Genomic DNA, 72,089 nt, shown 5'->3' on the forward strand with positions numbered 1-72,089 from the left:
GAGGCCAATGGAGGAGACGCTTTTCAAATACAGTTGGAGAAGATCCATGTGAAGCAAAGAGATGGATGGGAAGCATCCTGCTTTTATTTCCATTCAAGGGAAACTTCTGTGGGAAAGATGGCTGGTTGACAGCCTCTAGTTACTCTAAGATTGGCCAATGTGTTCATGCCAGATTATGCTTCACTGAGACTTTGATGTGTTAGAATCAAGATATTCCTTCCTATTGCTAGATTCCCATAATTCCTGTAATGATAGACTTTGCTCAGGAAGTTTTATGTGGTCAGCTAGCTGACTCACACACATAAACTCTCTCTATCAAACACATACATACATACATACATATACATAATTGCTACTGGGATCATGAATACTGGTTTCTTTCACCCTGTTTTGCTAGTGTGTATATTATTTTTTCTACTAATATGTTATTCAATGACTAAAAATATTACTGGAAATCATTGAGGATAACACATATTGTGATCTTAATGGGAGTAAGTGATTTGAACCACTCACATTTACTAACTACTCTTAAAATGCACAGCTTTTGGTCTTACCTGAACAGTATCATCAGGAAAATGATTCCAGTTTTGGTACAAACATATACTTCCATCACTCTTTCAACAGGAAAATCATAAATGCATTCCATAATAGGTTTTTGCATGAATTACCACTGCTACAAATCACTAGACAATGTATGTGGGCAAAACTCCATTATTTCCTTGTTTTCTTTTTCTAGTTAGATTATACTAACTGTATATTTACATTTCATAATGGCTTTTAGAATTAACTACATCTTTTTATTTCTTATTTAATATTACAAAATATTTTGAAATATTCAAACATAAGAAAGGTTTACTAAAGGAAATACACTGTAATTAACATTCCCCATGGTACTAACACCATGATTACAGGAAAAGTAAAGTTATGCTATTGAGTGTAGAAGGGAAAATAGAAGTAAGCATAATTTATAGGCAAACTTCATTAGGAAATCTTTAGGTGAATTCTGAAAATCTAACTATAAATAACATGTTTTCATCTTAATCCATAGTTATTACAAGTATATATGATGAACTAAGTTTCAGTGGCCAGCAGATTGGGGTGGTTCTTGACTCTTTCCTGTTCCTACCCTTCATTTTAAATCAATCAGAAAGTCTTGCCAACTATATGTCTTAAATCTTTTTTGAAGCTCTCTCCTCCACCCAATTTCCACTGGCATTGGGCTAATACTGGTGCTCATTATCTTTTCATTTACATACTCAAATTCTGGCCTCCCTTTGTGACTGTCCTCTACATTGTAGCCAATGTGATTATTCTGAAATATCAGATAATATGTCATTCCTCTGCAATTTACATCTGTCATTGGCTTCCCTCAGTCTAGTTTTAAATAAAATACTTTTTGGCAACATATCTTATTCCTGCTTGCTTCTCAGACTCATCCCTTGTCACTACTCTACAAAAACTCTCTGTTCTGACTCTACTGAACTTCCTCTCTTTGTTCAAAGGCTCCATGAGTTTTCACAGCTCTGAAAATTGCATCTTCAGTTGCTACTGGCTAAAACATATTCCCCCTGTTCAATAACAAAAAATACAATTCACTCCTCTTTTAGCACTTACATCTTTTCTAAAGTTCGTAATTAACATGGATACATTGTCATTAGAAAGAAAAGTAGGTGGGGGATGGGTTAAATGGGTGGTGGATGTTAAGGAGGGCACTTGTCCTGATGAGCCCTGGGTGTTATGTAAGTGATGAATCACTAAACTCTACTTCTGAAACCAATATTACACTATATGTTAACTAACTAGAATTTAAGTAAGAACTTAAAACAATATTCAATAAATACTAAAATGCCTCAACATTTAAAAAAAAATCCTCAATGCAAAAACATTTAATTTGCTCAACATAAAAAATATTAATGTATCTATATTAAATATTTCATTTCCCATATCAGAATAATTAAACAATAATACCACATGACATTTCCCTTAAGCCAATTTCACTGATTTTTCTCCCTGGCAAGCAAGTGAACAAAATAACAAATGACTTACCTTGATTTAAGCACTTCCTCTTCTACCTTTTGCTGGATGCTGAATAAATTTCTAATAGGCAGCTTCAGGTACTATACCTGCAAAATGCTCTAATGTGTCTGGGAAATTCTTAAATTTAAAGACTCTATCTGCTCATTCCCATAGCCTAAAACTCTTGAACAATGCTTGCTGCATGGGAAGGGCTCATGTAATATTTGTTTAGAGAATGAAAAATGTCAAGTAATTAGGAATTAAACATAATTTTGACTTTTCAATGTTATTTTGAAAATTTCATCAAAATGTCAAAACATAGCTATTCAGATATGCAAATATCCTTGGCCATGTTCTTGCTTAAATTTTTTTTAACTGTATAAAACTGTATCTTCTTTATTTTGCATACTTTAATCTTGGAACAAAATAAACAGGAAAAAAAAAACAACACAATACACATCCAAACCCCTTGTCAAATAATCAGAAGGGATAGGGCTTGAGGGCCTTCTTTCCTGCCTAAAAGACAGGAGGAAGAAAAAAAAAAAAAAAACCCACTAGACATCAGCAGAGGGAACCAGGTGAACAGGGCCACTCCGGGCTGCTGGGGAGTCACGGGGACACTATACAGAGGGCTCAAGGTCTGCACGTAGAACTAATCTGCTTCTTCCATGTGAGAGGCATCCTCATCACCCTCAAGGGGGGGGGGGATCTCATCAGGAACAGCAGCACTGGGTTCCTCTGCTGTCACTTCATCTTCATCAATGCCCAGGCCTAGCTTGATCATGCGGTAGATGCGGTTGGAGTGAGTCTGGGGATCCTCGAGTGAGAAGCCAGAAGAGAGCAGAGCTGTTTCAAACAGCAGCACCACCAGGTCCTTGACAGCCTTGTCGTTCTTGTCCGCCTCTGCCTTCTGCCGCAGCGTCTCCACAATGGGGTGGTCAGGGTTGATCTCCAGGTGCTTCTTGGCCATCATATAGCCCATTGTGGAGTTGTCCCGAAGGGCCTGGGCTTTCATGATCCGCTCCATGTTGGCCGTACAGCCATAGGTCCTAGTCACAATGCAGCAGGGTGAAGACACTAGCCTGTTAGAGATGGTCACCTTCTCAACCTTCTTATCCAAGATTTATTTCATGAGTTTGCAGAGGTTCTCGAACTTGGCCTTGCTCTCCTCCATTTTCTTCTTCTCCTCTTCATCCTCAGGCAGCTCCAGGCCCTCCTTGGTAACTGAGACTAGACTCTTCCCATCAAACTCCTTGAGTTGCTGCACGCAGTACTCGTCAATAGGCTCTGTCATATACACTACCTCGAAGCCCCGCTTTCGCACTCGCTCCACAAAAGCAGAGTTGGCAACCTGCTCTTTGCTCTCACCGGTGATGTAATAGATGGACTTCTGGGTCTCCTTCATGCGGGACACATACTCTGAAAGAGAGGTCATCTCATCCCCAGACTGGGAGGTATGGTAACGCAGCAGCTCAGAAAGGCGGCGCCGGTTAGTAGAGTCCTCATGGATTCCAAGCTTTAGGTTTTTAGAGAAAGCCTCATAGAATTTCTTATAGTTCTCCTTGTCTTCTGTCAGTTCAGAGAAGAGCTCAAGGCACTTCTTCACAATATTTTTGCGAATGACCTTCAAGATTTTGCTCTGCTGGAGCATTTCTCGGGAGATGTTCAGGGGCAGATCCTCAGTCAACCACACCATGGATGAAGTTGAGATACTCTGGTATCAGTTCATCACAGCTGTCCATGATGAACACACGGCGAACGTAGAGTTTGATGTTGTTCTTTTTCTTCTTGTTCTCAAAGAGGTCAAAAGGAGCCCGACGGGGGATGAAAAGCAATGCCCTGAATTCCAGCTGACCTTCTACAGAGAAGTGCTTGACTGCCAAGTGGTCTTCCCAGTCATTAGTAAGGCTCTTGTAAAACTCTCCATATTCCTCCTGAGTAATGTCATCAGGGTTTCTGGTCCAAATGGGCTTGGTCTTGTTTAGTTCTTGATCAATGTATTTCTCTTTAATCTTCTTTGTTTTCTTTTTCTTGTCTTTCCCACTATCATCCTCTTCATCTGAGCCCATATCTTCAATCTTGGGCTTCTCCTCATCATCTTTATCTTCTTCCTCCTTCTCCCCTTTCTCCTCCTCTGCCTCATCATCACTGATTTCTTTCTCTCGTTCCTTCTCCAAATAAAGGGTGATGGGGTAACCTATGAACTGCAAATGCTTCTTCACCACTTCTTTGACCCGTCTCTCCTCTAAATATTCTGTCTGGTCTTCTTTAAGATGGAGAATCACTTTGGTACCCCGGCCAATGGGCTCACCATGGTCTGCTCGCACAGTGAAGGAGCCCCCAGCAGAAGACTCCCAGGCATACTGCTCATCATCATTGTGCTTTGTGATAACCACCACCTTCTCTGCCACCAGGTAGGCAGAATAAAAGCCAACGCCAAATTGTCCAATCATGGAGATGTCTGCACCAGCCTGAAGAGCCTCCATGAATGCTTTAGTTCCGGACTTGGCAATTGTTCCCAAATTATTTATCAGATCGGCTTTGGTCATGCCAATGCCTGTGTCCACTAGAGTCAGGGTGCGTTCCTGGGGGTTGGGGATGATGTCAATTTTCAGCTCTTTACCGCTGTCCAACTTGGAAGGGTCTGTCAAGCTCTCATAGCGGATCTTATCCAAGGCATCAGACGCATTACTGATCAACTCCCGAAGGAAAATTTCCTTGTTAGAATAGAAAGTATTGATGATGAGGGACATAAGCTGGGCAATTTCTGCCTGGAAGGCAAAAGTCTCCACCTCCTCCTCTCCATGGTGCACTTCCTCAGGCATCTTAAAAGAGAAGAGCTGCAAGCACTACAGACCACAGTGGGTAGGGACTACGTCCGGCAACGACTCCGCAACAAGACCGCGCGGGAGTGACTCAAGAGTTCTTGCTTAAATTGTATAAATATTAAGATACAGTTCATTCCAACAGCGTTTTTATTTGCCTATGAATTAGGTACTTTGTTAGTTTCTTGAGGAGCTCAGATGAATAAAGCACTAACTCTTTTTTCAATATGTTTTCAGAGTATGAGTAGGTGATGAAATGATGACTGGTACTATTAACTATATTCTGTATTATTACTATTTAATCACCTACTAAGATATTTAGAGGTGAAATTTAATAATCATGCTGTAGTCTTAATTTATGTGTGTGTGCAAAACAATTTGATACGTTCAAAATATGCACTGTGTTATGGCAATATAGGTAAATTTATGCATAAAAATCATAGGGCATAGTGGTTATTTAGTTAATAATTTTGGATTGATTGAACATATCACTACTATAAATATTCATAAAGTATAAGCCTTTCATTTCAATTGCACACTACATTTTTTAAAAAATGAGAACAGCACTTCAACACAACAAAAAAGAGTGAATAGATGGGATTATGTAGACTTGACCAAATTTCCTTTTTTTTTTTTTTTTTTTTTGAAGTAGCCTCAGTATCCAACGTGGGGCTTGAACTCATGACCCTGAAATGGAGTCACTTGGTCTACTAAATGAGCCAGCCAGGTGTTCCCCCCAACACATACTTCCCCATTTTAGGTACTTAAAAATATGTAACTATAAATTCCCTATATGCCCTATTAAACATTACAATTCAAATCTGAGACTTACAACAATATAAAATGTTAGTAAAATCAGTTTGTCAAAGTGATATTAATTTATGTAAGATTTCTTAAGAAATTGGGACACCTGGGTGGTTCAGTCCGTTAAGTGTCTGCCTTTGGCTCAGGTCATCATCCCAGGGTCCTGGGATCAAGTTCCCTTAGGGCTTCCTGCTCAGCGGGGAGTCTGCTTCTACCTCTCCTTCTGTCCCTCCACCCCGTCATTCATGCACTCTTTCTCTCCCTCCCTCTCTCAAATAAATAAAATCTTTTAAAAAAATTCTTAAGAAATTGACTAATGCAAAAACTATAAAGTAATGTAGGTCCATGGCATTTATTTTTCATACTTCAGATGGGGAAACCCACCCAATGGGGATCTACAGTGCCACACAGTGCCTACTCTGATTGCATCTCATGACCCTTGTTTTCCCTTTCTCCATTAAAACACTTAGTTCCTAATAGTAATTTTTCAGAGTTCTGATGGCTGACCTCTGCATTATAATTTGATGAAAATAATTTTTGAAAGGCTAGTATTTCAGGATATTTTTGTAAATTCCCTAAACAGTTTCTCTTATATTACCATGATTATTAGTTTCATAATGTTGCCATAAATTAACACAAATTTAGGGGTTTAAAGCAGTACAGGCATGATTTCACAGTTCTGTAGATCTGATGTTTAGTTGATCTGGGTCTCAGAAAGCCAACATCAAGTGTTCCCAGGGCTGTGTTCATTTCTGCAGGCTCAAGCAGAAAATTCACTGTCAAGCTTATGCACATTTTTTCTAGGATTCATTTCCTTGTAGTTGCAAGCTAAGATCCCTGTTTCCTTTTTGGCTGTTGGCTAGAAATTAGGGATCCTTCTTAGCCTCCAGAGATCTCCTTGACAGTTGGTCCCATTCCTTTATATTCAAATCAGGAAGAGTGGGTCAGGTTACTTTCATTCCTCAAATATCACCAGCCTCATGTCTTTGACCAACTATTCTGTCTTCTTCTTTGACTTTTAAGGACCCGTGTGATTATATCGGGCCCAATCATATAATCCAGAATTATCTCCCTAATATCAATCAAGGGGTTAGTAATTTTAATTCCATGTGCAAAGTCTCTTTCCAGCATTAGTTATAATAGCGCCTCACCAAATAATCGAGAATAGAAAAGGTTGGGGAGACATTTTTACAATCCTGTCATTGATGACTTTTTTTTTCTCTTTATGGAAAACATATTGAATAAATTAGTTATAAATAATGAGTATTTTTGGAACGTATTATTCTATGATGGTGCACTATCTTAAAGAAAGACTGCAAACGAAGGAAAACATTAAAGAAATTCTTCATTACAAGTCTCTCTCATACTTGACCTTTCTCTTAGGCATTTTTTTTTTTGGCTGTATTGTTATAAATTGCTATTAAAAATATAGCTCCTGACCAATGCCATCAAAGGTCCAATTGTGGGCGCCTGGGTGGCTCAGTGGGTTAAGCCGCTGCCTTCGGCTCAGGTCATGATCCCAGGTCCTGGGTTCGAGCCCCACATCGGGCTTTCTGCTCGGCGGGGAGCCTGCTTCCTCCTCTCTCTCTGCCTGCCTCTCTGCTTACTTGTGATTTCTCTCTGTCAAATAAATAAATAAAATCTTTAAAAAAAAAAAAAAGTCCAATTGCATTCTGTCTTCCTGCTCTGCCATGTTTATTTAGCATGTGGGTTCTATTCTCCTATTCATAGAATGGCTGAGAGCTTTGGACAACCTGCCTTTATTCCAATCATAAAGAAGGGAAAAGACTAGGAAAAAAAAAAAAGATAAAGTGCCTAAGTCCAAAAGCATAAGTGCATGCCTGTGGAATCTGGTCATTCCTTAAAATATTCCCAACAACTCCACTCAGTCACTTATTTTCATTTCATTATTGGAACCATACTACATTGCTTTCCCTAGATAAAAAATTACTCAGAAAATAGTGGGGTTGAATAGACTGGGATGGTAAATGTCACTGGGTCTGACATATTATCATCAGACAGAAGAACACATAGTTTACATCTGAGTATTTTTTGTCTCCCACTTAATAGAGAAAATAATGGAAATTGAATTTCTTTGACTGAACTGTGCCTTGGTGTCCTGAAATTTTCATTTTGTTTGGATCAAAGGAATCAACAGTCACTAATCTTGAGATGGGGAATTCAGTTTTAATTTGTAAATTCTAGATCATATATCAATAGCTCATGTTTTAAATTGTTAAGCATTCTGAAAAATTATTGAAATTTTTAATGTTAACTTTATGTGATTTAGCCAAATGTCTCAAAAGTGTTGAGCTTTTAGGCTTTACATATTATGAAATGTAGAATGGTAAGAATGCACAATCTTTTGTTTTATTTTAAATCATACTTTTGTATATCTCAAATCAAGCTTTTAACTTGACTTCCTGTTTCTGTTATGTTCAGTATCTCTCCTAAAATTAGGATTAAGTTAAATTTGAACTAAAATATCATAATCTATATAATATTTACACATTTGACTTTTGTGGCTTGTGACTATTATTCAAAAATAGCAATTCTATAACAGGCACCATCTAAAAACAACATTTAAAAGCACAGTATTTTCTACTTTTGATGCTCTTAGTCATTGAATTTAAAAAAAAAAAAAAAAAGCCCATATCAATGAATGTTAATAAGAAGACTTTGTAATGTGACCAGAAAATCAACAATGTGTTTTTACTTCATTGTTCCCTGTCTGGGTGGCATAGTGTAGATGATGGGTAATAAAAAAAAATGAGATTCAAAGCAATTATTTCCCAAACTGTTTGGTACTGGAATTATTGTAGTCTTTGGTCTGAACCAAGTGAACTTACTATTATATAAAATAGGAAAGTCAAAATACATTACAGTAATCCTTGAATCTCAAGGGTAAATCACTTAGCTGTAGTAATTTAAAGTCCTTGAGTATTTATTATAAAGTATACTGCACAATATGAATATACAACTGGCTATATATCCCCCAATAACACATTGATATTCAGCTATTTCAGTAATGAAATAGATCTCAGCATAGGACTGTACTATGATAGAAGCAATCATTCTTAGTGAGGTATGTATTTAAGTCGGCATACCAACTTGTGAGAAACTTACTAAGTACTTCGGTTTTAAAACTTCCCTGTTTAATACGTTAAAACATTGTTTGCAGTATACCAAGGGCATTTTATTCTAAAGGCTTTTCATCATAAAATATTTTCAGTGAAACATTTGCTATCATGCAAAAGTACTAGCAGTTAATACACTTAAGAATTTAAAAATTTGTCAGAGTCAGATGTGAAATTGCCTTAGAAAGAGACATCTAAGAGTAGACTAATGTTCCAATAATGCAATAATACTTTTATATACAGATAAAACACCGTTTTTAAAACAACTTAAAACAAAACAAAACAGGACATTGATAAGAAGAATTTAGCTAGTATAGATTTCAAATTTGAGAAGGATGATTATAGGCTGACAGCGCCAAGTGAAACATTTGTACACTAAAGAAATTGGAGGAGTTTTCCTGCTCTGGAAATTTCCTTCTTCAGAAACCCCAATAGCCTCTCAGAACAAAAGGTCTAGAAGGTCACCAGGACATACCCATTCTAATGCAGACTAGGGGAAGGAAACAATAGCCCTGTAGGAAGTATCTCCACTCAGATTGTTAGTTAATAAACTCCTGGATGCTCCTGGGCTGTAATCTGAAACGGGCCCCTTAAAGCAGTGGCCAGGGAGAGACTGAAGAAAGTTGGAGGCCACTCCAGGTCGGTTAGGTGGCAGTTTTAAGAAGCACAGAGAACTTACACATGAGACTTGTCTTGGGTGGCAAGATTAACAGATCCCAGGCCCTCCTCCCTTCCACTAAACCTTAAAAGTTTATATAGAGGTCATAACTGAGTTCAGTAACATATACCATGAAGGTGTTCTCAACACCATATCTATCTCAAAGCTTTATTCTTGGAGCAGCCTCTGGGTGCAGAAAAGGCAAGGAGAACCCCCATTCCAAGGACCAGAAAAGGGGTAGAGAGCCTGACTGCCCCGTATCCAGCTCATAGGTCAGCGGGCAGCCATATCTCAATGATGTCCTTCAACATAGATCCTCCTCCTTTATCTCCACCACAACACAGAAACCTAAATATGAATGAATAATAACACTGCTGGACTTAAGACATTTGAAGGCCAGTTTTAAGGTCCTCATATAATAGGTGAAGCTCTATGTCATTTGAAGGTAGAACCTCACTGATTAAATATATAAAGCTGTATATTTTAAATCCTAAGGAAATTACTAAAAATACATGAAAGATGTATAAGTAATAAGTCAATGGAGGAGGTAAAATGATATAATAGGTAATGTTCATTTAAGACCAAAAAAGGAAGAGCAAGAGTATGCAAAGATTAGACAAAATGATTACAAAGCAGCTAGTAATTTGGTATATTTTTAATCCAACTACATTCTTAGGCACATTAACTATGAATAGCTTAAATACAACTTTCTTAGGACTGCAATTATCAGATTGGATCAAATAAAATCCAGTTCTATATTGTCTATAAGAAATACAGTTTATATATGATAAAGTTAGGTTAAAAGTAAAAAAGGATAGAGAAAACATACTGTGCAAACACTAACCCAGAAGAAGTTGGAGTAGCTATATTAATATCAGAAAAAGCAAGCTTCACAGTCAAATATATATATAATCAGGATTAAAAGATGCAACATTACATCATGATCAAATGTCAGTTCCTGAAGAAGACATCATAACCCTAAATGTCTATGTGCTTAATAACAGAGCATCAAAATAAAGACGCAAAAAATGGATGTTGGTATAATGAACAGGACAATATAAATTTAAAATTGGAGACTCCAACAATCTTTTCTCAGCTATTGATAGAACAAATAGAAAAATCAATAAGAGTTTAGAAGATTTGAATATTACCAACCAAATAGACCTAGCTGACATTTATACAATAGCCCACCCAACAACAGCAGAACATTCTTCTCAAAGACATATTGAACATCCATCAGGATATACCACATAATAGGCCATTAAAACAAACACTCACCCAGGTTAAAAGAATAGAAATCATGGAAACTATATTCTAATAGCATTATGAAATTTAATAACATTATAGAATTTAATAATAAATCAAAAATGTATCTGAAAAGTCCTCAAATAATTGGAAATTAAATATCTCAATTTTTAAATTTTTGAATTCAATACAAGTAAAAATACAACATATAACAATATGTGGGATATAAATACAGTAGTGCTTTCAGGATAATTTATCATTAAATATTTATAGTAGAAAAGAAAAAGGGGCATCTGGGTGGCTTGGTCTATTAAGCTTCCAACTCAGGTCATGATCTCAGCATTGTGAGATTCAGCCCTGCTTTGAGCTCTGTGCTGGGCATGGAGTCAGAAAGTTCCAGATCAATAATCTAATGTTCTATTTTAAGAAATTTAAAGAAAAATAAGCAAATTAAATCCAAAGCAATTAGAAACAAGGAAAGAATAAAGGCTAGAGAAGAAATTAAAGAAATTGAAAGAAAAAAATAGACAATATCAATGCAAGTAAAAGGTTACTTTTTGAAAAGTTCAATAAAATCGATAAACTTACAATTACAGTATTTACAATTACAATTACAGTACAACAACAACAACAACAAAAGAATTTCCAGTAAAAAGAATGAAATGTTGCCAATATCAAGAATGGGAAATAAAAGGACAACAGTACCAACATTAGCTCTAAGCTGAATCCATCATCTTCCAGGAATCTGCCCTACGGACAGCCTGTGATCTCAGTGCCATCACAGAAATGGATTTCAGAGTGATGGATTAGAAGCCTTCAAACAAGTCCATTCCTGGGAGTTGGAGGTAAGTGAAGAAAATCCTCCTGGCCACATCTTCAAAAGTCTCCATGTTAGATAAGCAAAAGGAGGATGGGCCTGTTCTAGAGTAGAGGAGATAAGAAAAACATAACTACCAAATCCAATCTGTGGTGTTTTATCAGATCTGGGATGAAATACTAGCAAGTGCAAATATTTATGAAAGATACCCAGTTGGTTATTTGGAGCAAATTGGTATACTGACTGCATGACATACATAATAAAGAACATCTTTGTATATCAAAGTTAAATTTCCTGAGTGTAATCATTTTACTGCAGTGGGATTGAATGTCTTTTATAAAAAGGAAATGCCTGCTAAAATATTTAAGCGTGAAGTATCAGAAACTTAGTCCCAAATAATAAGTATATAATTCAAAATGTGTATTGTTGTATGTGGATATGTTTAGGTAGATAGAGATAAGGGATATATATAGCAAATAATGAAATTTGGACACTCTAGGTAAAGGATATAAGAGTGTAAACTTTCAATTTCTGAAAGTCCTATATTTTTATACTAAAATTTGACTTAAAAATAAAGTTGTATACAATAATTTCTTATAGGCCACAGTTTAAGAAAAAAAAAAGTCAACCTACTTCAGAATCCTTTAAATTATTTTTGGTTATTGTAGTGCTTGAGTGCCTTAGCCACTCTGTATCTCAAATCTTCACCTTCCGTCTGCATCTCATCCAAATTACAGGTGAAAGTCTTAGTAATTTTTTTTGTGGTTTTATTTTATTTTTTTTTTTTAGTTATTTTTTATTTTTTCAGCATAACAGTATTCATTATTTTTGCACCACACCCAGTGCTCCATGCAATCCGTGCCCTCTATAATACCCACCACCTGGTGCCCCCAACCTCCCACCCCCCACCCCTTCAAAATTCTCAGATCGTTTTTCAGAGTCCATAGTCTCTCATGGTTCACCTCCCCTTCCAATTTCCCTCAACTCCCTTCTCCTCTCCATCTCCCCTTGTCCTCCATGCTATTTGTTATGCTCCACAAATAAGTGAAACCATATGATAATTGACTCTCTCTGCTTGACTTATTTCACTTAGCATAATCTCTTCCAGTCCCGTCCATGTTGCTACAAAACTTGGGTATTCATCCTTTATTTTTTCTTTTCTTTTTTTTTTTTTTTTTACAGCTTTATAAACATATATTTATATCCCCAGGGGTACAGGTCTGCGAATCGCCAGGTTTACACACTTCACAGCACTCACCATAGCACATACCCTCCCCAATATCCATAACCCCACACCCCTCTCCCAACCCCCTCCCCCCATCAACCCTCAGTTTGTTTTGTGAGATTAAGAGTCACTTATGGTTTGTCTCCCTCCCAATCCCATCTTGTTTCATTTACTCTTCTCCTACCCCCTCAACCCCCCATGTTGCATCTCCTCTCCCTCATATCAGGGAGATCATATGATAGTTGTCTTTCTCCGATTGACTTATTTCGCTAAGCATGATACCCTCTAGTTCCATCCACGTCGTCGCAAATGGCAAGATTTCATTTCTTTTGATGGCTGCATAGTATTCCATTGTGTATATATACCACATCTTCTTTATCCATTCGTCTGTAGATGGACATCTAGGTTCTTTCCATAGTTTGGCTATTGTAGACATGGCTGCTATAAACATTCGGGTGCACGTGCCCCTTCGGATCACTACGTTTGTATCTTTAGGGTAAATACCCAGCAGTGCAATTGCTGGGTCATAGGGTAGTTCTATTTTCAACATTTTGAGGAACCTCCATGCTGTTTTCCAGAGTGGTTGCACCAGCTTGCATTCCCACCAACAGTGTAGGAGGGTTCCCCTTTCTCCGCATCCTCGCCAGCATCTGTCATTTCCTGACTTGTGAATTTTAGCCATTCTGACTGGTGTGAGGTGATATCTCATGGTGGTTTTGATTTGTATTTCCCTGATGCCGAGTGATATGGAGCACTTTTTCATGTGTCTGTTGGCCATCTGGATGTCTTCTTTGCAGAAATGTCTGTTCATGTCCTCTGCCCATTTCTTGATTGGATTATTTGTTCTTTGGGTGTTGAGTTTGCTAAGTTCTTTATAGATTTTGGACACTAGCCCTTTATCTGATATGTCATTTGCAAATATGTTCTCCCATTCTGTCAGTTGTCTTTTGGTTTTGTTAACTGTTTCCTTTGCTGTGCAAAAGCTTTTGATCTTGATAAAATCCCAAAAGTTCATTTTTGCCCTTGCTTCCCTTGCCTTTGGTGATATTCCTAGGAAGATGTTGCTGCGGCTGACGTCGAAGAGGTTGCTGCCTGTGTTCTCCTCGAGGATTTTGATGGATTCCTTTCTCACATTGAGATCCTTCATCCATTTTGAGTCTATTTTCGTGTGTGGTGTAAGGAAATGATCCATCTTCATTTTTCTGCATGTGGCTGTCCAATTTTCCCAACACCATTTATTGAAGAGGCTGTCTTTTTTCCATTGGACATTCTTTCCTGCTTTGTTGAAGATGAGTTGACCATAGAGTTGAGGGTCCATTTCTGGGCTCTCTATTCTGTTCCATTGATCTATGTGTCTGTTTTTGTGCCAGTACCATGCTGTCTTGATGAAGACAGCTTTGTAATAGAGCTTAAAGTCCGGAATTGTGATGCCACCAACTTTGGCTTTCTTTTTCAATATTCCTTTGGCTATTCGAGGTCTTTTCTGGTTCCATATAAATTTTAGGATTATTTGTTCCATTTCTTTGAAAAAAAATGGATGGTACTTTGATAGGAATTGCATTAAATGTGTAGATTGCTTTAGGTAGCATAGACATTTTCACAATATTTATTCTTCCAATCCAGGAGCATGGAACATTTTTCCATTTCTTTGTGTCTTCCTCAATTTCTTTCATGTGTATTTTATAGTTTTCTGAGTATAGATTCTTAGTCTCTTTGGTTAGGTTTATTCCTAGGTATCTTATGGTTTTGGGTGCAATTGTAAATGGGATGGACTCCTTAATTTCTCTTTCTTCTGTCTTGTTGTTGGTGTAGAGAAATGCAACTGATTTCTGTGCATTGATTTTATATCCTGACACTTTACTGAATTCCTGTACAAGTTCTAGCAGTTTTGGAGTGGAGTCTTTGGGGTTTTCCACATATAGTATCATATCATCTGCAAAGAGTGATAGTTTGACTTCTTCTTTGCCGATTTGGATGCCTTTAATTTCCTTTTGTTGTCTGATTGCTGAGGCTAGGACTTCTAGTACTATGTTGAATAGCAGTGGTGATAACGGACATCCCTGCCGTGTTCCTGACCTTAGCGGAAAAGCTTTCAGTTTTTCTCCATTGAGAATGATATTTGCGGTGGGTTTTTCATAGATGGCTTTGATAATATTGAGGTATGTGCCGTCTATCCCTACACTTTGAAGAGTTTTGATCAGGAAGGGATGCTGTACTTTGTCAAATGCTTTTTCAGCATCTATGGAGAGTATCATATGGTTCTTGTTCTTTCTTTTATTAATGTGTTGTATCACATTGATTGATTTGCGGATGTTGAACCAACCTTGCAGCCCTGGAATAAATCCCACTTGCTCGTGGTGAATAATCCTTTTAATGTACTGTTGAATCCTATTGGCTAGTATTTTGGCGAGAATTTTTGCATCTGTGTTCATCAAGGATATTGGTCTGTAGTTCTCTTTTTTGTTGGGATCCTTGTCTGGTTTTGGGATCAAGGTGATGCTGGCCTCATAAAATGAGTTTGGAAGTTTTCCTTCTATTTCTATTTTTTGGAACAGTTTCAGGAGAATAGGAATTAGTTCTTCTTTAAATGTTTGATAGAATTCCCCCGGGAAGCCGTCTGGCCCTGGGCTTTTGTTTGTTTGGAGATTTTTGATGACTGTTTCAGTCTCCTTACTGGTTATGGGTCTGTTCAGGCTTTCTATTTCTTCCTGGTTCAGTTGTGGTAGTTTATATGTCTCTAGGAATGCATCCATTTCTTCCAGATTTTCAAATTTGTTGGCGTAGAGTTGCTCATAGTATGTTCTTATAATTGTCTGTATTTCTTTGGTGTTCGTTGTGATCTCTCCTCTTTCATTCATGATTTTATTTATTTGGGTCCTTTCTCTTTTCTTTTTGATAAGTCTGGCCAGGGGTTTATCAATCTTATTAATTCTTTCAAAGAACTAGCTCCTAGTTTCGTTGATTTGTTCTATTGTTTTTTTGGTTTCTATTTCATTGATTTCTGCTCTAATCTTTATGATTTCTCTCTCCTGCTGGGTTTAGGGTTTCTTTCTTGTTCTTTCTCCAGCTCCTTTAGGTGTAGGGTTAGGTTGTGTACCTGAGACCTTTCTTGTTTCTTGAGAAAGGCTTGTACCGCTATATATTTTCCTCTCAGGACTGCCTTTGTTGTGTCCCACAGATTCTGAACCGTTGTGTTTTTATTATCATTTGTTTCCATAAATTTTTTCAATTCTTCTTTAATTTCCTGGTTGACCCATTCATTCTTTAGAAGGATGCTGTTTAGTCTCCATGTTATTGGGTTCTTTCCGAATTTCCTCTTGTTATTGAGTTCTAGCTTTAGAGCATTGTGGTCTGAAAATATGCAGGGAATGATCCCAATCTTTTGATACTGGTTGAGACTTGATTTAGGACCAAGAATGTGATCTATTCTGGAGAATGTTCCATGTGCACTAGAGAAGAATGTGTATTCTGTTGCTTTGGGATGAAATGTTCTGAATATATCTGTGATGTTCATCTGGTCCAGTGTGTCATTTAAGGCCTTGATTTCCTTGTTGATCTTTTGCTTGGATGATCTGTCCATTTCAGTGAGGGGAGTGTTAAAATCCCCTACTATGATTGTATTCTTGTCGATGTGTTTCTTTGATTTTGTTATTAATTGGTTTATATAGTTGGCTGCTCCCACGTTAGGGGCATAGATATTTAAAATTGTTACATCTTCTTGTTGGACAGTTCCTTTGAGTATGATATAGTGTCCTTCCTCATCTCTTATTATAGTCTTTGGCTTAAAATCTAATTGATCTGATATAAGGATTGCCACTCCTGCTTTCTTCTGATGTCCATTAGCATGGTAAATTCTTTTCCACCCCCTCACTTTAAACCTGGAGGTGTCTTCGGGTGTAAGATGAGTTTCTTGTAGGCAACATATAGATGGGTTTTGTTTTTTTATCCATTCTGGTACCCTCTGTCTTTTGATTGGGGCATTTAGCCCATTAACATTCAGGGTAAGTATTGAGAGATATGAATTTAGTGCCATTGTATTGCCTGTAAGGTGACTGTTCTTGTATATTGTCTCTGTTTCTTTCTGATCTACTACTTTTAGGGTCTCTCTTTGCTTAGAGGACCCCTTTCAATATTTCCTATAGAGCTGGTTTGGTATTTGCAAATTCTTTCAGTTTTTGTTTGTCCTGGAAGCTTTTAATCTCTCCTTCTATTTTCAATGATAGCCTAGCTGGATATAGTATTCTTGGCTGCATGTTTTTCTCATTTAGTACTCTGAATATATCATGCCAGCTCTGTCTGGCCTGCCAGGTCTCTGTGGATAAGTCTGCTGCCAATCGAATATTTTTACCATTGTACGTTACAGACTTCTTTTCCCGGGCTGCTTTCAGGATCTTTTCTTTGTCACTAAGACTTGTAAATTTTACTATTAGGTGACAGGGTGTGGACCTATTCTTATTGATTTTGAGCGGGGTTCTCTGAACCTCCTGAATTTTGATGCTTGTTCCCTTTGCCATATTGGGGAAATTCTCTCCAATAATTCTCTCCAATATACCTTCTGCTCCCCTGTCTGTTTCCTCTTCTTCTGGAATCCCAATTATTCTAATGTTGTTTCGTCTTATGGTGTCACTTATCTCTCGAATTCTCCCCTCGTGGTCCAGTAGCTGTTTGTCCCTCTTTTGCTCAGCTTCTTTATTCTCTGTCATTTGGTCTTCTATATCGCTAATTCTTTCTTCTGCCTCATTTATCCTAGCAGTGAGAGCCTCCATTTTTTATTGCACCTCATTAATAGCTTTTTTGATTTCAACTTGGTTAGATTTTAGTTCTCTTATTTCTCCAGAAAGGGCTTTTATATCTCCCGAGAGGGTTGCTTTAATATCTTCCATGCCTTTTTCAAGCCCGACTAGAACCTTGAGAATCGTCATTCTGAACTCTATATCTGACATATTACCAATGTCTGTATTGATTAGGTCCCTAGCCTTTGGTACTGCCTCTTGTTCTTTTTTTTTTGTTGTGAATTTTTCCGCCTTGTCATTTTGTCCAGATAAGAGTTTATGAAGGAGCAAGTAAAATACTAAAAGGGTGGCAACAACCCCAGGAAAATATGCTTTAGCCAAATCAGAAGAGATCCCGAATCGTGAGGGGAGAGAAAGGGGATAAAAAGGGTTTCAGAGGGGCGCCTGGGTGGCTCAGTGGGTTAAGCCACTGCCTTCGGCTCAGTTCGTGATCCCAGGTCCTGGGTTCGAGCCCCGCATCGGGCTTTCTGCTCAGCGGGGAGCCTGCTTCCTCCTCTCTCTCTGCCTGCCTCTCTGCCTACTTGTGATTTCTCTCTGTCAAATAAATAAATTAAAAAAAAGGGGTTCAGAAAGAAAAAAAAAAGAAACTATTAAAAAGAAGAAAGCTGATAAAGAAAAAATATAAAAAGAGGAAAAATATATATATATATTAGATAAACTATTTAAAAAACGTTAAAAAAGAAAACGGTAAAAGTTAAAAAAATTTAGCAGAAGAAGAGAAAAAGAAAAAAAAAATTGAAAAAGAAAAAAAAAATTAAATTAACTGCAAGGCTAAAAAATCATGGGGAAAAAGCCATGAGTTCCATGCTTTGCTTTCTTCTCCTCTGGAATTCCGCCGCTCTCCTTTGTATTGAAACTGCACTCCTTGGTAGGTGAACTTGGTCCTGGCTGGGTTTCCCATTGATCTTCTGGGGGAGGGGCCTGTTGTAGTGATTCTCAAGTGTCTTTGCCCCAGGCGGAGTTGAACCGCCTTTACCCAGGGCCGTGCTGAGTAATCCGCTCGGGTTTGCTTTCGGGAGCTTTTGTTCCCTGAGCGCTTTCCGTAGAGTCCGGAGGACGGGAGTGAAGATGGCGGCCTCCCGGTCTCTGGCCCGGAGGAGCCGAGAGCCCGGGGCCCCACTCCTCAGTGCGCCCTCAGAGAACAGCACCCAATGACTCCCGCCACCCTGCCTCCCGCCGCACTCCGAGCTGACCGAGCCTGCGACCGGTTCAAGGTAACCCCAAGCTGAGAGTCACTCCTCGGCTCTGTCTCTGTAGCCGGCTTCCCCGTTCTAATACCGGTAAGCTCTGCGACACGCAGACACCCCCGATCCTTCTGCGACCCTGCGGGACCTGAGGCCATGCTGACCCCGCCTGGGCTTCCAGTTAAGCCTCTGGAGCGATGTCCCTCAGCGGAACAGGCTTTTAAAAGTCCTGATTTTGCTCCGTTGCTCCGCCGCTCGCCGGGAGCCGGCCCCACCCCTCGCGGTCTATCTTCCCGTCGCTTTGGATTCACTTCTCCGCCAGTCCTACCTTTCAGATAGTGGTTGATTTTCTGTTTCTAGAATTGCTGTTCTTCTTCTCTTCAATCTCCCGTTGGATTTGTAGGTGTTTGCAATCTTTAGATAAGCTATTTAGCTGATCTCCTGCTACCCGAAGTAGTCTCAGCTGCTACTTCTCCGCCATCTTGACTCCTCCCCAAAAGTCTTAGTAATTTTGATACTACCTGATGGTCTTATTGCATTTAGTTGGGGGTAAAATCCAGTTCCAAAATTCCACCCTGAATATTAGCATTCTAAATATCAACTGGTAGCATAGTCTTTCTAGAAAGCTGAGCCTGAGCCTCAGAAAGTAGCATTCAATTCTAGGAAGAAGTGAGGGGCAAAGTGCGGGGGAAGGCAGAGAAGAAGGGAAAGCCAATACAAATGTGGATTATTGAAAATAAGCAGAATACAATGATTATTCTCAAAAATCCATACTGACTTGATTTCTGTTCCTTCTATTAGGAGGGAGAAATAAGAATGAATTTGCCACAATTTACTGAATCCTATTGTTAAGGTTTACTTCATGGAGACTTACCACACACTTCCAGGTTGTGTAAGCTGCCTTATACCAGCTTGAGTAGAGAAATCTCATGAAGGACGGGGAGCACTACACGGGCATTTTGCAAAGCACTGACAGACTGAGCACACATCAAGATTCTTGTGGTTTATCGGAGTTGATGGTCACCCTAGAAACAGAACGGAGAGATACCAAGGTGGAGAAGGTCTGAATGACTGAGGGTGCACATGTGTATGGAGAATCTGGGGGTGGTGGGGAGTGGAATTACAGAGCCCTTTTTAGCAATCAGAATATAGCGGAAGGGGTGGGATGTTTCCAAGATTAGGCTGTAAAAAGACTGGTTTCCATTTTGGATGCTCTTTTTCACACTCTCTGGTATTTGCTTGCCATATTGTGATATGTTATGGGGCAGCCCTGTAGGAAGTGACTGAAGGGAGGGGAAAGGACTGAAACCCGTCAACAACCATCTGAATGGACTAACAAGTGGATTCACCCCAGCTTTTCCCCCTGAGTCTTTTTTTTTTTTTAAGATTTTTTTTTTTTTTTTTTTTTTTTTTGACAGAGAGAGAGATCACAAGTAGACGGAGAGGCAGGCAGAGAGAGAGAGAGAGGGAAGCAGGCTTCTTGCTGAGCAGAGAGCCCGATGAGGGACTCGATCCCAGGACCCTGAGATCATGACCTGAGCCGAAGGCAGCGGCTTAACCCACTGAGCCACCCAGGCGCCCTTCCCCCTGAGTCTAACCGTGACCATAGCCCCAGCTGTCCAATGGCTTGACTTGCAATAGAGGCATTCAACGAAGTCACACTCTGATTTCTGACTCTTAAAAAAACTGTTAGAAAACACATAGTTCTCATGTGAGGCCATTAAGTTTGAGGATAATTTCTTCCATAGCAACAGATAGTACACTCTTCTATCTCATCCTCCTTTGTGGGCTGTGCCATGTTTTCCCTCATGTCTGGAGCTTACAGATAGCACTGCCTGTATAAAGTGCTCTTCTTTTATGCTTATTCTAGCAACTGTAGCTCCACCCTACAATCTAAACTGTGAATCATATCACCCTTGCAATACGTTGTCAAAGCTTCCTATGTATTTTCTTAGCACAGTTTGGAATTATATTTTTCTATGATTTTTTGACAAATGTCTGAGAATTCCTTTAAATAATAAGCTTCAGGAGGCAGAGTTTTGTTTTGCTCTGTTTTTCACTCTGGCCTTGGTCATAGTGCCAGACACAGTTTTTGATTAACGTGTATCCAAATAACATATGATTATATGAGAAACATCACTACTAGACAAATATGCAAGTGTTTCAAAGTTTATAAGTGCTTCACCTTGAAAATTCTAGTAATAGATAACAGAAATAAAAATAAGAAGAAATTTCATAGATCATCTGGAGATTTCATTTCACACCAAAAAATACTTTTCCTAATGAGAACTAATAGTAAGATAAGAAATATAATAATAAAAAAAAAGAATCTCTGTTTTAGTAGAAAAAAAAGAAAATATTTAGAGATATTCAGAAATTTTTAGATATTCAAAAGATAAAGCATTATTGAAAGTCTTAAAGGGAAACTAAAATAAATGAAAGTAAATACCTTGTTCTTTCATAGGAAAAATCAAGGTGTCTATTAGTCAGGTGATACACTAACATGATACAGAGTAATTATATGAAATGTACATATGTTTTTAATTTTCTATTAAAATTAATTATGATTTTAGATATAACTATCTAGTAGGAAGGACTAGGAGAGAAATCTGGTGTTAGAGAGCATTACCACTTGCTACCTACAGGACATCAAACGATAGGTTCCTCTTTCTTAGACTAAAAGGCTATCAGGAATGTGAATTTAATTAGTAGGAACTTTGATTTTTTTAAAGTAGAGATTAGGAGAAGTCATTAAAGTTTGTATGTACCAGATCCCCTGATAACTATAAAACAATTAGTTTGCATTTTCTCTTGTTATTGTTATTATTACTATTACTGTTAGTATAGTTAGTAATTCCACAGCATTATAAAATCTGATTATTTCTGCTGAGTCTTTGAGTGGTAAAATGAGTACATACTGTCTTTGAATAGAATCTCTCATCAGAATCCACTTGGGGATTCTTTTTTTTTTTTTTTTAAGATTTTATTTATTTAACAGAGAGAGATCACAAGTAGGCAGAGAGGCAAGCAGAGAAAGAGAGAAGAGGAAGGCAGGCTCCCTGCCGAGCAGACAGCCCGATGTGGGACTCGATCCCAGGACCCTGAGATCATGACCTGAGCCGAAGGCAGAAGCTTAACCCACTGAGCCACACAGGCACCCCCCCACCTGGGGATTCTTGTTAGAAACTTCCTTTTTTGGGCACCACTTCAGCACATTGTGGTACAGGGACCTGGAATGCGTATTTTAAAAAGAAACCCAAATGATTTTTCATTCACTCTCAAGTTATAAATTGTAAAAACTGGCATGTTAGCTTATGAATTAAAGTTACATTTTCTACAGGATTTGTATTCTACATTCAATTTAAATTCTAGGAAATACCTAGTTGCAATTTATTGGAAACCAATTGACTTTGTTTACTATTAAAGTCCACATTTAATTTATTACTGTATTTTTCTTGCTTAATTTTTTAAAAGCACTTTTAATGTGGATACATTAATCTTATCTTTGATTCAGTTACTGGAAAGCTGGATTTCAGAAAACTGGTATGTAATTTTATTAAAATTAATCATAATAAAGTTTAAAATAATCACATTTAAAATGTGCAACCCATAGGGATTAAATTTCAATGGCTATTTACATAAATGCAAATATAATTCAGAGAACTGTAGTCATACTGTAAACCCTGACTGCTATTAACTATTTCTTTTGACCCTCACTGTGATATTACATAAAAGGGACGTAAGATTTTGGAGGCTTAAAGTGGCTAACGAAGCGTTAATTTCTTCTTTCTGAAATCACATTGAACTTACAGAATGACCACAAAATAAAGTAAGTAACCAAGAGGATTCCTTTGGAAGAATAAACTATTGAGATATTTCTGGAGGATATAAAACCAACAAGATCAAACTGACTTTACAGGATAAACCTAATCTGAACCTTCTACAACTCAATATAGAAAAAATGAAGAAACTGCAAAACAGTGAGATTTCAAATCTATCCAAATGTCTCGATCAAAAAACATCTTCTAGGACACTAAAGAAGGGTGTTTTATAGTCAAGTATGAATATAATTAATACCATGTCAGTTACCTTTTATCATTTTCTGTAACTACAGTGTTTATCCCACAATAAATTAGCAAGGATAACTCTCCTTGCTAGGAAGATGGAGGACAGTAGTTTCTCAGAGAGGGTTTTGCATCTGGAGAGAGAAGCTGAGAGGTGCCCAGGATGAATTCTGACCATTACTGGGGGAAGATATCTTCCTTCCCATTCAGCAGGAAAGCTGCACCTGAATCAAATGCATAAATATAACTGCAGCTAGAAATCAGCAAACTAAAAGTGCATTCATTATTTGAAAAAGAAAGACTTCTAATGTTGCAGTGAGGGATTTAAAAAAAAAAAAAAAGCCAGTTAAACTATTCATATTGATCTATCTTAACTACTATTAAGAATTTATACAGAAAATCCATAATCACCTAATATTTGAGGGGGAAATAAAGAACACCAGCTGAAATAAATGAAAGAATCCATTAAGAAAGAAAATTAATGCAAAGAAGAAATACAATTAGCTTAATAAATATCTTCATTAAAGCTTGGGAAGATAGCATTCCCGCAAAATATAAATATGAAACTTATTAACGAACTTGAGAATACAAAATAAATGCAAACACAGGCTTAACAAAATAGACCCTAGAGAAGAATATAGAGAAAATATAAAAGAAAAATAATTCTGATAAATAAATAGAATATTTTACTGAATTAAAAAAAAAAAAACAACCCTTTAGATTGATGGTGCCTTCATTAGAAACATTCGGAGGAAATTAGCAACCAAAATAATAATAAAATCCTACAAACTTCTAGATAGAAGGAATATTTATAGTTTAAAAAGATCACATTTACAGGCCTCTTGCTCGCCCGCCCCCAGCGCCCCCGATGGCTGCCTGCTGGATGAGGCCCCCCGCTGCCTGCGTGCCTACGCAGGCCTCGTGGGCACCGACGTCTCTCCCAACTATGTGGACAACGCGAGCGCGCGCGTGGCGCCTTGGTGCGACTGTGGAGCCAGCGGAAACCGGCATGAGGAGTGCGAAGCCTTCCGGGGGCTCTTCACTAGGAACCGCTGTTTGGATGGTGCCATACAGGCCTTTGACAGTGGGTGGCCTCCAATCCTGCAGAACCAGCCAGATGTCCACCAGGACCCTGAGCACAGCCTCCTGCAAGTGTCCTCCGCAGATGGGCTCCTGGTGGCGGAATCCCTGCTTTCCATGCTGTTTGTCCTGGCTCTGCAGCCCCTGCTCTGACTAGGACAGCCAACCTTGGACAACAACATCATACTGACAGCCATACTGCCTGGGATACAGGGCCCCATCTGCACCCTCTTGCCCCCTGAAAGTGGACTGGCTTGCCTCCCAAGCTGGCCCCAGTGCTCTTGCACTGCTGTCCTTTTTAGGTCTGGACACCCTGTGTGCCTGTCCCCTAGAGTGAGGGATGTGTGGCTGAGGGCCCGATGCAAAGCCCCTAGTTTCCCTTTCAGTGGGTTTCTTGGTTGTAGGTCCCTCTGTCCACTGACCTTGGAACAGTCAGGCTCTCCTACAGGGTAGGGGTGGGAGGGGATCACCTTTGTAGCTAAGTCCTCAGTGGGGCCCCAGATCACCTACAAGTCAGAAACCATCCAAATTCTAAGAATTTTAAGAGATTTTTACCAGCTTCTCCGAAGAGAACATACCCTAAGGAGTACATCTGGACAGACTTACAGGTAAACTTTTTTTTTTTTTTTTTTAACACTGCAGCCTTTCATGGCACCCTCCCAGAGAGGCACCACCAGTCATGATATCCACCTAGGCCCCATCGACTAATGTTAGTAAGGTTCTTCCCAACCACGATATGCTGCTTGGTGGGCACCACCTGAAGTGAGACTCCAGTCCCCTGCATTGCACTGGTCATGTCACCATCTTCCCTGTGGTTTAACCTAGCACTATGAATGGCAACCATAGCTCAATAAACCTGTATGCACTGAGAAAAAAAAAAAAAAAATCACATTTACCTTATTATATGATGAGGTGATAAAAAAATACTGATGGATAGTTTTACTCTCCAAAAACCATAGCAACTTGGTAACTGTTATAAGAAAAAATATTGTAAAACCAATTCTATACGTAATTATAATTATAAAAACCAAAATGATAATATTGAAGAAAATTTAAAAATAGACTACATACATTTTTTTTAAAGAATTTATTTATTTATTTGACAGATAGATCTCAAGTATGTGGAGAGGCAGGCAGAGAGAGAGAGAGAGAGAGGAGGAAGCAGGCTTCCCACCAAGCAGAGAGCCTGATGTGGGGCTCAATCCCAGGACTGGGACCATGACCTGAGCCAAAGGCAGAGGCCCTAACCCACTGAGCCACCCAGGTGTCCCAGACTACATACATTTTTTTTTGGTAGTTTCATGCTTTTATTGAAAATCCAGGTAGTTTCATGCTTTTATTGAAAATCCAGTTAGTTAACATATACTGTAATACTAGTTTTAAGAGTAGAATGTAGTGATTCATCTCTTATATATAACACCCAGTGCTCATCACAAGTGCCCTTTTTAATACCCGTTTTTTTAAAAAAAGACAATTGATCATATAGATACTCCCAGTAAAACTGAAAATGAATTCACATAGGGCAACAAAAACAGACACACAGAATAAGTTTTAAAAAATAGCAAGACACACTTCATGTTACATTGTGACAGTTAATTTTATGTGTCAGTTTGACTGGGTAAGAGATGCCTGGATAGCTGGTAAAACATTATTTCTGTGTCTGTGAGGGTGTTTCAGGAAGAGACTAGCATTTGAATCATTAGACAAGTAAAGAAGACTGCCTTCACTACTGTGGATGGGCATTATCTAAGGCACCGAGGGCATGAATGGAATAAAAACGTGGAGGAAGACTAAATTTACTCTCTGCTTGACTTGGGAAATAACTTAATTCAGCCAGAGAAAACAAAATGTTTTCTAGCTTCTTCAAGCAACAAACATTAATTGTCCATTTTGTAATTTACTATGGCTTTCCTTATGAATTTAAAAAGATAACCATGCACCCATACAAAAATATATACTTTTACACCTACGTAGATGGGTCTGTTGTTTCTATGAAAGCTGGCATCAAAGGATGCCCAGGACTCTCAGACTTGCTTTTCTCACTTAAACAACCATGGATATCATGCCAGGAAGAACAAAGAAATCACATCTAAAACTTGTGTAATATTTCTTTATTATTTCTTTATGTATATGTATTATATTTAGCATTTTTACCACTTAATAGCTTTCAGGTTGCCTGAAATATTTGTTTGTATATGTATGAGTTCACAGACAAGAAGAGATATTTTATTTTATTTTATTCATTTGAAATAGAAGGGTTTTTTTTTGTTTCTTTTGATTTTTTTAATATAAAATTTTATAGGAGAAGAGGGAGGAACAGATTCCTGGCTGAACTGAGCAGGGAGCCTGAGCCCAAGATGGGAGAGGGGTGATCCCAGGACCCCGAGATCATGACCAGAGCTGAAGCAGCTGCTTTACCGACTGAACCCCAGGTGCCCCAAGAAGAGATATTTTAGATGATATGACAGATCCTTGGGTTTAGAGCTATGGTGGAGTGGCAGAGGGGAGGAGTAGTGGAAAGGGAGGGCTCAATCTTATTACCCTGATATCATGAACTGAGCCAAAATCAAGGGTTGGTTGCTCAACCGACTGAGACACCAAGGTACTCCTAAAGTTGTTTTAGACTTAGATATGGTTAGTTAAATTAGATCCATAATTTGGGAAAAAAAGACATTTTTAAGAACTAGGGAAACAGGAATCATAAATATGAAACATATATTTCTAAAAAAAGTTTTTATAAGATGGGAAAGAGGAAAATGCAGAGGGGGGAGAAAAACAAACAAGAATTTAAATGAAAATCAGACATAAGACCAATATTATTGATTATAATAATTGTGATTTGATTTAATATTTGTATTAAATGACAAATTTTCTTTGATGATTTATAAATATACTATTATAATACTTATAATAGACACACCAAAAACATTTTAATAAACATTTAAAAAATAATGTGATCTCCAGATACAGATCCAGAAACTTGAAGGGAGATTAAAGCAGTATCTTCAATGTGAACTTTAGTCAAAATATGATTTATGGTAAAAATAAAACATCAAGGGTGTGGTCTATCTCCCAATCAGATGGGGCCCCTGAATGTGGGGAGATGGTGGTAGCACTGGTGTGGGGGGCAAAAAAATTCACCTGAGGCTAAACAAAGGCAATAGAAGTTTACTGAATCCAACTCAAGGGATAGCAAGACATAAGAGGAGAGCTTGTCTTTAAGAAGGCAGTGCATGGGGCCTATTTTGTTTTGTTTTTTGAGGATTTTATTTATTTGCGAGAGAGAGCACAAATGAGGGGAAGGGAAGAAGGACAGGGAAGGGGAGAACAGACTCTTTGCTGAGCAAGGAACATGACCCAGGGCTTGATCCCAGGACTCCATCATGACCTGAGCAGATGCCTAACTGCCTGAGCCACCAAGGTGCCCCATGGTGGGACTGTTTTTGAAAAGGGAAGATGAGAAAGTATGGCAATATATGGAATCTTCCTTTTTTTGGTAACTGTGCCTGGTTGTAAGTAGCCCATTGGTCAGTTAGGGCTTATGGATATTTTGAGGTGGGTGGCCTGATGGGCCTGTGTCCAGCCAGGGGGTGGGGGTAACTTTGGGCCCTTTTGCCTTGAACAGGTTTCTACTGGTCAAGCTTATACATCAGAAATGTATATACAAAATAATATAGCACACAAATGCATAAGGAAAGTATTTTAAAAAGTGGAAGAAGAAATAGAAAATAAACAATTTCAAACTTGGAAACAATTTTGTCCAAACAGCAAAACAAACAAACAACTAATATGAAAAAAATAAGGAGATATTGTATCAAAATAAAACTTGATTTTACTTGATGTTAAAAATTACCAGGGTGGCTCAGTCAGTTTAGTGTCCGACTCTTGATTTCAGCTCAGGTCATGGTCTCATGGTTGCGGGACTGAGTCCCTCATCTGGCTTTGGGCTGAGTGTGAAACCTGCTTGGGATTCTCTCTTTCTTTCTCCCAATGTCCCTCTTTTCTCTCCCTTCTTCTCTCTCTGTCTCTCTCTCTCAAAAGGAAAAAAAAAATACCAATATCTCTTCTGTATTTTAATCTATAATATATGTGCCCAATATGAATAACAATCTATTTAAACATCCATAATATCTTACACACAGAGTAAGAGCACTAAGAAAAATCTCAGTGAACTCAGATAAATGGAAATCATACAGACTATGATCCAATGAATATATAATTTGATAAAAACAGTCCCCAGGCACCCATGTCTAAAGAAGTAACTACAACTAAGAAATAAATGAGCTATGCATTCAAACAAGAAGATAATACAAGAATAATTCTTTTCCGAGTTTTGGATGGTAATCATTCATTCTTTGTTATTATTATCACACATTGTCTACCAAGATTTAAATGCACATATAGTTTCTCAAATACAAATCTCTGTAGAACTACGCCAAAATAATATGCACAAATAATAAACACAATAATAAGTTGTTTACTAGAGCATTATTTATGGCAAGAAGAAACTTATAGGGCATTGATATCTAAAATAGGAACTGTGTAACTAAGTCATTTTAAAAACAAATAATAAGCCACAACTTGTAAAGGATGTTTTACAAATATATTTTATAAAATGATATTTTGTTATAGAAATATGAAATAATGTGGTGTAGAAGTTATTTCAAAGTAAATAAAATTCTATAATATGTTCATTAATAGGTATGGATAGATAGATAGGAGTTTTCTAAGTTTCAAATTAGGAGATTGCTAAGTGGTGGTTCTTAGCTATTATTTCATTTCTCCCTGTGTTATTTATTGGCTGACTTAAACACATTGTATTTTGTATAAAAACAGTACATATCAGAAGAATAAAGAGAAAGTAATTAAAACAATAAAATGAGTTGGGGGTCATAAAAGGAAGAATCAACCAGTTATCAAAAGGCATATGTATAAAAAATTATTCAAGTTACTGGCAAATTCTATCAACTGAAAAGATGTAACATAAATACATGATATTACTAAAAAAGAGAGGTTATAATATCAATCCAAAAGAAATTATAACACTTGGGAAAATTATTAAAATTTATACCAAATTATTTCAAAAATTGAAGTTAAGATTATTTTAAATAGAAATATAATTTCTCAAGGTTGTTTCTAGAAAAAGAAACCTTAAGTATACTAATATTCATTAAAAATGAATACATAATCAATAATATGCATTCACAGAGAGCAGGTACACATGGTTCTTCCTACCAGTTAATTATAATAAATCTTCAAAAATTGTAAGTTTCAAGTATTTCAGAACCTAAAAATAGAACAGACCATTGCTTTGTTCTTTGACTTGCTGTAGAGCATAGAAGTAGCTAAAAATGGCAGTATTCATTCTTTGATTCTATAATAAGCCTTATAACAAAACCAAAAGATGATTACAGAAAAAAAATGAATATTATAGATAAAACTCACTTATACATTAGTAAGTTGAAGGAGGAAGTATATTTTATTTTATTTTTTTATTTTTAAAATTTTTTGAAAGATTTTATTTATTTGACAGAGAGAGACACAGCGAGGGAGGGAACACCAGCAGCAGGAGTGGGAGAGGGAGAAGCAGGCTTCCCGTTGAGCAGGGAGATCCATGGGCCTGGATCCCAAGACCCTGGGATCATAACCTGAGCCGAAGTCAACCACTTACTGACAGAGCCACCCAGGTGCCTCAGCGGAAGTATATTTTTAAAAACACCACTACTGCATATGTTTTAAATCAGAATACTTCAAGGGAAAAGAAAGCATTATTACAGCATTCACATGTTGAAGTATTAACCCCAGTAACTTAGGATGTGACTGTATTTGAAGATACAACCTGTAAGTAGGTAATTAAGTTAAAACGAAGTCCTGAGTCTGGATCCTGTCTCACCAGTGTCCTTATAAGAATAAGGCTGGGACATAGAAAACAAAACAAAACAAAACAAAACAAAAACAAAAACTCACAGAGAAAAGAAGGGCACATCAAGTATTTGGCCATTTACAAGGCAATGAACAAGGCCACAGGGGAAATCAAATGTGGGCCACCTTGATCTTGGACTTCTACCTTCCATAACTATAAGGAAATAAATTTCTATTGTTTAAACCACCCAATATGTAGTATTTTGTTATGGCAGCCCTAACAAACTAATAGGCATTATTTTTTATTTATTTATATTTATATTTATTTTTTATAGATATTATTTACTTATTTGAGAGAGAGAGCATGAGCAGAGTGAGGGGCAGAGGAGAAGTCGACTCTCCACTGAGCAGGGAGACCAATCTAGGGCCCCATCCTGGGACTCCGGGATCATGACCTGAGTTGAAGGCACATGCTTAACCAACTGAGCCACCCAGATACCCCTGCATTATTTTTTTAACACATGTGATAGTTTGATGCATTAACTTGGCTAGGCTATACGCATCAGTTGTTCAAACACTAGGCTGTGAAGTATTTTGTAGATGTGATTTTTTTAAAGTTTATTTATTATTTTTTTTTAGGAATCTCTACACTCAGTGTGGGGCTCAAACTCCGAGCCCCCAGATCAAGAATCGCATGCTCTGCTGACTGAGCCAGCCAAGCACCCCGATGACTCTTAATTAAGAATAATATTCTTTAATCAGTTGACTTTAAGGGTATTATCCTAGACAATCTGTGTGGGTCAGATTCAATTAACAGAAAAGCCTTAAGAGCCTTGAGGTTTCTTGGAAGGAAGAAGACATGCATAGTGTAGACTGCGGGTATAGCTCATGCCCCAGAGCTCCAGCTTGCCCTTCTGGACAGCCTACCCTAGGGACTTTAGACTTGCCTAGCTGGCCCCCAACTGCTGAATAAGCCTAATAAGCCTATGGCTTGCAATAAAGGTACTTTTCTGCATTTTCCTGTCTCTCTCATTCTCTCTCTCTCTGTATAGCTATTCCTCTCTTTCTCTTTCCATCTCTATCTTCATCTTTATATACATATACTTAAGAGTGAAATATCTGGATACTTGGATAGGTGTATATATATTATATATTAATAGACTATGCCAGTTTTCCAAAGCGTGTTTATACCAGTATGCGTGTGTGTGTGTGTGTGTGTGTGTGTGTGTGTGTACGTGTATACATATCTCCTACTGGTTCTGTTTCTGTGGTAGGAATAACTGGATTTTTTGGGGAGGGAGGTGGAAGGAAGAATAGTTTTTAAATAAGTATTAGTTCCCTTAGTTTCCTGGGGTTGCTGCAACAATTTACCAGAAACTTGGCTTAAAACAACCAAAATATATTCTCATAGTTCTGGAGGCCAGAAGTTCAAAAACATTGCCTCACTTAAGCAGAATCACAGCAGGAGTAGGGCCACACTTCCTCCAGAGTTCTAGACAAGAGTCTGTTCCTTGAATTTTCCTGTTTCTTTTTTTTTTTTTTAAGATTTTATTTATTTATTTGACAGACAGAGATCACAAGTAGGCAGAGAGGCAGGCAGAGAGAGAGAGGGAGAAGCAGGATCCCCGCTGAGCAGAGAGACCGATGCGGGGCTCGATCCCAGGACCCCGAGATCATGACCCCAGCCGAAGGCAGAGGCCTAACCCACTAAGCCACCCAGGTGCCCCAAATTTTCCTGTTTCTGAGGCTACAGGCATCCCTTGCATCTGGTGCCATCACTCCAGTCTTCAAGGGTAGCATCTTTAAGTCTCTCTGCCCTGTCTTCACAGAGCTTTCTCCACGAGGTGTGTAAAATCTGTGCCTTGGTGCCTCTCTTACAGGGATAATGTGATAGCATTCAGGGCACTCCGGTATAATTCAGGAAAGCCTCCCCTCTTAAGATACTTAATTTAATCCACATCTAAAATGCTTGTGTTTTTTTGTTTTTGTTTTTGTTTTTTTGTAATTGTTAGGTCATATTCACAGGTTACAGTGATTAGGATGTGGATATCTTTTAGGAAGTCATTTTTCATCCTACTACAAAACAATTTTAATTTAATAGATATGCAGAGAAATAATGCTTTTACTTTAACTGGTATTGGAAGATAATTAATATAAATAATATTTACATTCAAAACATTTCTAATCAAGATCCGAAATGATTAGAGAGAAGTTTTCTCCAGTTGAGAATGTGTATTTATAGGAACTATAGCCATCACTCTTAATGAATATACTGTGAAAAATAGATAATGCAAATGAAGTCTTTATAAATCAATGTATAAATAATAATTGTTAAAAATTTACTGATTCTGTGGAGCTTCAAGAATGTCAATGTCTCATTATTATGAAATTGTCATAACAAATTGACAGACTAGGAAGGCCATTATTGAGTATAGCAGTAAATAAAGAATAATCTTTTATTTTTCAGAATTAGCTATGAAAATGAACAAAACTCAGTGTTATTAGTAACAAAAGAAAACTAGAAAAATATCATTTTGCTGGTCATATTTTAAAGTCTATAAGTTACTCTCAATCAGGCCTGTGGAACTGGAGTTCACCGGTTATAGAACAGATTCTCATAGGATAGTGGTAAGTAAATAGATAGATAGATAGATTATTATCATTTTTTCAAATAGGAAACTAAGCTTTCACGCTATTCATTAATCTTATTGAACTAGCACCTGATCCTCAGAGAAATGGTCTCACTCTCATTAAGTCGAGGCAGCTACCATTCCAGAGAAAATAAGCAGAGAGGAAAAAAATATTCTATTTATAGGAGTTTTTTAAAAAGAATGTCCATCAGAAACTCTGTGGCTCGAACATGTACAAAAATACATCTATTACATTTAACTGCAACGGGGCAGAATGAATCAGTTTCCCTGTTCTGAAATGTTAAAGGGCAGACATTTCATTTTATTTCTTCCTGGCTTCTCTACATTAAAAAATGATTCCGTTTTTGACAGACTGCGGCTGTAGATGGCCTTGTTACGGTGCACGGCCATCCTGGTGAATGACTCTGATTACTCTAGATCCTGATGCTGTGAAAATCATGTAAAAATATAAGAATGGTTTCTTTTCCTTAAAAAAGGAAAATGCCAGGAAGTTCTCTCTTAAAAGAATAAAAAACGTCCTTCTATGGAAAGTATCCTTATTTTATTAGTAAAGGCTTTAATAAGAAGCTGATAATTGTGTTATTTCTCTCTTTTTTGCTAAAATTTACCTGAAATTGTATGTAAAGTACATAATTTATTTTTAATTCTTCAGAATCTTTAAGAAGTTTACTTAGAAACTTTGAAGTAGGAGACCAAAAGTCAGTAAGATATATGATGTTGATTTTTTTTTTTTTTGATTTGTGTCTTTTTAAAAAAAAAATTTTTATTAACATATAATGTATTACTTGTTTCAGGGATACAGATCTGTAAATCATCCATCTTACACAACTCACAGCACTTTCTTTTCTGAATGGGCAGGTGGGAAGAGTCAACTCACTTTAAACTCCAAGCTGTGTTAGAATGTGTTAATCCAAGCAAATTCAGGGGGTTACCAACTAGTAAAGAGTCAAATAATATCAGTGGACTAATCTAATGTGATATTGATTAACTTCTTTACTCCTTATAAAGATGACAAACTATAATTTAGGCCAGTTCTCACCTAAGCAAAATTACACACACACACACATACACACACATATGTATGTATAATATATACTTTAATATTGTGGTTGAATGCTAGTGAGAAAAATAAATTTTGAAATATTTTAGAACTATTTGTAAATACATAGGAAAAGTACTATCTTTTCTTTCTTAAGATTTTATTTATTTATTTGACAGAGAGAGAGAGCACTAGTAGGGGGAGTGGCAGGCAGAGGGAGAGGGAAAGGGTGAAGCAGGCTTCCCACATCATCAGGGAGCCCCCTACTTGGGGCTAGATCCCAGGACCCTAGGATCATGACCTGAGATGAAGGCAGAGGCTTAACAGACTGAGTCACCAGGTATACCAGGTATACCCAGAATACTATGGTTTCTTAAAGCTGTAATTAGAAAAGAGCAAGGACATATGATTATTTAAATATCCACAAATAAAAATATTAAGAAAATTCCTGAATTTGAATGTGTAAAATATATTATGTAATTGTATCTGCTTATGTAAGGTATTATTAAGATATGCTGAATATGCTAAAACCATTGGTTTTATAATTTAAAAATTATCTGTGAAGCTATATAGAAAAAGCTCCCACCATACATGTGATGAGGAATGATTCAATCCAAAGTAGAAAGACAGGCTACTTAAGGTCTAGATGAGGATGAAGAAAGGCAAGCAGAATGCAATCTTGGCTACAATGGATGAGATAATGCTTATGGGACTTAAGACAGAGAGATATTAATTAGTATCAGAAGATTTAGTAAGGCTCTTGTGTGAGGAAGGAAGCATCTGAAATGGAATTTGAGGGGGACAATATCAGCAGACAGGTATTTGGGTAAAGTAGGACAATCAGTTGTAGAATACAGATTAGTCAAAAAAAGAATTACATATATGCAGAAAGCATATTGGAAAAGTTAAAATAACTGTGAAGATAACTTTTTTTTTTCTTGTGGATTCTACTTGTTATAAAATGTCCTTGGGAAATTACATGTTAAATTAAAATTTTTATCACTGGATAGGAAAGCAGACTAATAATGACCACCAACATACCCTGCTTTAATGTCAGCTACACCACATTCTAAGTGTTGCTTATGCATTAATTTATTTAATCCTGACAGCAAATATAGATGTATTACCTCCATTTTATAGTTGAAGAATAAAGACCTACCAGGGTAAATAACTTCTCAAAGAAATACAGCCAGTAACAGGCAGAGCTATTGATTTAACCCAAATAGCCTGGTCCCTAATTTGTGTTATTAACAATTACACTACCAACTGCTTCTCCAGTTTTTAAGTGTGATGTCCTAGAACAAAATAACATCACTCTAAATTCTCATTTTTCACAGAAGAGTAAGATTCAAGCTACATCATTTAAATATAAAAAAATTTTTTCCAAGCATATCAAGGTTACTAGAAATCTTATAAATATGCTTAAATACTTATTCTTAATACTTTTCCTCTGTTATTTTCTTAACCCTGGATATGTAATATAAGTGGAAAACAGCAAACTCCTTTTTTGAAGAGTAGTAAACACGTATACAAGTAAGCTGTTTAAAAAAAAAATTCATCATTCCTTCTCCAATTATATAGAAGATGTTTATTGATAAAGAGCAGAGTGGTTGCTGCTCAAACCTGTGAAAGAACACAAAACAAGGTCTATGAATAAGAATAAGCAACCTGAGATATATATATGATGCATGCCATATACTAAGGAATATATGGATTTGATTCAAATCACACCATTCTTTCTTTTCTGATCATGGATTGGAATACTTTTGTTCATTTATATTTAAATCTACTTTACAAAAATATATTATTCCATGAAAAAGCACTTGAATCTACTCAGCAGTCAAATTCAGAAAGCTCTGCAAAATGTGCATACATAAAAAAATTACCCAAGACTTCTTTGAACGCAGTCACAACAAATGTTTGGGTTCTGAGTACATCTTTGGTAATTGTTTACTCTGGTCATCCTGAGATCACCGACTTTTAAATATCTTCTGAAATCTGGTGATTATTTGTCAACTGCCCAACTTGTTCTGAAAATGTTAGCTCTCAGGGGAAATCGTTGTTCAGACCTCTCTCTTTCTCACATTAGACTCTAGCTGTCAATGCCACAGTATGTATATTCCTGAGAGATGACACAAGGATTCTAAGACTTCTCCTAATTAGATAGAAAGGAATATCAGAGGGGGAGAGAGAGTGAGAGTGAGTATTTTTTTGACAGTTAAAAGGGCTTATTCTCTTAACCGGTACAAAATTGTTCAATGCTTGAGATAATTTCTATGCTTTAGGCAATCATTTTTCAAGTATGGTTTTACTTTTATTATTTATTTATTTATTTCTAGTTTGTTTTTTATTGTTATTATTCCCTTGGAAAATATAAGTTAACATTTGCTTGCTGCGCTTGTCCTCGTGTTCATTTTCTTCATTTCACCTGATTTACTTTGTCTCCTATGTAAAAATATCCAAATGCATACTCATAATCTTTTCTGAATCTTCACCTTAATTATTGCAACATGTAAAGAATCTAAGTGATAATATTTAATAAATGGAAGCAGGAGTCTCTTCGATAAAGGTCCATTTTTTGTTGCTTTAATGGTGTAGCACATAATTTATTGTGAAGATTTCCAATGGTCTACTATTTCCCAGGAACCATATGAAGTTAATTTTCAATGTAATGCTCCTTCACAGTGATAGAAGAAGGCAGACCTTCAAATACAATTGTTTTCTGGGATGAAGTCCTGTCTGTTAAGAACACTAGTAACTTAGAATTGTTATTGGATAAGAAAGGAAAGCAGTAATACAGTAATACATATAGCCATTGATTAATTAACTAATTCCTGTCATATCCAAGATTATTTGAGGTCCTAATCAACCTTCCCCCTCACATCCGTCTTAGAAATCCACCCATATAATTTACATGACTTTGCTTTTCATTTGTGTTTATAAATTTAAAAAAAAATGTAATTCTTAATATGCTATTTTTTTATTTAACTATTGGAATCATGAAAGAAAAATGTAGAGGGTTTTTCCCCCCAAAGTGTTATATTAAATAATAATAATATCAAAACCAAAATAAATTAGCAACTTGAAAAGCTTGTCTTCACCACTTTTATCAGATCAACTTTTCAGAAATCAGTATAATGAATACACCTGGGTACAGTTAATATGGACTCTCAAAAAACAGAGACTTCACCTACTACTCTACCCTGCCTAATGTATACACAATATCATTTAAACATTTGACTTGTATATCTCTAATACTTTCACAAGCTTGGAAGAGATACTGTAGTGGTTCAAGTCCAAGCTTCTGGTGCCACTCCTGACTGTCACTTCCTAATTTTGTGGACTTAACCAATTCACTTCAACTCTCTGTGCCTTGATTATCTCATCTATGGTATGGGAATAATGATAGGACTGAACACACTAATTCACGTCAAACACTTTGTCAGTATAGATATTATAAAGTAAAAAAAGTAGCTCCATCTTACTCATATTTTTTTAGCATGTTTGCTTATTTGGCACTGCCTGTCATCTTACACTTACCTGTCACTGATAAATGGAAAGAAAGCATTTTCCATTTGTCAGAAAACACACATTCTCATTAAAGTTAGAAATAACATATAGGTAAGGTTCAAGTTTTGTTCTAAGGGTAAGTTTCAAACTTTATTTTTGTTTTCTTTTGTTTCATAATTGTAATTACACTTAACACATTAAGGGAATGTTTTCAACTTGACTGTACCTACTGTTTTCATTTTTCTTTGCCGTTCATTTGATACATTTTTTTTTTTCCTCAGAAAACACAGTAAGCGTTTACATTTAAATAGCCAAATACACCATTCATCTTGTCAGGCATGTCTGGGAATTAAAGATGATTGTGCCTATTGGCTCCTCTTCTGTTAGCAGCTGGTATAAGACTCCTGTTGGTATAAGACTCCTGGTATAAGACTCAAGGTTGAAGTTATAGCTTGAAACAGGGAACTGCATGGGATCAAAAGAAATAGGAACCAACAAAGAGGGTTAAGTGTCTTTAATGGCATATTCTGTTCAAGTGACAGTTGGCCTAAATTACACTTTGCCATCTTTATAAGGAGTAAAGATGTTAACATCACATTGAATTAGTCAACTAGTGTTCTCTGATTCCTTAGTGGTTGGTAACCCCCCAAAGTTGCTTGGTTCACCTATATCCTTAACACATTCTAACCCTGCCTAGAGTTCAAAGTGAGTTGCCCCTACCCACCTGTCCCTTCGGAAAAGAATCAACACCACGCATCTCACTGACTTTAGGTCTCCTACTTCAAAGTTTCTGAGTCAACTTCTTAAAAATTCTCTGACTCACCAGTTAAAAGATCTATGAATAGACTCCTATAGGCATTAGGGTAACCTTGTGGGTTAGAACACAGCTTTTATTTGAAGTTTCATTCTAACAGACTGAGAGTAGAAGATATAAGTACCCACCACCTCACCACCCATTTGCTCTACTTTCCAGAGATACCTGGCTACTTGATGAAGAACTCAGTCTTAGACCTGGAGCTGTATAAAAGAGGGAAAGTGGCTCAAATAGGTGGCTTTGGAGCCTCTATCCTTGTCAAAGAAGTTGAGGGAAACAGGTCTGGAGACTTGTTGCAGGAACACAGGCATCCATTTGGGGTATTATACATAATAGAGGCCTTCCCTTAAAGGAGAAATCACCTCAGTGATTCCTTGTTAAAACATTAACAAGAGTCTCTAATACACATCTCTTCTTTAAGCATAAAAGGGAATCTGTTGTGCCCCTTTTCCATTAGTATTGGTACATAAACTTCAATGTAATATAGAATTGTCTTTAAATACACACTTCACATATTCATGTATTTCTCATTATAATACTATTCTCTTCAAACTCACTCTAACATTGGGATAAAATTAGTTCAATGTTGCTGAATATGGTGCAAAAAAAAAAAAAAAACTAGTTATGCAGCCTAGGGAAGCAAGATTCTCATACACGTTTCTTTTCTGGATATGAAAAATAATTAATTGTTCCATAAAACTCTTATACTCCTGGAATATGACTGCCCTGAACAACCCTGTATTCTTCTGCTTCTTATTTTATCCAATCTTGTGGGGGACTTTTGAAATACAATTTATGTGCAGCCACACTTTATTGCATTTTCACCATTATGAGATTAAAAGGCCAATATCATTTTAAAGGTCGTAACTGACAGGTTGTTTGCAATACTTTTATAGCTCTGCAAGGAAAAAAAATTAATTTGTTGCATCTGTTCACACTAGAAAAAAGTTGTCTTTGGAAAACATACTTGTTAAAGTCTTTCTTGTAATAAGGACTCCTAGTTTTATTTTTTGTTTTCAGCATTGCCTACAGTCCCAATAATACTACGAGGGCTAAAATGTGTTTAATTAATGAAAGGCATAAATTCTATGCCTCATATAATCATACGGTTGTGAAATGTTTAAGTTATTTTCTATTCTACCCTCAACCTTATCTCATCTAACTGTCTCAGAAACATGTTTTAGACTTAGCTTCCTAAAAAGGAGGGTATGAGGTGAGTGTTAACATGCTCAATGTTTATTGCAGGAATTCAAATCCAAGCATGTGTGGGAAAAGTGGAATAGGAAATAAAATGTGTTTTATCAAACTGAACATAATTTCAAAGAAAGCAAAGATAATTGCTCAGTTATGGGACATCTCCATGGGATTACTCAGAACCCCTGCTCTCAGATCAGTTCTTTGATGGAAGAAGTGAGATATTTCTCTGCTAGTTATTTGCCATCTTCTGTCTCTTATGAATGAAAATATTTATAAGACATTAGGTCACCTGGGGTGCCTGGGCAGTTTAGTGGGTTAAGCCTCTGCCTTTGGCTCAGGTCATGATCCCAGGGTCCTGGGATCCAGCCAGCATCAGGCTCTCTACTCAATAGGGAGCCTGCTTCCTCCTCTCTCTCTGCTTGCTTCTCTGAGGACTTGTGATCTCCATCTGTCAAATAAATAAATAAAATCTTAAAAAAAAAAAAAAAGACATTAGGTCACCTGAACTGGGCTGCTAGGAAGGCAGAAATTTCCAGGTGGACCCAAGTGCAGTTCAGTTGAACAGGATGCTAAAGTTGCTGCAGTTCATGCTTTGGAGGGTACAATAGCAGCCATACCTAGTAACCATCCCTGGTCCCATGGCTACCCTGAGACTACTTGTGGTACTCAGAGATGAGACACAGTCACTTTAGCCAGGGCTTTGCAATCATTCCCTCCACTCTGGAACCCAGGGGAATGAATGAGACCCAAGTAACTATGAGTGGTGCATTAACTCAATTTGTAACAATTTACCCTTCATGTCAATTAAATAGCATGTATACTAATCTGTTACTATGAAATGTTAAAAGAGGCCCTTACTTCTTTTTCAAGAAAGGAACAAATACAATCCTTCAAAGTAGAGATGAATTTGAGTATCTTCGATATAGTCCTTGATGCTACAGGAAATCCCAAAATCAAAATCAATATTTATCTTCTATTTCCTTCACCACTCATCTCAGATTTCACTCACCTTTGTCCAGCACTCTGGTTCTCACTTGTCTGTCTGATGGAGTGACAACTCCATCATTTTGAGAAGTACCACTCTTTCATTTTGTTTGTTTTGTTTTGTTTTGTTTTGTTTTGTTTTGTTTTGTTTTGAGGAGTACTGCTGTTGGTAAGGGCTTCCCCTACTCGTTCTCAAATCTTTAACTGTCTTGTCACAGTAGTATGTTAACTTTGTTGCTCTCTGTTTTAACATAGTTCACAAAGACTTTGACCATCTTGATATTCCACAAAACAATATTTTGATCCACTGTATTAATGATGTCATGCTAATCAAAGCAAGGAAGCAGTAAATAGGATGTACTCTTATATAATAAAGCATAGGTAAACCAGAGAGTGAGAGAGAGAATTTTCAAAAACTCACTTATCTGACATATTTGTGATGTTTATGTGGGTCAAGTGGTCTCTGACATTCCAGAAAATTCTCCTAACTAATAAAATATTTTGTTATATCTTGAGCTCCCAACCACTATAAACATGAAGTGAATTATAAAGGATTCCCTATAACCAGAGGTTGTACAGAGATAGATGAAAAAGATTCATGACCGTTTAAAAGTTTTATATAGTGTGTTGTCACTATGGAAAATGGACTGCTATCTCATGACAGCGTCTACCTCTCCCCTGGGCTGACCCTGAAGGGTAGTGGTGGTGAGAAATAATACTATGAGGCAGAAAAAATAAGCAATACACTTGGTCATTCAATATGTATGAAAAGAAAGGTGACCTGAAGTGTGGAAATACTCTTGTCTTCTGTATTATGGTGGAACACTTGACCAGAAGGTCAAGAGCCTGAAAAGAATAATGGTAGAAGTCTGAGGTTGAGTAGTTCTAGGAAACTACCAATAGCTTCTTTAGAACTCCTTAGTAAGGTCTAGATTAGAGGCTATGGGAAGAGTAAGTCATGTTTTGTCTATCTACTATGGGAGAAAAAAAGCCATGAAGATAGGTGGCTCTTCTTACTAGTTCAAGCACCCAGTATCAATAGAGAAAGAAAGAATCTTTCATTCTGAGCAATTCTGAATACCCCCCAATGTTGAGTAAGCTATATCCACAACCTAAATATCATTTCTATATTGAAGACACCCAAATTGAGGATTTAGAATCATTGGAGAGGAGGTGATACTTGCTTAGAAGATAGAGTTGGAGCAGCCATGGATGTAGGACTTTGAGACAAGAGTACAAATGTGAAGACACTCAAGAGATGTGAATATGTTAAAAGGTAAAGATAGTTCATTCAGTTATATTATCTGCTGTTGCTAAATCAAATAAAAACAGGTACCAGATTTTCACAAAGTAATGATACTGGAGTGTAAAGAGCAAAATACAGATGGAGATGGCTTGAAGAATGAGTAAATGTGCAGTAAGACATCCTGAATTTACTAAGAATCTTCACAAACAACTTCCCATTTCCTAGTACCTTTTTAGTACATTTTATACCTTGACATCAGGTATAATTGCTACATATTCTAAATTGTGAATGCTAATCAACTTAATTTTTGTTTTGCTAAAATCATTTATTCTGTCAGCTCCTCCACATCACTTCACTTATGTTTGATCTAAAAAAGTAAAAATCATGTCATGTGTCTTGACCCTTAATATTTTCCTACTCTATCAACCTCTCTACTTTTTTATCATGTCATTACAGATCCACTAACTCATCACAAAAAAATGAGTAACTAATATTTATTGAGATAGTGTATTTATTATTTTACTGATATGATTTCATTATATCTCCATAGCAATCTTACAGGTGTATAAATTATTTTTACTCTCATTTTACAGATGAATAATCTGAAACTCAGTCACAAAATATGTAAGTGGTTGAAGTGGGTTTGAAACCCATTCATTCTGATTCCACCCTTGTTTTTTAATCACAGCTCTCTATTAAATTTTCATCAATCATCTCAACAACCTGCTATTCAAATTCCTCACACTTTAAAGCTTCCCATGATTTAGCTATGGCAAAATGTCATCACTGTGAAGTAACCATTATGTCGCTGTTATCCTCCTTTCTCAGCTGTTACCCTTGCCTTATACTTCATTAGAACTATCGAGGTCAGAAGACACAATATTCCCAGACATTCTCTTTGTCAACCACATTGTACTATTTATTTAAAAACTTAACTACATGTATCTTTTTCCTCATTTCCAAAGAATGGGTGCTCATTTCTTGTGTAAAGCTATATCAACTGTCTCTGCATTGGATTCCATCCCCTCCTCCATGTTTCAGTATTAACATGCTGCCTTATGGTTAGGACTTTCCCCCTCCTACAATTTTAGTTCTCCTAGTAGTCAATTTTGTCTCTGTATGTATAAAAATAGGCATTTCCCATAGTAAGTGAAAAATAAGTTAGCAACAACAAAGCCATTCTCAAATCTATGTATTCTTGTGATGACTCCAAGACATATTTAATTATTAATGTTTGTCATAAACCAACAATCTCATGATCCCCATGTAGCTCAGTCAGTTAAGACTGCCTTCTGGGGCGCCTGGGTGGCTCAGTGGGTTAAGCCGCTACCTTCGGCTCAGGTCATGATCCCAGGTCCTGGGTTCGAGCCCCGCATCGGGCTTTCTGCTCAGCAGGGAGCCTGCTTCCTCCTCTCTCTCTGCCTGCCTCTCTGCCTACTTGTGATTTCTCTCTGTCAAATAAATAAATAAAAAAGACTCTGCCTTCTGCTCAGAACTGAGCCCTGCATCTGGCTCCCTGCTCTGTGGGGAGTCTGCTTTTCCCTCTGCCCCTCCCCCTGCTTGTGCTCTCTCTCAAATAAATAAATAAACAAAAACTTTTTAAAAAAGTCTGTATATTCTGCCTCCTTTTATTCAAACACCACTCGTTCAGACTTCAATCCTGTGCATTTTTCTTTATTGAGCACCTTTAAACAAGGTTGCTAATAATTGCCAAATGTACTGGAAACTTTGCAATTTTTGTTTTATCTGAAGTTCATTTAACCTGGCATTTAAATAATTTTCACATTCTCCATACTCTTTCCTCTAGTGAATTTTTATCATGGTGCACCATGTGTCACTAAGAAATGTCCCTTTCTATATCTTTATGCATTCAAAAATTCTGTTAAACCTTAAAAATAGAGCTGTCTTCATCCTGCAATGCTAGATTTGATTAGTTATAGGCTAGTTACACAATGAAATACTATATGCAATGTGAATGAACTACCTAAAATTATTTATACTATGGATAAATTTCTCAAACAGTGTTGACTGAATGAACTGAGACTCAATAGAATACATAGTGCATGATTTTCTTTCTTGATCTGGGTGTTATGTAAATGGGCATGTTTATTTGTGAATAAGTTCTCTGCATGTGTCTATCTATCTATCTTTCTGTCTGCACTTAACATATATCTCACCTTGAGCAATCCCTTACGCAACTCTGGCTTTTGCTATTAGCTGAGAATTCTCTCCAGATTCCCATATCTGTTATGGTACTGATATCCATATCCATATGCTTTACTTACTACCCACTCCATGTTACCACCAGTAAATATATCACATCTCTTCAAACAAATCATTTGCAAAATTAAACTAGCTAGTTTCCTTCCCAACTAGATTTACTCCCAAATATCCACTGACAAGCCAAATGTGTCTTCCTTATCACTACACTTCAAAAATTAATAAAACTTCTTTCCATTAACCATCACGGGTATTAGTGCTTTAGTTCAGAACCTCAGCCCTCACAGTGAATATGTAAACCGTAGGTAGTATACTTTCTTCCTTTTTTCCATTCAATCTTCTATATGGAATTCAAGTGATTGTCTAAAACCAAAATGTTCATCTCATACCATTATTAAAACATTTTCAAGTATCTTTAGTGTAAAGGCCAAATCCCTTACCAAACCAAAAATACCTCAGTTTTGTTTCTCAATATAACCTTCACCCACATTGTCTTCTTTGCTCTGACCCCTCATAGCCTCTGCCTCCAAACGCTTGTTTATATTATGGCATTCCTGTCACAAATACACACCTGCTCATCATTCAAGCTCACATATGTTGTCTCTTATATAAAGTTTTCTAGTTATATGCCTCAAGGATAAATGATACTTTCTTCTGTATCCACACAATGAATAGTCAGAGAATACACATTGAATTAAATAGAAAGCTCTTAGCTGTTAGGAATTATGTCTGTGGATATTTACATAGTAAGTTTTTCTAGGTCATCATTATCTCTTTATTTTACCTTTTGTGTCTATTTTCATTCTCAATTACAGACGTCTCATTATATATCCTCTCATTTATTTTTTCTGGGTCACTTCTCACTCTATATATGCTAGGATATATGAGGGCTATTTTCTGTTTTGTTCCTTGCCATGTACTTAGCTTTTAGCCTGATACACAGTAACTACATTAACCATGTGACTTTGGCTACCATCAAGAAACCAATATCCTCCACAGGAAACTTCAGGTCACTTTATCCATTCCAGAACCTTTTTTTTTTTTTTTCCTTTATAAATGGTATTTTGGGTCCTGACATATTCATATATCCATTTGTCAGTCACTTTACATGTTTTCATTTATATCTCACAAGTGCCAACATACCAAACTGAACAGTCTCTCTTCTACTAGAAATTTCTTTGCTTTGACTCAAGTCAGATATTCTTAAAATGCAAATCTTGTGTTATTCTCTTACATCAAGCTTTTAGTAAATGCCCTCTAGTCTGAAATAAAGTTCACTGGATTAGTGAAAATAAGGCATTTTAATTTGTCTCAACACACCTAATTGTATCATTAATCATTACTGCTCTCCAAATACATAAGCAACTGAAAAAAATAAAGAAAAACATTACCAATAAACAAACAAGGAAACAAACAAATGAAAATGAAAACAAGGCACTTTAAAACGTACCAGTTTAGTGAAAAGCATAGAAGTTAAAAAAAAAAAAAAAGGTGGAGTAGCGGTATACTTCCAGGGCTGAGGTGGTGGGAAAGTACTGTGTGAAAATATCCCTTGAGTCCAAAAGGTCTGTTTCCCAACCTGACTTTTTTTTAAGTTTTTATTTAAATTCCAGTTAGTTAGCACACAGTGTAATACTAGCTTCAGATGTACAATATAGTGATTCAACACTTCCATATAACACTTGGTACTCATCACAAGTGCATCCTTAATCCCCATCACCTATTTCATCCATCCCTTCCACCCACCTCCCCTCTGATAGCCATCAGTTTCTTCTCTATAGTTAAGAATCTGTTTTGTGCCAACCTTCCTTCTTAAACCTTTTACATAAAAATTATTAGCAAATAGCTATTCTAGAAAAAAGAGCACTCTGACAATTATTAGAAGGCATGGTCATAGGTATTTATAAAATATAATTTAAAAAAACCAAAATAACAAAAAGAATAGATCTCCCCCAAATACAGAAACAAATGCACACTAGTAATATTGAATCAGAAATTAGAATAATCTAATACTTATCCATTTTAATGCTATAAAAGAGATTAAAGAAAACAGTTTTCTTTGAAAGACCTAACCTAATAAGAGATATGATATATTTAAGAAGTGATCAGACAATAGAGCCTATAAAAATGTTCTTACTACAGTCAGGAATGAAAAAAAAAAAGAGGAAGGAAAAAATAGTCAGTAAACTGTAATTTGGAAGCTGCAAAAAAAATGGACTGCAGCAGAGGAATAACTTGAGGAAAACACTAACAAAGGGAGAAGGGAAATAAAGATTATGTATTATTAGGAAATAAATGATTGCTACAGCACAAAAAGAGAGCTAACATGCATAACATCTATTGCTGAAGAAAAAAGAATAACAAATGAAAAATAGAAACACTTCAAAGAAAAATATAAGAACTACTGAAATAAGGAAATATCCGAAGCTGCAGAGTTAATGTAAAAATAATCAGCACCAAGATATATCCAACATGAAACTACTGAGCTTCTTGAATAGAGTCTTAGAGTCCTCAAGGCAAAATAATACTAATAATAATATTAATGATAAATTTATCAGAAAGAAGGGAAAAATCATTTTTAGACTTTGAACAATTGTGTGTAGACCTAGTTCATTCCTTATCGTTCTATTGTGTGACTCTAAATCAATTTGTGTATCTCTTTATTGTTGATGGGCATTTGAGTTTTTTTTGTTATTGTTGTTATTATATGCAATGTTGATACCAATATTTTTGTGAATGTTTTCAAGTAGGTATAAATATAGGTATTTCTATATATAGGCCTACTTGTCCAAGAGTGGAATTGGGTTAATTGGGTTAGTTAACACTATGCTCAGTTGGTCCATATAGTTGCCAAAAATGCTATTGTTTGTCTTCTCATTTTAGTAATTCTAGTGAGTGTGAAAGATTTCTTAAACTCAGAAACCATTAACCATAGATCAAAAAAGAAATACAAGTGTACATAAAAGAAAGACTTTCTACTTATCAAAAGATACCACTGAGAACCTTAAAAGAAAAGCCTCAACATGGAAAATATATTTCCAATACATATATTTATAAGATACATATGAAAATGTATTAAGAAATTCAAGAAATTAGTCAGGAATTAGTCAAAATCAGATATCCTGGAGAAAATGAATAAAAGTCTTGAATAAGCCTTTTAAAGACAAAGATATCCACATAAAAAATACATATATGAGAAAGTTCTTAACCTCATTAGATGTCAGGGCAAAGGCAAATTCACACTATTTTCTACCCATCAGAAAGACTAGCTTGAGAGATTTTGTTTTGTTTCTGCTGAGATTCTGAAGTAATACCAATTAACATTTCTGAACATGTATGAAACTGTCAACTTCTGCTAAGTGATTTACATATAATATCTCATTGAATTTCTACAATAATCTTCTGTGCCAAGAAGTGCCATTATATTCCCTCTTTTATAGGTAAAGAAACAAATAAAACCATTTGATTAGGAAACCTACTTGTAAATGGTCAAGGAAAACTTCAAACTCCATCTGTCTGATAACTAATCTCTCTCTCTATAATAAAATCCAATACTAAGAATGCTTTGTTTTTCTCGATATGATTTTTCTACCCTTTAAGCTCATTCCATAGCATTCTCTTCCTCTCCCATTATATTCTATTCATGTTGAATTTTCATTTTTAGGTACCCTCTAAACTCTTCAAGCTTAACTAGCTCTAGAACTTGGTTTGGAACTTGGAACATCTTCTTTCTTCCTAATATACCTGACCCTACATTGTGTTATACTTCCCTGTGGTATAGTCATGGCACATTTTGGCTCTGCCTAGAACGAAGAAACTCATCAGATGTTCAAGACATAAATTTGTTTCAGTCAGATTCTGGAAAATGTGGGAAGTTTGAGTGTGTTCCCATGATTTAGGGACATTGAAACAACTACTACCACTCACATTGGAGGTCTAAAAACAAATAACTTTTCTGGTATCAGTGGGTTCTTAACATTTTGTATGGAAGTTAAAAAAGTTATTTCCATGTTCTCTATCTTAGACTTTACTTCTACAGATGAATAAATCCACAAAAAAATTCTCTTTAGCCACTTATATTAGTTTTTATTGTATTTAGCATGTTTTGCTATGTTTAACACTATAAAATTATTAATCAAATTTTATGTCATGTAAAATATGCCTTCGTATTTATTTTACTTCACTTTGTTTTAACTTTCCTATGTCTCTTCCCAGTTCACTGTAAGATACTCTCCATTCTACCCACGATGCTGAAAATACATTCTTCAAAAACTTAATGGAGAATTCATTGTTAAAATGATACTTTATCACTGTTATGCTGAAAATGTTGTACCTAACAGAACGAGCGATTATAGTTCTGGTGCTGAATTAAGCTGCATTTTGACCAGGAAAAAAAAAATTCCTTTTAAGATAGAGATGTTGTCATTCCCTTCAAACCTGGCCTATGGCTATTGAAGGGGAAGCACTCTCGCTTCTACAAACACTATTTCTGCACCATCTTTTCAGTCGAAAGTCTATTAGAGGTTGAGGAAAGTAAGTTTACTGAAGAGTTATATGCAAATCTACCTCTTTTTCTCCACCACACTCACCTCCAATTACATTAAAGAAAATGTCAGTAAAATTAGAAGCTTTTTGGCAAAGAGTAAGCAAAAAACCTCTTCTTTTAGCATTAAACTTGATATATTGATCTACATTTGAAAAGACAGTTTGAGTGATTCAAAATTTGCATATTTTTATACATGATATCTACCCTCACCCCACCTTTGGCATTCCAAGTGACAGTTAAGAGTAGTAGCAGGGAATAAGTGCTTGGAATGCAGTTAAATGCAGCATAAATGGATCCTTTTAAAGACTAACCGTTTTAATGGTTACTTAACCTACATATGACTCCATTTCTTCCTGCAGAAAAATAGGGATAATATTTATCACTCATAAAACTTTTTAATGTGTCACCTCATTAATCTCCTACCCCTTTGTGTGACCCTGAGAGAGAAAAGCTCTAGATAAAACACAAGAGCTATAAGGCTGGCCCTCAATTTTAGATACAGAAACTGATAGACCCAAAGGCTTGAGCTATTGCTATTTGAAGCTGTTACAGCAGTTTCAATCTTTCACAACAAGCTGGAACTAAATAACCTGAACTTTTTTCTCACCAAGTTACTTAAAAATATATTAAGTTAGTATATAAGGGCACACGAAAGCAATCAATATTTTGTGAAACTGCCAGACTGTAATATGTTTTTTTTTAATGGCATTAGTGTTAAGTGCATTAACTTTAATGAAGAACCTAGAAATGGTCTCTTAATAACCTTATTGGGATATGACTACTTTTAAATGGTTTTTGCTTTGTCCTTGGAATTCATATGATGCATGTGACAGAGGCTTGTTCAGTGTTAACAGAGGATTAGATGAAGGAAATTAATTAAAGCTTCCTTGCAACGTTTTCCCCTTGAGCTATTCAGTATGCCAAAGTGGTATGACAGGGTACCATCCTTCCTCTAAATCTACTCATTAAATAACTCAATTGGGTTTAAACACACATCCTTTTTTTTTTTTAATTAGACCATAATTTTTCTCCTTGTCTTTCTAACCTGACCCCTTTGAGCCACTGCCACTTCTGTGATTTGTAATTACCTTTTAGCTTCCAAGAATAGGACAGCCACAAAGTGCGTCCCCATGTTTCAGGGTCCACCAATTCACTTTCTTGAGACCTGTCGTCAATTGAGATGACAAATTTAAATCGGTTAGGGACATTTGTTTAACTAATCCCCTGGGCAAATAAGGATTTAAAATGATTTCTTAGAACGGAAACCATAGCTATCAGTTACATCCTGTAATACTAGATGGAACACAGATCTATGACTCTTTTCAAATACTGTTCATACCACACTTTAATAATTATAAGAAATATTACTTTTCAATTTTATATTTAAAAATGAATAGAATCATTTGTCTTTAAGTTTCCACAAATTGTGATCTTCTGTTTTTAAAACATTCTTATAAATGTATTAATTCTTTGCTACTAAAAACAATTACTTATAAAATAAAATAAAGATAATTTCACAAAAGAAAGGTTACTTTCTTTTCTTGAAAAAAAAAAAAGGAAGCACTGTAGCAATGACATATGAAAGTAAATCAGGATAATAATACTTTCTGAAAAATTGTATCAAGTTTGATGTTTTCAGGTAAGCAAATATAAAGTTCTTGATTCCCTTACTTACTACTTTTAATCAAATAAAAAGCCCAAATTTTAAAATGCTTGCTTTAAAATGTCTGCCCTTTTGAGGTCAAGGATGAAGATATAACGACATCCCTCTAAATTTAAAATTAGACTGTTGAGTCTTTCTCTTTTTCTTCACCAAGATGTTGTTTGACATGTGATACTGATGAGGAAAACCAACCTGGAAAAAGGGAAATATGATTTCTGTTTAAAATAATTATTTAGGAAATCAGATGTAGATGATCAGTGACATAGTGGAATTAATAATGCTCACTGACCAAAACAGAAATCAAAAATTGTTCAGACAAATTAAATTCTATTTAAAACATTGATACTATAATTAAAACTATATATGTACAAGTGCATGTATGCATACGTGTATATCACACACACGAAGCACTGTTCATCCAAATTGTTAATATACTTTGTTGATTGCATTATAGTAATAATTCTATGAAAAAGCCAGTGTTATTATTCTTCAATACATTGGATTATATTTTTTGAAATTAAAAAACATGAAATTGATCACATTGACAAATTTTACCTAATTTATAATACTAATATACAAATAAAGAAATCCATAGTTTATATGGTTAATATATTTATTTGTTCATTATTTTAAACACTGTAAAACTGACAGGTTCATTCTTCTGCAAATCAGATATGTTCAAATTTTGATCAACCTTGATATCTGAGATTAAACACTTAAAATACATCAAAATGCAAATCTGACCAGCTAAAATGTATTCATGTTAAAATGTCAGGATCATGACAACTAAGATAGATGGTTCCAAAATAGTATCCTGCAAATATTTAATGAGATTGAGAAATATTATAACACATTGATGCAAAATTTTACTTGAATCATTAGTGAAAAGCATAGTATTTCAACTGTCTTAAAACATGTACTTAACATTGCAAAAAAACGATCAGAGACATTTAAATTCTCAAATAAACTTAAAATCCCTATCTTGTTTTACATAATAATAGAAGTTGTATTTTACCTGCTAAAAGTGTGAATTCCAAAACTCCAGGATTTCCTGTAAGGACACAATCGCAGTCTCTTTGTGGAGTTTCTGATACATAGGTAAAGAGTATAACTGCAGCTGCAGACTTTATCTTTTTAGCTTGAACATTAAAAAAAAAGCTCGCCTAAGTCACAAAAATTACAAATTTTATTTTAATTAATCACCTACCTGTTCTTTCCTAGAGCTTTTTTTTTAAATAGACTAAATCTCAAAATAATTCCAACTAATAAAGATAGTGCCTTATGACACTCAAGTACATCATTTATAGTAAATTCAGGTAGTAACTTGGCCACTAATAGGAACCTCCAATTCAGAGAAAATTCTATAATGTTTGCCTACCTTCAGGTGGGAATTCTAGTATGATGCAGTTCCCAGAACTTACCATGATTTTATAAGTTGCCTGCAGTGGGATTTCTCAATATGCCATCCTTACAACACTTAAATCAGAATCTGCAGGAGTGCTTACTTCAAATGTGAATTCCCAGGTCCCACCGGAGATCAAATGAATTAGAATGCATATGGCAGAGCATGAATGTGGATTTTAATCATTTGCCCAAGTGGTTGTTATGCACATTAAGTTTGAGAATGCATGTGTGTTCCTAAATCCAAGTAAAGAATATATGGCATACATAACAAATATTTCACAAAGCTGTCAGTCACGAATAGAGCAGGTGATCAAGTGCTGATAAAATAGTTTAAGTAATGGAACAACTGTAACCGGCTTTACAAACTAGGAATAAATGAGGACGATTTTAAGACTCAGAGTACACCAAGGTCGTGGGCCTTCTAGCTTTGGTGATTTTCAAGCTTGCCTGATAAGTCTCATGGGGTGCTTTGTAAACTGCAGATAATTATGTCTCAACAGAACCTACTGAATGAGGGCCTCTTGGAGCAGATGCCTGATAATCAATATATTTAACTATCTAGTCTGGTGACATTTATCCTCAAGGAAGTGGGGATATACTGCTTAGTGTATTCCCAGGCTGGCACTACAAAATAATCATAGTAACTTTGACCTTAATTGTTAAAATTTCTGAATTGCTAGTGTGGCATTATATCTTTAATTAGTACAATTGCTTTAATCTGTCAAATTATGTCCTTGATATCTATTAGGTACCCCCCTTATGCTCTTACCTTTTTCTTATTAAAGGCTGATTTAAAACTGACTTCCTATTACTATTCTTGTTTTGCATAGGATTGGTTTTCATGAATAATCATGAATGCCCTCAATATTTGTACAACCTAATCTGTGAGGTGTTTGATATGCTTTTTTTCTACATGAATTTTTAAGTGTCTTCACATATACAAATGCATTAATAGCAGTTAATAAAAGCACATGTATTTTCCATAAATTCAGTATCTCAAAATATATGTATACATTAGGGCATATGATAGACCTAGGAATGATTACACTTATTAACACACACACATACAAGTATGATTGATTTCAGGCTTATAATTTAGGAAACATTGTTAGTAACATGAATAAGAACAGAAAAACTAAAATTAGGCATTCCTCAGTTGAGGAAATCATTATGCAATTGTTTAAAAATAACTGTAGAATTCAGTTGTCTACATTGAGTTCATTACTAACCACTTAAAACAAAAAAAGCAGTTCTTTTAAAAGATTCTTCTTTAAGAATAAACTGTAGTTTACAATGGATTAAAAGCAAAGCCACCTTCTCAGATTTCAAGATATACTATAAAGCTATAGTAAACAAAATAGTATGGTACTGGCACCAAAAATAAATACATAAATCAACAGAACAGGATAGACAGTCCAGAAATAAACCCACACCTACATGGTCAGTTAATCTATGACAAAGAATGAGATACAGTCTTTTCAATATATGGTGTTGAAACAACTGGACGGACACCTACAGAAGAATGAAACTGGCCACTTTTTTGCACCACAACAAAAGTAAACTCAAAAGGATTAAAGACCTAAATGTGAGGCCTAAAACCATAAAACTCCTCAAAGAAAACATAGGCAGTAATCTCTTATGCTTGGACCTTAGCAACATATTTATGGATATGTCTCTTCAGAAAAGGGAAACAAAAGCAAACATAAACTATTGGGATTACATCAAAATAAAAAGCGTCTGTGCAGCAAAGGAAACCATTAACAAAACAAATAGGCAACCCACTGAATAAGAGAAGATATCTGTAAAATATATAGCTGATAAGGGGTTAATATTCAGAATACATAAAGAGCTTACACAACTGAACACCAAAAAATAAACAATCCAATTAAAAATAATCAGAGAACCTGAGTAGACATTTTTCCAAAGACATACACATGACCAACAGACACAAGAAAAGATGTTCAATATCACTCATCATCAGAGAAATGCAAAACAGAACCACAACAAGATATCACCTCACACTTGTCAGAATAACTAGTATTTTTTAAATTAACATATAATATATTATTTGTTTCAGGGGTACAGGTCTGTGAATCATGTCTTACACAATTCACAGCACTCACCATAGTTCATATCCTCCCCAATGTCCATAACTCAACCATCCTATCCCATCACCCCCCCACCCCCCAGCAACACACAGTTTGTTTCCTGAGATTAAGAGTTTTATGATTTGTCTCCCTCCCTGATCCCATCTTGTTTCATTTTTTCCCTCCCTTGCCCCACAACCACCCACCTTGCCTCTCACATTCTTCATATCAGAGAGATCATATGATAATTGCCTTTCTCTGATTGACTTATTTCACTTAGCATAATACTGTCTAGTTCCATCCATGTCATTGCAAATGGCAAGATTTTGGGGTTTTTTTGATGGCTGCATAGTATTTCAGTGTGTGTGTGTGTGTGTGTGTGTGTGTGTGTGTGTGTGTGTGTGACATCTTCTGTATCCACTCATCTGTTGGTGGACATCTAGGTTCTTTTCATAGTTTGGTTATTGTGAACATCGCTGCTATAAACGTTCAGGTGCACGTGCCCCTTCGGATCACTACATTTGTATCTTTAGGGCAAATACCCAGTAGTGCATTTGCTGGGTTGTAGGGTAGCTCTATTTTCAACTTTTTAAGGAACTTCCATGCTGTTTTCCAGAGTGGTTGCACCAGCTTGCATTCCTACCAACAGTGTAGGAGGATTTCTCTTTCTCTGCATCCTCTCCAATTATCTACCATTTCCTGACTTGTTAATTTTAGCCATTCTGACTGGTGTGAGGTGGTATCTCACTGTGGTTTTGATTTGTATTTCCCTGATGCTGAGTGATGTGGAGCACTTTTTCATGTGGCTAATATTACAGAGACAAGAGATAACAAGTGTTGGTAAAGATGTAGCACTTGTGCACTGCTGGTAAAAGCGCAAATTGGTGCAACAACTGTGAAAAACAGTACAGAGGTCCCTCAAAAAATTAAAAATTAGAATTCTACTCCACTACTAGGTATATAACCCTAAGAAAATGAACACACCAATTTGAAAAGATATATGAACCGTTATGTTTACTATAGCATTATTGACAATAGCTAACAGATAGAAGCAACCCACTATCCATTGATAGATGAACGGATAAAAGAAATGTGAGATACACATGCACACACACACATACATACACACCACATTGGAATGTTACTCGGCCATTTAGAAAAATGAGATTTTGCCATTTGCAACAGCATGGATAAATCTAGAAGGTATTATGCTAAGTGAAACAAATCAGACAGAAAAAGACAAACACCATAGGACTTCACTTATCTGTGGAATCAAAAAAACAAAACAAACAAATAAGCAAGCAAAAAACAGACTCTTAAATAAAGAGAACAAATTGGTGGTTGCCAGAGAGGAGATTGGTGGGGGGATGGATGAAAGAGTTGAAGGGGATTAAGAAGTACAAACTTACCAGTTATACATAAGTCATGGAGATAAAAAGTAAGGCATAGGACATATATTTAGTAATAATGTAAAAATGTTGTATGGTGACAGATGATGACTGCCCTTAATGTGGTATGCATTGAGTAATGTATAGGATTGTTGAATGATTATGTTGTACACCTGAAACTAACATAGTATTATATATCAATTATAGTTAAAAAATAAATTAAAAAGTAAGATGATTAAAAGTATAGCCATCTAGCCTGTACTTGCAGATGTTTTCTATGCTGAGAAGCAGAGACCACAAAAGGCAATACAACATTCTGGTCTTGTGAGAGATAGAATGCCAAGATTTGGGAGGTACATTCTGGACTAATCATATCATGAAGACCAACTCTGTCATGACGTACACAATAAATTTTAAAACTATATTCATTGGATACATTCACTTGGAGAAGTTTGAATGGCAGTAATTTTTCCCAATTACTATTATTTTACATCAGTAGACTCTATTTAATATCTTTGATAATTCTATAATTTTGAAGATCTCCAGGAAAAAAAAAACATTATATTTGTTCATTTTATTGCAAATATTTTGTTAAAAGTGTGTCAGCTCTAATATTGAAACTATAATGCAAATTTTTAATTATTAGCACTATTCTATGAAGCGCAATGAAGAACATCTTTAAATAAAAGAGGGTAAGGGAACCTGAATGGCTCAGTTGTTTAAGCCTCTGACTCTCGATTTCAGCTCATGTCATGATCTCTGGGTCATGAGATCGAGCCCTATGTCGGGCTCCATGCTAGATGTGGAGCCTGCTTAAGATTCTCCCTCTCCATCTCCCCCTCCCTGCAGGCAATCTCTCACTCTCTCTGTCCCTCTCTTAAAAAAATAAAATAAAAAATAAAAAAGAAGGTAATATTTCATTAGGGAATAAACCAAAAGACTTTCTATCTTTCCACATCTTTACATCCAGTGATGCTGTTTTAGAGACTAGTTTCTAAACAGAAGCAATTTTTTTTTTTTAAATGATGAAAGCCATGTTTTGCTCAGGAATACTATTATAACCATACCATGTAGGTTGCTTGATAGCAGATACTAGTGTGCCAAGCTTCAAAAGGCAAAACACCGAGTTTTGAGCTTGTTTTTGTCTGGCTTGCTTCTGCTCACCCTGGAGAATCTGGAGGCTTGTATTGCTGACACACCACTAGGTCACCACAATTTCTCTTTTCACAGATGAATCCACCATGACAGAACATTCATGTCCTTAAGATGCAACCCTAGCCAACAACCTCCCACAATTTCACTGGATATCACAATGTTCTGCTTGATAAAAATCTGTTGCTTCTTTGATTTTATTGTTGATTTCAGGTGTTTCTTTATTTGCTCATTTCTTAATCATGTCTTCTTGTTTTGTTAATGTTTTTCAACTCTATCCCAGTTGATCTGCACACCACCACTGTGACTAGAGAATCTGAAGAAGAAAACCACCACCTATTACACTTGCTTTAAGTTTTCCGACTTTCTAGATCCAAAACCCTGTATAACAGCCAGTCACTCCACCTATTAAATCTGGGGGGCTACGAGGCATTTTTCTACCACAGATACTGAACTGTGGCCAAAGACTCAGCTCCACCAGCGGTGTCCTCTTGTATACTCAGTTAAATCCACCACTTTATAAGAATAATCATCACTTTCTTTCTTTTTTTTCTTTTTTAGGACTTTATTTACTTATTTGAGAAAGAGAGAGAAAGGACAAGAGAGCATGTGTGCACACACACATGAGCAGGAGAGGGGCAGAGTGAGAGGCAGAACCAAACTCCCCGCTGAGTGGGGAGTCCAATGTGGGACTTGATCCCAGGACCCTGGGATCATGACTTGGGCTGACATCCAAATGCCCCTCATCCTCACTTTCATATTCAAGTGAGAAAAGCCCCATCTAGGTTGCCCTGGCCTTGCAATCTAGACCCAAGTGGAGAGGACTCAGGTGTCAATGAAGAGTGGAATTGGAAGGGAGGGTCACAGTCCCAGAAACAAGAGGTTTTACACCTATGAGAGCCACTAAAGCTAAACAAATGGCACTTCTTGGTGAAGAAGTCTTCCAGTACTGTAATAAATTAAAAGAACTTCACATCACTCTCTCCCAAATCATTCTCAACCTCTGCAATTAAAGGAATTTGCTGTTTCCCCCATTTTAAAAAAATTAAGTGCTTTATAAAATGAATAGTATCTTATTTATAAAAAAAAAAAATCTTGTCTCAGCAGTATAATATGAGGACAGTTCCATTAGTTAGCTCCTCATAGGTGTTGGTATGGGGTCTTTAGAGTCTATCCTACATGAAGTACCTGATAGTGGTTATCAGTGCAGCAGGTTAAATTTAATGCAATATGGCAACAAAAAAGTAATACTGACAGCAACTATGTTGGGGCAAACACAGCATATTCCCATAATCACTCACAGACTTTTACTTAGTCTTTGATTTAAGAGACAGATTCTCTGTGTCTGATCAATGGAAGTCTCTTGAGATGCACTAAAATGAAATTCAAAAAAAGCTAATTCAAATCATTCTGGAATTATAGACAACTATACTAGAAAGCCTCTAAAACACTGAGAAAGAGAGAGAGAGAGACAAAGGAAAGGGCATAAATGCACCTAGATCATGTTTTCTAGGTGCTGAGAATAAGAGTTGGGGCAGGCGTCTCATGTGATAGATCTAGCAGATACAATAAATGAGAAAAGATGTTAAATATATTGTCTTTTTTAAAAGTATAAACAGAATTCCTTTACTATCTCTGAGAGCCCACTGACAAGATTTAATTTAATATTTCATTAGTTTCCTCTCTTGATACTGTTTCCTTTTCTGTATAGGTCAATAACTATAAATTATTTGTTTTCAGCGATGGTGGGTATAATGGTAATGACAACCAGAACAATGATAGTGCCTGGTCATTTCTATATACCATGAATTTTATTGGAAAAACCTATAAATACAAGCTCCATTAATTGGCTTAATAAGATCTGTGTTGTTTATTGCAAACAAAATAAGTAAAAATACACTACTCGATATTAGATATTGGTTACTATATTTCTTTTTTTTAAATATCCTCTTCTTTGCTAGTTCTAAATGTTTTATTTCTTACAGGTCTAATACTGATTTGAGTATTCTTGTATGTACTGGCGTTAACCAGCTGTGACCGAAGGATGCTCACATACTCTAGTGTTCAGACATGTTTTGACACATCTAAGTTAGGGTGAGGAAGGTTCTTCCAGGACATGGAATTCCTTCTTTAGCAAGAATAGTGGGATGGAGACTTACTCTGAATAAAGAAGAAGTAGAAACTGGAAAGGTTAAAGAGATTAGTCTAAAAATAAAAACTGCCATTCCCATTATTCTCGAGATCAGACTGCAAGAACATGAGAATGCTTGGCACCAAGTAAACGGATCTGAAGAGACACTCTAATTCCTAATCCGTAATCTACAAGGGAAAAATAAGGTACCACCATGCATAATGATGGGAGTGTAGTTTGTGAGGAGGACTGATGTATAGGTTATGATAGTATCTTTGGTAACAAAATGTATCTGTTTTGTGGTGGTAATGGAGGTTTAAAGCTTATTACATGGGAAATCAAGATTTTCTGCATATATGAACATATAGGAAAACCTATTATTTTTTTTTTTAAAACACCTGCATTATACCACTTTAGAGGCAAAGGATGGTTTCTTCCTTTATTAGATCTTCTATTGATAATATATATTTTCATTACAACATCTTTCAAATGGTCCCTCTAAGTGGAAAGACTCCAGGTATTATAACAGGGAATCTTGAAGTATAGGTCCTTAGGGAAATATTTTAGTTAAAAGAAGGAGCTACTTAGAATCATTTCTTAAATGAGAGGAAGGATTTGGAATCATATCAAATCACTGGTTAATTTGTAAAAGAATAAATGCCATAGAAATAGAAAAAAAATAGGAATTTATGAGTCAGAAAGGCAAGTTTCATCAAGATTTTATTCTTGGAATATGTATACTCCAGAGTCTGTACAACACTTTTCATTTTATTTTAATTGATAATGCAATTCTTCTCTATTTGCAAGGTTGCATAGCTCATATTAAACACACTTATTTGAGGGGCACCTGGGTGGCTCAGTGGGTTAAGCCTCTGCCTTCAGTTCCGGTCATGATCTCAGGGTCCTGGGATTGAGCCCCGAGTCAGACTCTCTGCTCAGCAGGGAGCCTGCTTCCCCCTTTCTCTCTGCCTGCCTCTCTGCCTACTTGTGATCTTTCTCTCTTTCTCTGTCAAATAAATAAATAAAATCTTTTAAAAAATAAACGCACTTATTTGAAATATCTTACTCTTATACATCCTGAAAAAGCATAGGTTTTCATTAGCTGCTGTATTCCTTCTCTAACCTCCAACAATAAAACACACAAAAATACCTCATCAAACCCTTACTACTTTTACATTTTTAGAAAACTAAAATAACTACTTAAGTGATTATTTAATCCATAAAAATAAATTTATTATTTTGTGAAACTCATTATAGGAGGTATTAACTTGTAATTCTACATTTTCTCTCTTTTTTTCCATTTTATTTCCTCTTGTCTTTTAACATATCTTTGTAATTCTGTCACCCTTTTGCTCACAAGAAAAAAAAGTGGCATTTTTAAATATCAAGTAATATGTGTTAGAGCTTTGCTAACCATCTCATCACCAGTTTGTTGCAAGAGATTTATAAATCAGATTTTCATTAAAAAAGAAAAAGAATCAACACCATATGTTCTGCTGAATCCCATGCAGCTGTTGCTACAGCAGCTTAATAACGTGTAAACAGGAAAGCATTCTGTACTTTGTACAATATACAAGACTGTAACTCCTTTCAAATATGCTTTTTAAAAAATATTAAGATTAAAATCTAAGAAAGCACGGTAAAATGAAATAACTTAGAAGTGTTAACATTTATTTTATAGAAAAGGAGTTCTCTTTGAATCAGAAGCTAAATGAGTATCTATAACTGAAATTAAAACACCGAGGTACGCTTGAAATTGAAATAGAAAAGCAGACTCAAAGAAGGATGTTGTGTATTAATGCATCTCCTCCAGTAATCTTAACTTTATTGCATGTACTGTTTGCCTAAATATCAATCTAGTTGGCACTTTTATTACAATCCTGAAAATGGAAAGAGAGCAAATGAACCATTTACTGCTTTTATTTTCTAAGTATAATCATGTTTCTGCTTTCCATTCAATGATAGTCAACTTTTTTTTTCCTCCAACATAAAACATTCCTGAGTGTTAATGATCAGTTATGGTAAGAGTTTGATATTGTGATGCTTGTATATATTACAATGTACAAAATGCCAGAATCAATTATTTATATATTTTAGTTGAGAGGTTAGGAAGTAATGCCCTATTGTAAAAACTTGTATAATTTAGGGGCGCCTGGGTGGCTCAGTGGGTTAAGCCGCTGCCTTCAGCTCAGGTCATGATCCCAGGTCCTGGGTTCCAGCCCCACATCGGGCTTTCTGCTCAGCAGGGAGCCTGCTTCCTCCTCTCTCTCTGCCTGCCTCTCTGCTTACTTGTGATTTCTCTCTGTCAAATAAATAAATAAAATCTTAAAAAAAAAAAAACTTGTATAATTTAAATAATGTTTATGGGCCAAGTGTATATGAGATATAAACACTACCCTAGATATACATTTTAAATTTATTGAATTTAAAATAACAAGGCTAAAAGAGAAAAATCTTTTTTAAAAGCCCCATGAAAAAGATAATAATTTTTCTAAACATTCATTTTCATATAGAAATTGCATGCTTATCTTCCATTCCCATGAAACACCTCAGAATGGTAATTAATTTTCCTGCATTAATATAAATTTACATTACTTCTGCTTGTATTATGATCAAAACAGATGTACTCATGAATTAGTGTGAAAAATATGTTCTCATCATAGATATAAGACAGGTGACTATTTCCTTCTAGTATGAAGATATTATAAGAATAATCTGCAGACCAATATTTTTATTAAATATATACAAAGAACCTTCAAAAATTACTAACAAAATGAATTCAACAACATATAAAAATATTGTAAGACCAAGCGGGCTTCATCCAAAGAATGAGTTGTCAATTTTATATATGAAAATTATCAATGTAACATAATAGATTAATGAGTTGAATGATACGCAGAGCACAAGATCATCTCAGTAGGTACAGAAAAACCATGTGCCAAAATCCAACACCCTTTAATGATAAAGGTACTCCAAAAGCTAGGAATAAAAGCAAAATTCCTCAACTTGTTAAAGAAAACCTATGAAAAATTCACAGCTTATATCGAAGTTCATGGTGAAAGACTGAATGCTGTATGCCCTAGATTAGGAACAAACCCATTTACAATAGAATGAAAAAGAATTAAATTGTTCAGAAAAAATATGAAAAAAGTAAGATAAAAACTAAATTTTGTTTAAATAAATTTTATATTCATGAACATCTCATGTCTATTGTTACATGACAATACTCAAATAAATTTTTAAGACTTTTTAAAATTCTTTTTTTTTTTATTTTCAGCATAACAGTATTCATTGTTTTTGTACCACACCCAGTGCTCCATGCAGTCCGTGCCCTTTCTAATACCCACCACCTGGTTCCCCCAACCTCCCACCCCCCCACCTCTTCAAACCCTTCAGATTGTTTTTCAGAGTCCATAGTCTCTCATTTTTAAGACTTTTGATATACATTGTCAAATTACTCTCCAGAACATTTTTTAAATTTAAATCCAATTTAGTTAACATATTAGAATGTTTTTATTTACAGTGCTATCAGCAGTATATAGGAAGGTCAACTTATTCTCACCTATGACAATTCAAAGTGTTATAATTTTAAGAAAATCTATGCTAGTTTAGTATTTTATATTTTCTATTTCTTTGATGACAAAGGAGATTAAATATTTCTTCTGACACATATTCATTATTTTTTTTTCTATAATTGTCTTTCTCTTTTTTTAATTTATATTCAATTGGTAATATATATTACATCATTAGTTTCTGATGTACTGTTCAATGATATTTTTAGTTGCACATAACACTTAGTACTCAGATAATTTTATAGATTCAATGCAATCTTTACCTACCAATATCCAAGCTGGTTTTTTTTGTGTGTGTGTTTTTATTTTTTTTAATCAGAAATAGATAAGGTGGGGTACTTGGGTGACTCAGTCATTAAGCATCTGCCTTTGGCCCAGGTCATGATCCTGGGTCCTGGGATCGAACCCTGCATTGGGCTCTCAGCTGGGCAGGAAGCCTGCTTCTCCCTCTCCCGCTTCCTCTGCTTGTGTTCCATCTCTCTCTGTGTCTCTCTCCGTCAAATAAATAAAATCTTAAAAAAAAAAAAAAAGAAATTGATAAAGCAATTCTAAAATTCATATGAAATGCAAGAGCCACTGAATAGACAATCTTTAGAAAAGAGTATCAATGCTCGAGAATTCACACTTTTTGATTTCAAAACTTAAACTGAAGCTACAATAATCTAGGTTGTGTGGTACTGGCATAAATATATACATATAGATCAATGGAATAGAATTGGTAATCCAGAAATAAACTGTTACATTCATGGTCAATTCATGTTTGACAAATCTCCCTAAATAATTCAATAGGAAAAGAACAGTCTTTTTAATTAAATTACCAAAACAACAGGATACTCACAAGCAATAGATGTGGTTGGACCACTTTCTCATACCAGACATCAAAATTAACTTAAAACTAATCACTGACCTAAATGTAGGGGCTAAAATATAAGACTTTGACAAAAAACAGAGGAATACATCTTCCTGGCCTTATGGCCTTGGTAATGGTTTCTTAGACATGTCACCATAAGCACCAACAACCACAGAAATAATAGACAAATTTGACTTCAAAGTAGTTAAAAAAATTGGGGGCGCCTGGGTGGCTTCAGGTTCACGTGGTTCAGGTCATGATCCCAGGGTCCTGGGATGGAGCCCCGCATTGGGCTCTCTGCTCAGCAGGGAGCCTGCTTCCCCTTCTCTCTCTGCCTTTCTCTCTGCCTACTTGTGATCTCTCTCTCTCTCTCTCTCTGTCAAATGAATAAACAAAATCTTAAAAAAAAAAAGAGAAATTTTAAAATGTCGCTGTAAAGGACGCCAGCAAGAAAGTGAAACTATGATGTACAATACTTAAAAATCATATATCTGATAAGAGATATATAGTAGACTACCTAAAGTCATATCGCAATTCAGTAACAAAAGATCATCAAATGGGCAGAGGATCTTTTTTTTTTTCTTAAGATTTTATTTATTTATTTGACAGAGAGACCACATGTAGGCAGAGAGGCAGGCAGAGAGGGGGAAGCAGGCTCCCCGCAGAGCAGAGAGCCGGATGTGGGGCTTGATTCCAGGAACCTGGGATTATGACCTGAGCCAAAGGCAGAGGCTTCAACCCACTGAGCCACTCAGGCGCCCCTGGGCAGAAGATCTTAATCAACACTATTCCAAAGTAGATATACGGTAGACAGTTAACATGCATAGATGCTCGCCGTCATTAGTTATTATGGAAATGCAAATAAAAATCATAAGATACTAATGAATACTCACTGGGATGATTAAAATCAAAAGGGCAGATCATAACACTTTTTGGCAAAGGTGTTGAGAAACTGGTAGGAATGTAAATGGTACAGACTCCATGGAACATAGTTTGTTTTTTTCTCAAAATGTTGAACAGAATTACCACATAATCCAAAAATTGCCTTTCTAAGTATTTTAATAAGTATATGCCTATGAATAATAAAAACATATATCCACTAAAACTTATATTCACATTTTCATAGCAGTGTGGTTTATAATAACTAAAAAGTGGAAACATTCCAATGTCCATCAATTGATGAATGGGCAAGGTAATATAGTTATACCCAAATAATAGAATATTATTTATCTGTAAGAAGGAATTAAGTACTCATACATGCTACAGTATAAAAGAATCTTGAAAAAATTATGTTAGCTTAAAAAAAGGCATTTAGAGGGGCACCTGGGTGGCTAAGTTGATAAAGCACTTGCCTTTAGTTCAAGTCATGATCCTAGGATCCTGGTATCAAGCCCCATATCTGGAGCCTGCTTCTCCCTCTCCCTCCACCTGCTGCTTCCTCTACTGTGGTCTCTTTTCCTCTCTCAAATAAATAAGTAAAATCTTTAATAAAATTTAAAAATAAAAAGGACATTTAGAAATACCACATATTGTAGGATTCCATTTACACAACATAATTAAATTAATACACAAAAAAGAACATATAAGAATATTCAAATGTATAGAAACTAAACAATTCACCTGTAAATGATACGTGAGAAAAAATTCATAAGGACAAGGGAAAATATTTTAATTGAATGAAATAAAAATAGACTAGATCAAAATTTTTCAGAACTGCTAAAGCAGGCTTGTGAAGTGTGACTTTAAGTACTTTATTGAGGGGGAAAAAGGGATGAAAGCAATGACTTAAACTTTTCCATTAAGTGCTAGGGAAAAAAATAAAAATAAAAATAAAATGCTAGAAAAAGAAAACTAAATTAAATCCAAAGACAATAGAAAAAAATAATAAAGATAAGAGTTTAAATTAACAAAATTAGATATTTCATCTTTAATAATAAGAAGAAAAATAAAAAAAGAAAATTCAAGGTGGAAAAATCTGTGAACTCAAATAGATTTCATTAAATTTATTTCTATAATAAACTATTCATGGAATTTACAGCTCTTTCTGTTCTCCCATCTCTGAGGCTTCACCTTCCTTTACGGCTTAGCTAATTAGGTCAGTCCCACCAGAAAAATCTCCCTTTTGATTAACACAGTGGGCATAATAGTAAACTAATCACAGCAGCCATGCCCTGCCAAATTCACAGACTGCACTCATACTCCAGGGAAGGAGACGATATAAGTCAATTACACCAGGGGACAAGAATTTTGGGTGGATATCTTAGGATCTTTTCTACTACAGGATCCAAATATAGATGTTAATTATCCTGATTAATTTTTGTAGTTATTTTATGTGCTATTTCCATAGTTTACTGTATCATTTAAAAATATTTCAAGTATGCCTGGAACATTAAAAAAAAAAGATGCTACTGTTTTAGAAGTGTACCGATTTTATTAAACATTTTAGTCTAGAAGTTCCTTCATCCTCACTCCCAAAGGAAATCATTATCTTGATTACTGACAGTATGGATTTCTCTCAGGTAATTTTGAAAATTAGTTCTGGAATTAGCCTTTCTCAAAATTTTTTTTTTTTTTTTTTACATTTTTCCTTCTTTTCATTTGCTTCAAAATTGATATCTCATCCTCCTCCTACAAAACATAGTACCAGGGGCCCCTGGGTGGCTCAGTGGGTTGGGCCTCTGCCTTCCGCTCAGGTCGTGGTCTCAGGGTCCTGGGATCGAGTCCCGTATCGGGCTCTCTGCTGGGCAGGGAGCCTGCTTCCTCCTCTCTCTCTCTCTCTCTGCCTGCCTCTCTGCCTGCTTGTGATCTCTCTCTGTCAAATAGATAAAATCTTTAAAAACAAAACAAAACAAAACATAGTAACAAAAAAAATATGCATTTCCTTAGAGAAACTGAGTGATTCTTAGAATTGAGAATTAAGCACAGCAATTTCATTTATCCGCAGTGTTGTTAACTATCTACTCCAACACCATTCCGTACGCCAGATTTCATCTCACTCAGTGTTTACTGCATCAGATAAATTCACAAATATTGAGAGTTCAGATAGATGTGTTATGTTATTGATGTTACTTGTTCATTTTCCTACATTAATTAACAACCACATTTCTCATGACATAGAAAAATTGATGGTTAAATCTAGTCTCTAATACTATTTACATATTTACAAATTTGATGAAAAGCTTATCTTATGATAAATATCATTTGTTCTTGAGTTTCCATCTTTGTACCACTCAACAAGATTCGGCCTTTATTTCATATTTCCAGAGGAGTTACTATTGCTGAATTTAGTGGTTTTTTAACATGTTCATTTGACTCCCATAATTCTAACTTCAATAATAAACATGAGAAAGAGACAGATGAAGGAACTATGAGATAAATAGGAAAATTGAAGAGGAGTGAGAAATTGAGAAATAGGGAAAAGGAGAATAGAGAAAAGTTTATATTGCCTGAAAAATTCAGTTGTGATTTAGAGAGTTATTAATGGCATAAATATTTTATGTATTGGTTAATTTAATTCATGACTACAGTGATTGTTTTTTAAATATCCTGGTGATACATTGGGTTTATCACAACCCAACTTTTACTATTCCTAAATTAAGTTTTCAAAAATTCTAAGCTAATTCTGTTAAAAATATCTACTTTGTTATCTAGAAGACTTACAACATAAACTTGTAAGTTAGTAGGACTTCTTTATTTTGCGAAGGTTTTTATTACAGGAAGATACCAAAACTTATCACAGTGCACAATGTTAAATCAGGGATTTCTTGTTATACTCTACCAAGATTTACATTTTATGATTTTTAGTTTAGTTTTTCATAATATTTATAATTTTTCATTTTTCTTTTTCTTGTTAATTAGTTTTATAGTCTTTTACTATTCTCTTCTCAATCTTTTTTTTTTTTTTTTTCAATACTATCTGACAATGTCATTATTACAAATTTTCGTTTAGGTCTTACAGTCTACTTGGTGATCCAAACTCTAGAGCTTCTCATATGAGTTTGAATGAAGCCTCTCTTTTAACTAACATCAAGGTTCAAACTCTCACTGTTTCTGTCACTTCTTTATGGAAGTTTCTACTAAGAGCACTATTCAATACAGCTCATGCAAATAGATCTGTCTTAGACAACATTTCTAGAGAATTTCCATCTAACAAAACTTCTATCCGTCAGCTCCTTTCCTTTCTCATCAGCCTGTATTCCAAAGACAGGTGGTTTTCTTGACAGCCAACTTTGCAGTGTCTACTTTTCACTTCACCAATCCTTACTGACAATTACTAAGAAATCTACAATGGGTACGTAGATACTGTCTTTGTGGCAAGAATTCACCTACCTCCAACAGGTGATCCCATTTGGAGCAGACAGAGGTTAGATGAGTCATTATGAGACTACCCTCCTTCTTTTTTTATACTTAAATATGTCATGGCTTTCAATCATTCCATTGTTAAATCTAATGGCATAAAGACAAAATTGCTCAAGAAGTAATCTCTGCATCCTGCCCATGTCTTAAAAAATGATTAATTAAATAAAAACTAGGATGAGCAATGCATTCACAAATTTAAAATGACAAAAATTTAAAGAGCTTTACTTTAAGCCATGCTTGGGTCATTTTGAAACAGAGTAAAAACTTACTAAATGTTATATTTAAACTCAGAGAATTTCTACAAAAGTTCCTTCACATTTCCGATCCTGAATTACATTTTCCTCTTTTGAATTTTGCATCTGGTCCCCACATAAATCCTGAAATGTTTATCATTACATCACAATTGTTTTTTATAACCTACACTGATCTACAAATAGGGAAACAGATTTTTTTTTTAAATGTCATTGTGTTAATATAATGCCAACTTATTTAATTAAGACTGGAGTGAAAGAGAATATTCACCCTCCCATGAAACTTCTTTCTAAAAATTTAGAGATTTTTAAGGGGCACTGGATGACTCAGGTGGTTTAGCATTCAACCTCTGGTTTCATCTCAGGTCATGATCTCAGGGTCCTGGGATTGAGCCCCTAGTCAGGCTCCGTGCTCAGCAGGGATTCTGCTTGAGGATTCACTCTCTCCTTCTCCCTCTGGCCCACCCCTTGTGTGCTCTCCTCTTCTGTCTCTCTAAAATAAATAAACAAATTTTTAAAAATTTCCCTGAAATTCCCGGTCACCACACATCACACAGTGGTCAAGGTTGTAAAAAGAGAGTATCAAAGTGCTGGAATATTTAAGCATAAGAAATTTGGAATTTGTAAAGAAGTTCTAAGGTAGCCTTTAGAGTAAAATACATGATTTAAATTAGTGGAGTATCTCAGAGTTTCCCATGTAAAACATAAAATGAGGAAAGGCACAGTTGCCAAAATGAGTAAAGTGTGTGTGTGTATGTGTGTGTGTGTGTGTGTGTGTGTGTGTAGAGGGCGGTACAAGGGGAGAAGCAATAAAGATGACTTCACTAGAGGTATTGATTTGAATAGTCAAGAAATAAGCATGACTGGAAGGACCACATTCCGTCAGTTATGGAGGTCTTAGATGCCTAAGGGATTACTTAGCCAGATTACAAAGACACAATGAAATAACAGTATTTTGTAAAACAAATTAAAGCTGGCACACAAACTCAGAGTAGACCATTTGGAGGTACTAGGATTGGGCATTGCCAGAAGGAACTGAAGACTTCAAGTCTGGGAAGAGGGCATACTGGACGTGATATACAGACACAAGAGAAAAGTCTAGGGAAAGAAGAGGCATAAGAGCAATCGGAAGATAACTTTCCTTTTATGACTATTAAGTTTGTCTGGTTGAGAGAAAATTAAAGTGCACATATTTTGAAAGTTGTCTTGAATACATAACTAAAGAAACAAGTTAGAGCACTCATAAATAGGAGGGGTTTTTATCATGAAGGGGATAGTTGAAGGCATAAAAGTAGGTGAATTAGGGAGAAGTATTCAGTGAGAACAACGGAGTCGTGAGCTTAGACTCTTTTGTGGTGATACTCTCTCGGAAAAAAAGTCACACACTACTCAAGAGAAACTTGCTTACTAGTGAGAAACCTGTGCCATAGAAAACTGCCCCGAGAGTCTGCACTAAAGAAAATAAATGGTTTGAACACTTTTACTACTTGCCTGCCATCTGTTATTAATTGCAGTGACTGAGTGAGTGACTATTTGTGCAGCTGCTGTAAAGTGAACTAAATTTCAGGAATAAAAAATATATGGCATTCATTGAGTCAAAAGTAAAGTTGACGATTAAATGAAATACATAAAAAGGCATTCCTTTTAAACCGCATTTTAACTTCTGGGGTTGAAAATATTTTTCATACTTGCAGCAAAATTCATCCAACTATATTTATACTATAAGAGAACAAAACTAGAGTTTCATAATTCAAAAACTGCAGAATCTGGAAACGTTCCATTTGATTAATTTCTAGAATTTGTTGATTAAGGATATCTGTCAACATAAAAAATCGTATTTTATTTTAGTTTTGTTGTTATTTAATAAATAGCTTTGGTTCCCTTTTAAGTGAAAAACTTAGAAGACTTACTAATTATTAAAAATACTTAATGTCCACCAACTATTAACACTATAGTCATGACTAATTCAGGTTATATAATAAATCTATTAAAAGACAGCTTTGCAAGCTAAATCATATACAAGATAAGTAAGGAAAATAGCAACAAATTTGACTGATTTGTTATTTCTAAAAGAAACACACCACTTATCTTAGTATTAATGAAAAATTACTATTATTACATCATTGCATAAAGACTTTGGAAACATTCTCATAAGTGCACATGGAAATTCACCCTGCCACTTCAAATAGGCAAATAGGAAAATGGTGAAGAATCATTTACATAATGGGCAAATGTAAATTCGTTCTAGTTGTAGAGAGAAGCTCCCTGCTGTCTTGATTATATTATGCTTTCCTGCTGCTACATGAGCTCACACAAAACTGAAAAAAAAAAAAAAATTAACATTGTGCAGTTATGAGTTTGAAGCAAAGAAACAGGAGTGCAATGTTCCACTGATTTCTTCACCTCTAAAATCTCAGCTCATGAATTATCCTTGCTACAGATCTTTGACACATAAAATCATCTGCTTGAAAGATAAACTATATGCAATGGCACATATGAGAATCCAGCTTTAACTGCTAACTTTAAAGAATTCAAGATAAAGGAAATTACATTTTATTGTGGTTGCTCATGATTGTTTGTTCAATGAGTTGTCACAGAATCCAATTTCCACATTACCCATTTTCTGTGTAACAAATTGATTCTTTTGTTTCATTTATGGAGAAGTGATATTTCTACAGTCTTCTTAACTTATTATGAAAAGTATTTCCTAAATCACCAGTCTTACAGAGGATGAAACTTATCTGTTTACATAATAGTACTTGTTCAGTTATAATCAGTCATAAGTACATGACTTTGCAATGAATTGACAGTATGAGAAATGTATTTCAAGTGATATTTATTTTATGACACAATTATGTCTCACATAAATAAAATGGAAAATAATCTTAGTTAATAAAAGTTAGGAAATAAATTAAAAATAAATTCCAATACAACACACATAACCAAAAGAGACTCAGCATTCTAGAATTACTGTCAATTAACATGTAACTCAAATGCGAACTCTTCCCCTCCCACTATTCTGTGAATGGAGAGTATATGGTGAAGCAGTTATGAGCCAAGTCTACCTAGTCTGACATCCTGTGACTTTCATTCATAAGAAGTTTAGTCTTTGGCAAGTTTCTTGATCTTTTGGTGACTCAAATTCATCCCTGAAAACAGAGGGAATAGTAATTCTTACCTCATATATTATAGTGATAATTAAATGATAATACTGGTAAAGCATTTCAACAACAGCTGGATCAGATAAAGAGTTCATCGATAATTATTATCATCATTTACATTATTGCTGCTATGACTATTGCTATTGGTGTTATTACTATAAACATGTATTTTTGAACTTCCAAGGAAGTTATATTCTTGTTCAGAAATTGTGTCTCCAGCTCAGTCTGAAATCACCAAAACTGACGTTTATTGTTTGCAGCTGCTGACATTCTACAACCATGTCAAGAAGTATCTTTTGCATCACTCTCCAAATAGCCAACAACAACTCTGGTTGTATACAGTAAGCAATTACTTAAGATTACAGCATAAGGAGGGAAATCATTAACCAAACACAAAGGGCAAATTACTCTGGCATCATTATATTCCTCAGTATATTCCTAGAACCAATTATGACCTTGTAGCCTATCACATTTGTTTACACATTTTTTTCTTTTCTCAAGTTACCCCAAATTCCAGGTATTCCAAACACCAGAGGAAAAATAAAAATCCCTTCAGATCAAAGTCAATTTACACTTATTACTTCAACTCAGACAATTTGTCACTTGTCAATTTACTTAAACAAAAACAAAACAAATGATTTTTTTTTTTTTTCTGGAAGGGTTTGGGGGCAGCAAGCGTTATTAGGAAAGCACACCGTTCAGAGCTGGGGGCCCAGGGGACACAGACTGCTACCACTAAGATACCTTTTACTTCCTGCTTCCTTTGTCTTTGTTTCTCCTCCTTCATGTGCTTATCCTGCTCCAAAAACGTTTTACTCCCATGGTAAATTCTCTAAGTTGCCTAAGACTTATTCACAAGCATTTTAATTTAAAAATTATTTTTCTTTAATTAAATAAAATTGTTATTTGCCTAATTCAGCCTCCATCTTGAATAGAACTTTGCAAATCTGTCTTTGTATTCATGTACTTGAGGAGTAGCAATTGGTTTCCTGGAGATAAAACCAGTCCATGATGGGCATCTCAGGCTTCATGTTAACCAGCTGCACTATTTTACTATGGCACAGTAGCAAAAAGAACTGATTTCTCTTAAGAAAAAATTATATGGAGAATCTGTCATACTTTTGGTCCAAAATTCCAAAGCTCTGCTCTGTGAATACCAGCCTACAAAATGTTCCAAGCAACATTGTTGTCTGCCACAGACACTTAAAACAAATTGGATCTGCTGGGTCATATGGTCCAAGTATCATAGCAGCTTTCTTGGCAGATGGACTTTTTTGCAGAGACTTATTCTTGGATACTTTCAGCTTTTCAGGATACTCAGTAAATGGGTATGAGTTGTACAACCAAATCATGTATGTACCAGCCCAAGTTTAAAGAGGCCTATAGAGGGCTATAATTTTTCTTAATAGTAGGAGGGGCTAGTGGAAGCAATTTGACATTCAGCTTGAAAGGGATATTTCAACATGGCTTCTGAGGTAGACAATCTAGAAATTTCACCAAGGTGTCAGGCTCCTGAATTTTATGGGATGCATTTGCCAAACTTCAGCATGCAGGTGCCTTACCAAAGTCTCTAAACTTACACATGTGATGGATAAACATGACTTCCTTTTGAATTGCTAAGTGTTTTAGGTCACTACAGATTACACTATGACAGAAAGCCTAACAGTGGATATAACCGTGTGCTAGAACAGTACAGATATATTTCTAGCCCTGTTTGCTGAAAGCAAATTTACTTCTTATATTTTTTGCTAACAAGTGAAAGAAATCATTTTCCACATTTACTGCTGCCTGTAAGTTGCCAGGTGATATAATGATTTGCTCCAGCAATGAAATTACATCTGGATCAGCAGATGCAATTGGAGTCTTTGCATGACTGTATTTTTGATAATCCAATTTTCACAATTATCATTCTAATCTGTCCTCTGCACAGTCAGAATACATAAGTTGAATTAGCTGTGGTAGGCAACCACTCCAGATTTTTTTTTGTCATTCAGCAAACTTTTATTGAGCACCTAATATGTTCAATGGATGGACTAACCCTAAAATCAAACTTTATTCATAATATCTCTTGGTGAAATATTCTCATGACAGCACTTCAATATATTTTTTGGTTTTGATATGTTGGTTTCAATATATTTTTGGTTTTGATTTATT

General features: G+C 35.7%; 1 long non-coding RNA gene and 1 pseudogene across 1 annotated transcript; one reads left to right on the forward strand and one right to left on the reverse strand.

Moving 5' to 3' along the window:
• Positions 1–2,392: 2,392 nt before the first annotated feature.
• On the reverse strand, positions 2,393–4,945 carry LOC125100589 (heat shock protein HSP 90-beta-like; annotated as a pseudogene).
• Positions 4,946–9,335: 4,390 nt separating this feature from the next.
• LOC125100590 (uncharacterized) lies at positions 9,336–57,662 on the forward strand. Its single transcript, XR_007127604.1, has 3 exons — positions 9,336–9,421; positions 11,427–11,530; positions 57,597–57,662. It is a non-coding gene; the product is annotated as an uncharacterized LOC125100590 (long non-coding RNA).
• Positions 57,663–72,089: the final 14,427 nt, after the last annotated feature.

Source organism: Lutra lutra, chromosome 5, assembly GCF_902655055.1.
Source record: "Lutra lutra chromosome 5, mLutLut1.2, whole genome shotgun sequence".
NCBI classification, from domain to species: domain Eukaryota; kingdom Metazoa; phylum Chordata; class Mammalia; order Carnivora; family Mustelidae; genus Lutra; species Lutra lutra.